Source organism: Mycetomoellerius zeteki, unplaced genomic scaffold (assembly GCF_001594055.1).
Source record: "Mycetomoellerius zeteki isolate Tzet28-1 unplaced genomic scaffold, Tzet1.0 scaffold232, whole genome shotgun sequence".
Lineage (NCBI taxonomy): Eukaryota > Metazoa > Arthropoda > Insecta > Hymenoptera > Formicidae > Mycetomoellerius > Mycetomoellerius zeteki.
In genome coordinates, this window is record NW_017257208.1 from 49,210 (window position 1) to 121,298 (window position 72,089).

The 72,089-nt window shown below is 33.5% G+C and overlaps 4 protein-coding genes and 1 pseudogene across 6 annotated transcripts in view; 3 read left to right on the forward strand and 2 right to left on the reverse strand.

The window, feature by feature from the left end:
- Positions 1-1,762: 1,762 nt before the first annotated feature.
- Positions 1,763-43,359, reverse strand: LOC108723415 (uncharacterized; annotated as a pseudogene).
- Positions 26,436-28,467, forward strand: LOC108723416 (mitochondrial pyruvate carrier 1). 3 transcript variants are annotated; one of them, XM_018449174.1, is made up of 4 exons: positions 26,436-26,833; positions 26,899-27,085; positions 27,526-27,626; positions 28,144-28,467. In XM_018449174.1, exons 2-4 carry the CDS (start codon positions 27,027-27,029, stop codon positions 28,311-28,313), a joined length of 330 nt encoding a protein of 109 aa, XP_018304676.1. In that variant the 5' UTR covers positions 26,436-26,833; positions 26,899-27,026; the 3' UTR covers positions 28,314-28,467. The 3 variants fall into 3 exon arrangements, with proteins under 3 accessions (XP_018304676.1, XP_018304677.1, XP_018304675.1); XM_018449175.1 differs by having other exon boundaries at positions 26,436-26,753; XM_018449173.1 differs by having other exon boundaries at positions 26,436-27,085.
- A 1,462-nt stretch (positions 43,360-44,821) lies between the features above and the next one.
- LOC108723367 (transmembrane protein 147) lies at positions 44,822-47,063 on the forward strand. The gene is made up of 4 exons (XM_018449074.1): positions 44,822-45,002; positions 45,071-45,209; positions 46,437-46,658; positions 46,741-47,063. The coding sequence occupies exons 1-4, from the start codon at positions 44,926-44,928 to the stop codon at positions 46,990-46,992; spliced, it is 690 nt and encodes a 229-aa protein (XP_018304576.1). The 5' UTR covers positions 44,822-44,925; the 3' UTR covers positions 46,993-47,063.
- A 3,269-nt stretch (positions 47,064-50,332) lies between these two features.
- LOC108723410 (6-phosphofructo-2-kinase/fructose-2,6-bisphosphatase) lies at positions 50,333-60,520 on the forward strand. The gene is made up of 6 exons (XM_018449167.1): positions 50,333-51,447; positions 56,536-56,700; positions 57,088-57,248; positions 57,485-57,868; positions 58,328-58,597; positions 58,781-60,520. Exons 1-6 carry the CDS (start codon positions 51,243-51,245, stop codon positions 59,207-59,209), a joined length of 1,614 nt encoding a protein of 537 aa, XP_018304669.1. The 5' UTR covers positions 50,333-51,242; the 3' UTR covers positions 59,210-60,520.
- A 2,091-nt stretch (positions 60,521-62,611) lies between these two features.
- The window catches only part of LOC108723365 (neuropeptide CCHamide-1 receptor), a 10,619-nt gene continuing 1,141 nt past the window's right edge, over positions 62,612-72,089 (reverse strand). Inside the window, 9 exon segments of the mRNA XM_018449070.1 lie at positions 62,612-63,176; positions 63,984-64,149; positions 64,488-64,550; positions 64,716-64,759; positions 68,914-69,149; positions 69,863-70,077; positions 70,219-70,400; positions 70,993-71,192; positions 72,082-72,089. The exon segment at positions 72,082-72,089 is cut by the window's right edge and continues 141 nt beyond it. Of these exon segments, the coding sequence (XP_018304572.1) occupies positions 62,743-63,176; positions 63,984-64,149; positions 64,488-64,550; positions 64,716-64,759; positions 68,914-69,149; positions 69,863-70,077; positions 70,219-70,400; positions 70,993-71,192; positions 72,082-72,089 (1,548 nt within the window). The 3' untranslated portion in view covers positions 62,612-62,742.

Below are 72,089 nucleotides of genomic sequence, written 5' to 3' on the forward strand. Positions count from 1 at the left end.
TATTGTATATAGGGCTAAGAATATTATATTTTAATATAATACGAACACAGAGCGATAATAATTTAACTGTAAAATCATATTCATTGAAAAACAAATCTGATATTGCTATAATTATTAAACTAATAATAAAATTTTGCAAATATAATTAAATTATATAAATACTTAAATATTAATACTTTATATATATAAAAAATTAAATTCTTTAAATATAAGTAATACACAGTTGTATATAATTTGTAACAAATTGTGGAAGCTTTTTCAGTAAAATTAACATTTATAATATATTAAACTAACATTTTATTCATTTATCTTAGAATTTATATATTATAGAATTTAAAATATTTTATGTTAATTATTCACTCATAAATTGTGAATAAAAATTCAATACAAGAATTTTAACAAGAATCGATTTTAACACAAATACGAAATGTTTCTTACTGTATATAATATATAGATACATATGATATCTCGTTTACATTTAATTATCATTTTTTATTGAGCTCATTGTACTGCACAGACATTAACAAGATTAAAAGACAGAATTTTTGTATTTGGACACAGTTGTTATCATTTTATATAGTAAGCTGCAAGTCGTACAAAATCGTAACAATCGGAATTTCGTATAAATGATACTGTCGCTATCGGTAATCCGGCGCGCATTCTGGACGTGCTATAGAACATCCTACAGCATAACGTCTCCGTTCGAGACGACGCCCATTCGATATTTCGCGAGATATAATATAGATACACGTGCGCGATATTCCACCCGTATACGTACGATGTATCGATACAGAGCGGTAGCGGGTAGGTAGAAAGGTACGGGGGAAAATATGATGCGCTCCTATCAGATATGTGAACGACGCAGATATAATACAGGTACGTACCTATATACGGGATGCCCGAGTCCGGGGATTCTCTGCCGCGGACGTCTGCTTCACGATAAGATACGGCGCGCAGCTCCATCCGAGATCTCTCCGGTTTTGCAGAAAATTCGCGGACCCCCTTTATCGGGTTTCCTGATAGCGTTCCTTTTTTCCTTACGGACGGCCAGAGGCGGGACGAATTGGGGGGAGGAAAAAAGGAAGTTGAAGTCCACACTGGAGTGGATATCGACATTTGGTTCCGTATAAACGGCTCGAATCAGATTAGAAGCCCGATCGCTGGATGCCAGCAGCGACTTCGATATAATCAAAACGAATTTTCGACGATTCTCTTGATAGTTACGATGTAATAACTGTCGCTAGCATAAGTTGTCTCAAGCAGAACTTATAAAGCTGATGTTGAGAAAAATTGCGGAAATGTTGATAGATTATTGATGTGATAACGGAAATATTGTTGATGACATAGACATAAAAAATCGGTTACTATTATAAATCTTACAAGAGCTCTCTTTACATTCTTTATTATTACCGAATTGAAAAAGTTAATTGCGTTATAATCGAATTGCAAGAATTGGTCAATTCTTCTTTAACGTACGATAAAGTGAATCGTCAGCTTTACCTATGAAGTGGACTATAGCAAGGATCAGTGGAATTTAAACGTTACGTCGAAAGGATTTCGGATTAGATATCGCTTGCATCCTGCGACGCATCTATCTGTCCTTCGACAACGGAGGTTGAACAAAACAGCAATCAATAAAGACGAAGTTAGTATCCGTACGGCGGATTCCTTCAATCAAATTAGGAACATCAAAGTACCCAGCAAAGGCAAAGAAAAAGGACGAAAGGACGAAAAGGTGGACAAGAGAAGATCTTGTGCAGGGTGGAGGCCGACATTCCTCGAAGGGTGGCTGCCAGGAATTAGCCTCTATCTCCAGAATCCGAACCCCCGAGACAAAGAGCCATCCCTCGTCTTCTCTTCTTTCCAATCCCTGACTCTCTTCGTCATCTTTCTCAGCTCGTGTACCCGAGCATCTTTGCGCTTCTTGATATCAGCTCGCTTAAAAAATCGTCTTGGGCGTGGTCATCATGAATCGAGTTCCAATAATTTGCCACTGAAATACTAAAAAGATAATCCACGAGATAAAACATCTACAATCTGTAAATTTCGTCATTCGCGAAATAGAGCATTATGTTTATTTGATTAAATTCTAAGCATGGAAGAAAAATATAAAGATAATTTTATTTAGACGTTGTCTGCAGAAACTACACTGAGAGAAAAATGTATTAAATTTTAATAAATATTTATTTGAACAGTGCCAATTGAATATTTATTAAATGTGAACATATATTCACATTTGGTACAAGAACTATTAATTTGATTTAATTATTAAATTGTTTTACTTAGAAAATATTTATTTTCCGTAAATAAATGTTACATTAATATTCAAACAATTATTGGTTTATTAAAATTTAGTATACTTTTACTCTCTTCAACACAGAGAATTTTTTTTAGAATTTACCCTGAAAATATGGTAATCCTGGGACAACATTGTATTTCGAAGAATTTTATGTAAATTTCTCTTATTTATTAAAACTATAATAAAATATGAAATAAGTTCGATTAATTTTACTGAACTACGTGGTAAAAATCTTTAAAATATTAATTTATACTACAATTACCATATTTTCAGGATAAATTAAAAAAAAATTCTCTCTGTGAACATTTGTTATTTTTATACGCTTTCATATTTATACGTTTTACATATTTATATATGTTGTGATAATTATAAGATACGAAGTTTGCATCAGAAAGCGTTTTAAGAAAATTGGAAAACATTTTTAATGATGACGCAGCAAAACTCGCGTTCATGTCATAATTTTCGCGCGATATGTTCCTCGCTAAAAACACACGCATGATATTATCTCGTAATTGCGCGGCGCGCAACAATCAGAATGAAAAACTCCCGGTCTGTTTGATGTCTCAGCACGCATGGTGCGTGGCCGGTTGATGAGCCGCGAGTCGTGTGCACATCCGTAAAAATCTAGCGAATTGCCGTTTTCCGTGCGGTATGTGGCGCGTGTCGTTATTATACATTTATTTATTATAATACCGCGATCTCCCGTACACTGTAGAGTGCGAATGAAAATTGTGCTGCGCAGAAATAACTGACGAACACTATCTATAATGAAGTTTACAATGGTTTAGCTATGAGGTCATATGTATAATGAAAATAGATTACTGCAGTAATAAGTAGAGCAACAATTGCAGTGATAATAATGGAATGGCAATGGTAATGGAAATAGGAGTATTGTAATTAATATTTTTCTGAAACATTATATAATGCAAAGACCATCGCACATAAAAGAATTAAACAGTAAAATGTAAACAAATCGGCCAATCACAGAACGTAAAATAATAACGTAAGCAATAGAGGAGCAAATCCAAAATGTCGATTTGCAAGTTTTTTTGTATGCCATAGTTAGTCTTTACACTTTATGGAAAAGTATATAACAGCAAAGAGGAATACTGATTTAATTTATTCAGTTATGAATAAGTAATGCAATTATAAAATTGTATTATTCTCAAGCAATATTAAAAGACGTTTTATCGTAATTGAATACTACAGCGGTATTTAAACGCGACGTAATGACGATAATAAAACGAGCAAGTAATTTTCCGATATCTCTTAGATAACGCGAAATGAAACATCTCGGAAATCCCTCGTTCGAATAAACGCGAACACTTTGAGAGGGAGTCTTAACTCGCAAGCGGGCAAATCTCCCTCGATCGTCGTTCTCTCGCGTTCAACGAACGCAGCGATCTTTTCTAGCACATCGCCATCGTAGAAGTTCACGATCGCACGATCGAAAGTTCCAAAAATCATGTAAACGATCCGTTCCTTGCTACGATCTCGGGGTGGAGTGTCGTTGCGCTGGGGGTGAAAAGATTTGACGCGTAGACAATGGCCGTTGCATCTTCGAGCGATACGACGAGAAGAGGGGGTAGCGAGGGGGTCCTGGTAGTTGCAAAGACGGGGTGATGGCAGGAAAGGAAGGGAAAGGGAGCTTGCGCAAGCGCCCCCAGGAAAGTGGCGGCATAAGCGGTCGCACGGGAGAAACCACCCCGGCGGTAGTACGGCTGGTGAGCTCGAGACGGACATCTAAGAGAAAGAAAGAAAGAGTGAGGCAGAGGGAGGCAGCGAAAGACGGGGGCGCGTAGGGGGATGTAAATGCCCCCGTGATGTATCGGATCGATGCCGCAGCATCCAGACACCCCCCGCCTTACTACGCGACCTAAAAACGTTCTCCGAGGCAGGAATGAGTTACGGCTATCCTTTTCCTTTCATCGTAATTTCCTGCCTGGCCGGCTGATCTTATTGAACTATTGCGAGAAATTCGAAATCTTTGTTATATCGAGTTATTACAGGATGTAGCTCTCAAATTAAATACATCAAATTTAATCTGCATGAATATTTGAAGAATTTTTGACATAAAGAAACATCAAGTTTGATTTGTATAAAATTTGCAAAAATGTAAATGGTGTTATAGCATCTATCAGAAGGTGTATAAATTTCATTTTAAACTATCTGCAATTATTTTCTGTTTCTCGTTAAAAATTATATTCCGAGCGACCGACACGCGCAGTGCCGTGCGCGAGATCTGTAATAACCGCGTTTAAGCCCGCGATGATACTGCCGAGTATCGTTAGAGAAAGTTCTCGTCGCAGTTTCGAGATTTCCTCGTTTGCCGAACTTTTTTGTACCGAACCTGGACAACCGCCGGTCCCATCTCGCTGCGCTGGCAGTACATAGCTACGCCACATACACGCGGTACGGCCTGGACTGTACATCCCGAGGCAAGTTTACGGATAGATACATTTTCTGCGAGCCAGAAGCGCGGCGGCAAGCGAAGTTACTCGGAATTGCGGGCGAGGCGACGATGTTCGTGCTTTTACTTGCCGACAACTTTTCTGCAACCGGAGGGATGGTTCTCTTGCGCAAAAGCCCTCGAAACCATCGACGGGAACCGACGTATGCTATTAATGAACATGTGTGAACCACCATCTTGTGCGCTGTGCAGTTTTCACAGCACTTCCTGGGTGACTTTTAGGTTTACGATTTGCTTCTTAGCTTATAACATGTCGTCGTTGTTATAGAGGAATCATTTATGTTCTTAGAAGACTTTCTATATTACATCTTAGAGACTGCTGTACTGGAATTCAATTTACTTCCCAAGTAGCAAGGTGACGTTTTAATGACGTCTTATTAAAGACGTTATTAAGACGTCGTCATTAAGATATTATTAAAATATATTTTGACGACACCTTGCTATTATTTAGGTTCTTGCGAATATTTCATAACACATAATTCACCTTGAGTTGAATATCCAATTTTTCTTTAACTTTATTGTCCTTAAAAAAATATTTGTTGTAATTACTTATTAAAATATTACTTAAATTTAACAATTTGTAGCTAAAGATACGTGTTATATGAAAAACCGTATTGCAGCAATCAAATATAGCATTGGAGAAACCTCGAGAAACACGATTTTATTCCTGGAACACACGGTAGCATTATTTAGTCCATACGAGTTTTCACATTGCGGGATTTTATTGGGGTCGATTATTTATTCCGTCGTAAGTTATCAACGCGGAATAAAAAAATACAATCGTGTCACATCCGCGCGCCATGATTTATACTGGGAAAACTCCCAGTCGTCGACTGCGTCGTGCACTTATCGATTCTAGAGCGTATACAGATCTACATTTATTGATAACGTTGACGTTAACCGCAATAAAAGAGCGGTAATTGCTGAGTTAACTTATGGCTGCATTTGCTCATTAGCACCCGGCGATGCGGCTACTTTAATTAGCAAGCCGAAGATACCCCGCAGCGCGCACGTTCCGTATAAAAGTCGGCCGTAATGGATGACCGCGATAGCGTTTAGTAGATGCATTTTCATACGGCCGCCGGCAATGACGTACTTACATCCGGATGTACCAACAACGGGGTAAGTGCGTACGGTAAACGTGCGTACACTTGAGTGCGAAATACACGGTCGGGAAAGAGGAAAAGCGATTTTATCGAATCTTGAGGTACATATTATATAGACTGTTCTCTGATAATTAGGGGAAAATACAAGCTTACGGTGTAATAGCGTAAAGTGGAAAATAATTACCGCAGTAAATAATAAAAATTTAAATACGCCATTCGTTACATTTATTATACTTCTACAACATTATTATACATATATCATATAGATATGTAAACATAAAGAGAAGGATGGAGGGGGGAGAGAAAGAGACATTTTTTAATGGATCTGAGAAATGGATCTGGTATTTTAAAATTTAATCCAGCACTAAAATTAAACTTTGGATTAAATTGTAAAAAATTTATAAGTTACAATTTTTTAAAAGTTTATTTGATATTTTGACATGGTAATGAGTCTCATTATTTCTCCTATTTTTAAACAATAATCTTGTATATGTCGTTTAATAATATTTAGGAAATGAAATTAATGAAAATATGCAAAGTTAGAACTTTACGTGATGATACAACTAAATTGTATGTAATAATTATATAAAATAATAATCATAAATGTAGAATTTTTTATAATGTATAATTATATATCTATATGTAATAAAAATTTTTATAATTATATACGTATATGTATATAATTATTGCACACTGTAATGTTATCAATTAATTTTCTCATAGCTAATTTGATTTGCGATTATTTACATTAGTTACAAGTAGGAGTAAAGCATTCTCTAGAGGAAAATTAGAAGTGCGAGTGCAGGTATAAAGAGGGAGCTTCTATGTATCAGCGACGAACAAGAAAAAAGTGAAGTAAATTCACACTGATGCATATGTAATAATATGCATTCGCTGCCAATGTAATTTTATGCAGGTGTAACCGACACTCACTCGTGCTGGAAAAAAATGTAACTTGATGGCGATACAGATACATCATAATATGCAAATGGCGAAAAACAATATTGCACGGTAGTAGAAATGTCTGCTCATGATTATTTATGATTAAACAAGGTACAAGTAACTGCCGGCGTAAGGGATAATTTCGTCGAAATCTTGTACAATGTATCTTATCGATGTGTGATCGATGTGCGATCTCTCATTCAGCGCGAAACGCGTTATGTAGGAACGGTGCACAATTGCGGAAAATTAAAGGGAAATGCGGTAGATAGGCGATCTTGATTATACCCGCGCTAAATATAGAAGCATACCGCGCCAAAGATATTTAATTAACGTATATGCAATATTCTTCGTGGCGGTACAAAAAATTTGCGTGCTTTCGCGGAGCAACGCCCATGAGATTCCCGCGTTTCCGTGCTGATGCTTGACGGCGTATCTGATAAAGTCTCCTCACTTCGAGATCTGATCTCAAAAAAAATTGTTAAGTTCTCATTAAACATGAATATTTTAATCTTCAACGCGGAAGTTTATTTGCTGCAGGTGACACATGTCTTCTCTCAGTAATTTAAAAAAGGGAGATGTTAATTAGAATATAGGTTTCTTTTAATTAGCATAATTTTATTTAATCGTAAATTAAATGAATAATAGATTAAATGAATAAGCTTTAAAAAAAAAAAGAAAAGGAAATTTTCATCTAGATTTGATGCTTTAATGACTAAATTATTATCTTTTCCTTCATTTTCTATGTTTACATACATTTTAAGAGAGAAAATGAAGGAATGGGAATAAATCCGCTTATATTTGCAACTGATAAAAAACACTTATAATACGTCTGAGAATCTTAAGTGGCCAAAACCATCCCCATTTCACTCACGCGATCTTTCAATTAGCATCAGCACCCCCGGTGTTTGCTGAGATTGGCAGAATATTTACCGCAAACACGCAAAGCAAACTGTGAAAGCAAAAAACTCTGAAATATATAGTAGTTAAATTTTGATTTGATTACAAAAAATATATAATAACATATATTAATGATGTTAACTTTAAAAAAGGTTTACTTGATGGTTCACTGCATCATTTTTTTCCATAGATATTTATGTCATTACATTTTTTGTTAAAAATGTATTAAAGTTTATTCTTCAAATTTTTATTTATTTAACGATCTCTCGTCCATGAAGCGTTTGTATAAACGTTTTCGTATGAGGGAAGCGCACGTTATCGTTTCAATGCAAACCATCTAACGAACCATTGATTCATTCTAGCTGCTCCCACAGCATTCATCCTAAACGGATTTGGCTTCATTAACCGCCCGTGGACCCACCCCTATTGCAACCCCCACAATTTTCTCCGACGTAGCAAGCACGACGTCCTCTCGCATCGTAACTATGGCAACAATAGTAAAGGCAACTGAACTGACACGAGGAAATGTCGCGCTCTGAAAAACATGACCAACCTTAATCAAACTTAATCAATAAATCAATAAATTTTATTCTGCAATATCATTCATAGATCATTTTTGAAAAATGAGTCATACGCAACAATAAAAATTTGTAATTATTAACAATAATTATTAACACTTCTATGTTTTAAAATAGAATTATCGCATTTATGATTGATGTATAAGCAGTGCATAACGAATTATGCCTCACAAGGAATATCAACCAATCGAGTTTCTCGGAAGTCTCCCTTCATAATTTAAATTACAAAAGGGAAGGGTGCGATTCACCCTTCAAGAGAGTCGCACATGCGCGAGATGTATATAAAATTAGAGGGTCTCTGTTGGCCAATGAGATCGCTTGAGAATGTAAAGGGTTGTGTACCTACGCTGAAATGCGCAGAGCCAAAAGAGAACAATTTAAAATGATCAATAGGAATTTTTTGTGATGAATTATATTAATTTACTCTTCGTTTATACATTCTTTTACCATTCTTGATTAATTCTACATTAAAAAATTAGTAAATAAATTTGAGCAAACATGTAAAATTCATGGATAGAGAAACGCTATAAATGTACTTTAATATTAATCAATATAATAATTATCTTGACATCTTTTTTTAAAAGAAAGGGATTCTGATACGAATTAAGAGTGTCAATTATTGATTTACAAAACTTGTTCAAGTTTAACCGCATGCGCATCACCTGAATAGGTGCTCCCAATTAAAAAGCTAGAAATTGGTTTTTAATTTCTATCGAAGGAGGGCGAGGATCATGACCCTTCCGCAAAGGGTTGCATACGCACATGCGCGGCACGCATGCAAAACGGGTAGGACGGGGTGAGGCAGCCAATGACGTAGCTTTAAAGTTAATTCCAGTCCGTCCCTCGTGAACCGTCGCAACCACTCTGGAATAAGGCTGATCCAGAAGGCTCGCCCTTATCGGGAGGGAGCAGGCAGTGAGACTTAAAAAATGATCCATCGCTACCACCAATCACGCGGCGGGTGGTAGCGAGTCCCTCTCTGATTGAGACGAGCTTGCAGCGTGTCTGGAAAACGATCTACCCGGTGCGGAACCGCGGGGAGAGAAAAGTGTTAGCCATAAAGCACGACCATATATCAGCCCAAGAAATATTATCGTGCGCACAGTCGATACTGCGTGTTCCATGCGTTTCTGCGAAAAAAATCTCCGTCTGCTCGCCCAATCCATCGCCGAAATAATTTTGAATTTTATACATTTTCTAAAGTACATATAAATTTTGAACAGTATTTATATTTTGATTAATAAATGACGAGAGATGACAACATCTGGTGAATAAAATCCAAATTTATTTTGTATGATTAGATTATATTAAGATTTAGGTTTATGATTTTCAGTATGTTTACACCTAGATAGATTGGTCGTGTTTATACACGAAAGAATAAACAATGCGGTTTCTTCGTACAAGATCTGCCAAAGCAGCCGATAAGCCGATATCCTATGGTTACTCTAGAACTGAAGGGTCTAAACATTCGAAGATCGAAACATTCTTTTGTCTAGGAAGCTTAAAAGCTCTTTTGTAAAGTAGGGTACAGGTCCCTTATAAGATCCTCTTAACGTCTCCGGAATATCAATGGCACTTGGTTAACAGTAGTCTGATAAAACGCGGATATACTTTAGAACATAAATTTTAAAACTTGTCTTTTTCACGCCTTTTATCATCATTATACACACATCACATTTGTCATTCGTATATTTTAATGAAGGAGAGATAACATATAATTGCAAAAATTATACTTTGCGATTAAAAATATGAAGTGTACAAAACCTTTTTAAATAATCTACAATTCGGTGAATAGAGGAAGAAGCTCTACTAGTGATACGATCTAAAATAAGTACAAATGTGAAGAAATATTTCTACATAAACGGACTACTGCGCATATCGATAAGATAAAAAATTCCTATTATCAGTGTATATCCGTAGAAATGAAATCGTCGTTAATGTCCACGACGACGGACACGACGCGAAGGCCCGCGCGATGCCAAGCGGAAGGCAAAGCGAGCAGCAAAATAAAAGTTACTGCAGAGCCGGCTGGCGTTATAGACATGCTCACGCCTCCGTCTCCTCACCACCCTTGCGTTCACTCGCTGCGGGGTAGTTGGCGTCCATTCCTTCTTTCTTTTAATCTTACTTTTCCCGCAAACGGGCAGCCAGGCGTTAATTCAACGGCATTGATTGCCACACGGCAATCCCCCACCGGTTCTGTGCGAACGACCGAGAAAGAGAGAGAGAGAGAGAGAAAAAAGAGAGAATGAGAGGGTGAGATCACCCCTCCGTTCCTTGCTGTTCCAGCATCGTGCCTGGTAAGGAACGATGCTTTTGCTCCCTCCGCGTCTTCTTCGATCCCCCGCAGCACTCGTTTCCTCGGCTACATTCTCTTACTCGGCTACCCGACTACTCTTTCGAATCACGATACGATAGGAATGCTTATTTCCACGCTTCGATCACGATTTTTAATTTCGCGATAGGGATTCGACGGTACAAGTGTCACATTTGCGTTTCTAATGTATCAAGATATTTTTTCTTCGAGCTAGTTTATTTTCTATTTTTACTGTTTTTCAATTTATCTATATTAAATGTTCCATCTTTCTTGGATAAACATATCTTTTATAAACTGTTGACACTAATGTAAAAATAAAAATATGTTTGTCGAGTAAATCGAGTTATAATAGGAAGGACAGACACTAAAATGCTGAAAATGAGCGAGGTACAGACGCAGGTGGTTTTAATATCACGCGTAATAAGGAGGTGAGCAGCAACTTTATGACGATGGGCGAGCCTGGCGCTCTCGTTCGATGCAAACGATCGAGATAAATGGTCCAAAGGGTGTGGACTTGAGATGGACGAGAGTGTCCCTGGGGTTGCCGGCAGGAACATCGGGGGAGACACAAAGAGGGAGAAGAGACGACGGGAGAAGAAGGTAGGGGTCGAGTGCCCGGGGTCAATCTATAATAAAGCTGGCGTTATCTCGACCGGCTAGCGTGAACGAAGGCTAGAGGCTCGTAAAAAAGGGAGAACGCTGCTTAAGAACGGATTACGGGAATGAAATCGGAGAACCGATGTTCGCAGCTAGAGTATCCTGCAGCGTCAACTTCGAGGGACGCTTGTGTCGCGATTAAAAGTAAAGGCAAAGCGTATTACTAAACGTAGAAGGAAAAATGGAAAGATGAGACACCCCATTACATACCTATTTCTTAAAAATTGTACATTTAATCTTATAGAATCATGTATTGCAACAAAATCTTTTTAATCGTTATTTTACTACTTAATTGTATTTTCAGCTCACCGAAATCTGTACGCTCTAAATTTCTTGCAGTTAAATCTCACTCCAAGAAAATGAAAATACACCCTTGACTTCTTGAAAAAGAGTGACAATTTTCGAATTCACTTTTTGAATTTTCACTTCAAAAGGTGAAAATTGTCATTCTTTTCCAAGAAGTGAAATATTTTCACTTTTTTCAAGGATAGTTGTATTTTCACTCTCTTGGAGTAAGATTTCACTGCAAGAAATTTAAAGTATACTTCAACTTCTTATGTAAATCGAAGTGTAACTAAATGAAGTACATAATATGGTATCTATGATTTATTGTATCTATTACGTTATGAATATTTAATTTATCCATCAATCCGCGGAGATTCATATAGACATTTTACTTGTATTAGATTTAGTCTTGGATTGACTAACATTATTACCTATTTTATTTTATTTTTGAACGAACGTGGCTTCTATGTACACATAGCAACGAATGATTCTTGTATGCTGACTTCTCCCTCGGACTTGCTATAGTTAGGTCATCGTTATTCCAAACGATTGAGTGCAGTTGTTAGCAATAGGTAATCCAATACAATCGTCGGATACTGAAGATACCGAGGGGAAAGATCGAGGAAATCTCAGAATCACAAAATGTATCGGCTGAACAGGTCATAGTCGCTGAATGCGCAAAGTTTTTTTCGCAAGACGCTTCTAAATAAAGTAGATCCCAATCTCGGAGTAAAGTACTCGAAGGTAATTTCAGCAATTATGAATCAATAATTGCACGCAGTGCGCATATCTAATCGTTGCAACGAAACGGAAATTACACATTCATTTCTTGTAGGATACACTACAACCCTTCGTAGGGATAGAGACTCGCTCGAGTGTATCAGATCCATTATTATTTTACGCGAAAGAATCACCTGTCTGCCTACCTGTTACTCGAGCTAACGCGCGTGAAACTCATTACAATGCATAAGGGGCGCAGCGACTAACCCTTTATGCTAATGCCACCGAGGTAGATGTTACACTAGGGTGATTTTTATCGCGCATTTTAAGGCTCATTTACTTAATGAGCTGCACAATATGCACGTTTAGGGTACCATTTGCGCTCGAAAATGACCACTATAATATTATGATACGTGATGACAATTCTCCCATTAGTTACTCTATCGCATATAGTTACTTATACACTAATTTCTCTTGTTTACACGTAATATTATATTATATATTACCATGCAGTGTATAATTATCTCATTAATAGCGTGTAACTAGCATATATTTTATGTATTCTAATATATTATGTATTTTAATTTATATGTATATTTAATGCTTTCGTAAATTTATAAAAGCAGAATGTAAGATTTTTTAAAATTGATATTCTAAAGATGTACTTATTATTATATGCATTCAAATTTAAAATCATGCTCTTGTATCGCATAATAGATTTAATAGCAAACGTTCCTTTGAGTTATGTGGGGAGATGAACCGACGTAAAATTTTCTTCCGTGATATTCGGCTGTAATTTCAGTTATTACAGTTATACTGCGGTACATACCGTCCTGCGCTTCTTGCGGAATCCATAATAACCGACCCCCGCAGCAAACAATACAAAAATTATGTTCACGAGAGTTCTGCAGGAGTTTTGCAATCTTTCCCTGTAGTTTCATCTCGAAGCGTGTCGAGAGCCCGCCGTTTATTCGAGACACATGACGAGCGGTTGCGCTAGTATATTGGTGAGGTGTATACATACGTGTATCCGTATATCTAACTAGCTATGTGTGCACAGGACTGCAAAAATATATCTCGAACTTACGCCGGTAACTTTCTCGATTTAGAAATGATTTGCGAGCATTGAGAAGAAGTAGCAATTTCTTCGTTCCGAAAGCAGAATGCCGGCGTTCGTTGCTCGCTTATTAACTTTTAATCTGTTGACGTTTTTGCATTTTATCGACAATTTCTCGGACAAACGCGAAACATTTCAGTTATTGCGCTTCTTCAGCGCAAACTTCACTGACGTTAATCTAGCATAAACAGTGCTCCTAATAACCATATGTAATTTATTTAAATCGTGACATTTCTACAATTTAGAGGATTAATCCGTTTCTGTATATTTCTAATTGGACATTCCCAGACAAAAATATATAAGACCTAAAAACGCAGTTTGATATAAAAAAATCTCAATTTTTAATGCACTCAATTCTTGTTTGATTTATTTTATTACTAAGACGATTTCTGATTGTTATTGATGACTTATTTAAATTATTTCTGTATGAATTACTTCATCCATTACTCTTGTTAACTGTCCAGAGTGGAAATTATGTCCACTATATTGAGTGCCAAGCAGCTTCCACATTTCTGACATCTCTCATGTAAGAAATTTCATGCCTCGGCGATGATGTGCATCTCCGTATACTTATTGTGAACATCTGAAGATGATTCGAAGAGTGAGTCGAAACGTCATTATATTATACTTTTATTATTGAACATTTTTTAAATATTGAAATTGTTACTGCGAATAACCGCGCGTGACTCGTATTTGTCGTCTCTAAATCCTTTTGTCAATCACGGCAGTGACTTTTGTCACAAATCTTATTGTATATTGTTTAAAAGAATCTCAGGAAATCAGGGTAGCTTAAAACTGCGTTCGATCAAGGAAGTATTATAGAATGTGCGAGAAATTTTCTATTGCTTAGTAATATGACACTTTTAGGCCTATCTCGTGAGCGCAGATATATACAGCTCCATCATAAAAAGCGCCCACACCTTGGTCGTAACCGGAGTTCCTGCGAACTCGTGCCCTCGAACGAGGAGGTTTCTTTTAATTAAACTGCCCCTACCTTGCCGCCTAGTTATCCCGTCTTTTCCGGCAAAAACGGGATTCTCGAGAGACATAACAACCGGCAGCACGCGTTATCAGTGCTCACCAGCGATCCAAGCACTTCCCCCAGCCAGTTTCCATCCCTTCTGACGCAGATCCGACTTTGGCTTTGTTAAAACTCACTCTCGGGTTGTTAACGATGACACATCCTATCAAGATGTAATATCGAGATATCGTAATAAGTTCGAAAATAAAAAAGGATTAAGAGCTTATTTATAAAGGATTAATGTAAAGAATTGAATTAAGGATCCTAAAATGCTATCAATACGTAAATTTTACGTGCAAGGAAATAGGCCACTCTTAATTAATGTAATAAAATTTTCATACATTTTACACTTTTAATTTAACAAAATATTAAAAATATTAATCTAAACTTCTATAAACACAAATAACCTAATTATTAACTATGAAGAAATAGAATAAATACACTATCAAATTCAATCTTAAAATGATATAGGATACTACGTAGTTCGATACATTTCTTCACATTTAATAAAATATATAAATACATTAAAATATATAATAACATAAACACACTGTTAAATCTATAGTATCAAATTTAACTTAACGTGAGTCGTCACTGCTCTTACTCAATCATATCGTTATTTTATAGGTACTAAAACAATGGTTATATTTGACACTATATGTGTCAAACTGATACGATATAGTGTCAAATTTAACTATCGTTTTGATAAAAAATAACGATATGTTTAGTAGGAGCAGTGGCGACTCACGTTAGGTTAAATTTGACACTATAGATTTAACAGTGTAAAACTGCTTAAAAATTGAAATCACTTATCGTAATCTCTATTATAATACTGATCGTCAGAGAATCGAAAATGATATGTGACGGACTTAATTTTTAAAAATTTAAGTATCCCACTTGTCTTATTTTTTAGCATAACAGATTGGATTTTTTGATCACTGAAGGCATAGCTTAGCGCTCAATTGTATGTAACTGATCTCACTTGTACGTAAAATTCATATATTGATAACATTCCAGATTTAAGAATTATAATTTTTTGTAAATATCGGAAGTTCAATGCGATTTTTTACCGCATTATTTTAGCATTTTAAATTTCTCTTAGACGTTCTTTTTGTAACTGAAATAAAAAATCCCGAAATCTTTATTTGTTTCTAACATCATATATATATATAATAATAATTTGATGATAATCGTATTGTATACTTAACTAACGCCCATCTATCTACATATTTTTATCTGTTACGCGATGACAGAAGCTGTAACTCATGTTTCTCAGCAGAAATAAAAGAGATCAAACATGACAGTATAGATGAGAACAAAGTTACGAAGCTGGATGTCATGCTGCACGCTCATAATCTCGTGCCGAAACGTAAAAACGTTTCGCCGCACCTTCGTGTCTTTGCTCTCGCTTTCTTCTTTCCCCTCTCCTAAGCGAAATTACTTATAATATCTGTCAGCGAACAGACACGGCCGATGGCGCCGTTACCATCGTGCTGCAGCAATCCCTTGGAGAAATGCCCTCTTTATTATCTATCAGAAGCAATCTACCGAACACTTTTCCTCTTTGCTCCTTTTTTCCTTTCGTTTTCCGTTTGTCGCTTCTTCTCTCACGTTTTCGCCTCGGGCTTAAAACCCAAGACTAATTCCAGCGAGCGTGCTTACGTTTGTTACAATTCGTCGAAACTATGATTTTGGCTGATGAACAATTTCTCCAAAGGTAGCTTTCTGTACACGGAACAATTGATTCGGCATCAATTACCTCTTCAAAGTAAATACTACAGCTAATGTTTCTGAATTGCAATGTTTCTAGTTGTAAATGACAAGATAGCTCTTACATATTATATACATATATATTATTTTTTTATATATAATATTATTATGTCACATAATAATATTATCATTTCTTTTTTTAGTCAAATATTCATTTTACTTATCTTATAATTAACGAAACGTAAGATTCGATTTAGTTGCGTTAATGTTGCAAATACAATTTCGCGTCGCATCGCCATGCAATCGTGCAATTTCGCAACTAGTATGTAAAGATTGTATTAAACGCGATTAGTTCCAGCTGCAGCAAATCTTTCCGCGCCATAATACGACCGATCGACAAAGAAATCGGACCACATCAGATTGCTCGGCGTACGGCTCGCAGTTGACGGCTTTTCAGGTTCACTAGGAATGCCTTGAACGTCCCGGCGTATAAACCGGCCGGCTAATTTAGACCGACTGTCCCGTGAAATTACCGGGGCTCGCGGATAATGAGAGGGTGAATGGTGAGGGATAGGCCAACCCTTGTGAACAGTGGCCGGCTAATCACGGCCGCTCGTTAGCGAATTGAATGCGCCGCCAGTCGTATCGGCGGGTAGAAAGTCAAAGAGAGTTCTTTTCTGCTTTAAAAAGGATCTCAGCCATTGCTCGTCTCTCAAAACTCGTCACGTTCGCAACCGCCATCACGATAGTGAATCTTCCAGGAAGCAGTCTCATTTCACGGATTCTCGATTGACATCTCTATCGTAATAGTAATGATATATCTTATTGTATTGCCGTAAAAAAATTACGCATAATTCTTTTGAATGTTACTTATAAACGTAATTAAAAAGGAAATAACTATCATGCGACTTAATGAACATTTTGTTTAAAAATTTTTATAATTGAAATTATCAAATATAAAGATGTATGATAAATACTATATTATCCGTGAAAAATAGTGTAAAATATATTTAAATAATTATATTTCTTCTCTCGTCTATAGTAAATTGTTTCTAGTTAATCGAAAATTTGAGCGAATCCTACGGTAAATACCATGGGATTTACGGAGGAATTGTACAATGCATCGATTGTCGCTAACTTAATGGACACCCTATATTTGCTCATTAACGAACCCTCTGTCGCGAATCCGGAACGCTTCCAACACGAAGGCAACGCTGACAGACGAGAAGGATGCTGAGAAGAATAAGGAGAAGAAGGTGAATCCAGACTGTGGATGGAGATGGGAAGTAGAAAAGAAAGAAAAAGAAAGACGGGTCCCTCGTTACAACTTCTGCGAGGAGAGAAGCAATACGTCCAGCTTTCCAGCGACACAAATTACGTTTTCGGAACTAGCAAGCAGTCGTAAAATATCGCTCGCGGCGTTTTAAATAGCTCCGATAAGAAAACGAGCTGCGGCTAATTAATTCGCGTGGCTATTAACGATTATAAATTGCTTTCTACAACTGGCGTAATCAATGGATAATTAAGTTCATCACATTTAAAACCTTCATCGTGTCTATTGATTATTTCTCGCCATGCGGATAGTAAATGTCCATTGTATTATCGTTTCGTTTCAGCAACAAAATTAAATTCTACGTTCTGTTTGTCGTAGTAAATTTCTTCGACGATTTTGTAGACAAGATTTCGACACCGCAAACATCATTCTTCTTGCCACTGTGATCACGACGAATAAGACGGCGATGCTATTACAAAGAGGAAAAGAAAAATCGAGTTCGATTTCTTATCAACAAAATTTTCAATTTTGTTGTTCCTCTCATTTTTTCTTTTGTTTCTTCTTTTTTGTCAAATATTTTATGAATATTTATTATGTTCTATGCAGAGCACTTCAAACGAAATATAAGGAATATTCTAATCCTACAAGTTTTTTCTTCCACAGTCAAATCGTCATAGTTCGCCTTTAACAGTATATAATGCATTCGTTATTTAATTAACGAAGAATAAATAATGGCGCTTTTCAAATTTTACGAAATAATAATTGAGACGAAAAAAAGAGCAAAAGAAGATATTTTAAATTCTTTGAGGAATCTGATAAAAAGTATTTTTAGATATCCATATAAAATATATATTTAATTTTGATATAAAATTGCATGTAAATTGATTCAATCCATACATGTCTCACTTTTTATCTACAAAAGAAGCAAACATGGTGTTAGAAAAAAAAGAGAGAGAAAGCCCATACAAAGCTCGATCTCGTTACGACAGTTTGGAATTGATACAAAAGAGTTTCTAGCCAACTCCTCCGCGCGTTTTTCTCGTTTTCCACGTAGGGTGAAACAGTAACGTTTAAAGCGCCGGACGGCCGCCTCCTCCTCTGGGAGGGGTGGATGAGGACCCCGCCAAATATTTGGTTAGTTTTTGATGGGCTTCGAGAAAGGACAAGGAAGGTACCAGCAGCGTGGCGAGAAGAGGATCCACGCAGAAGAAACGAAAAGGTAAGGAATGGAAAGGAGGGGAAAAAGATCCGAAAAGAGGGATGAGGGAAGAGGATAGAGGGAGGAGATGGAAGCGCGTGCTAAGGTCCACGAACGGAGCGGCGGATGAGCTGTAAGAGCCGGAGAATGCCGGGCATTTTTATTGGTTCCAGCTTTGGCTCTCCTTGAAACTCGGGAAGCCGATCAGCCGGACAGAAGGATCGTCGAATCTGATCTCATATGTGCCTATATTCCCTTCTCCCTCGACACAGTCTGCGTAAAGGTAAAAGAAGATTTTGGGATGTGCACGCTTATCGACGATTGTTGCGTAAAATTTGGAGACGCTTAAAGTAATTGAATCTTTATGCGTTTGGTAATATAAATAATCCGAGTATAAATCGAAAGTTTATTAGATATAATTTCACTTGATGAAATTAAGGCGCATATTTTTCATACATTTATATATACGATACTTTTATTTATTGTATTAAATTTTCAAAACTATATTTAATATCGTAAGTCAAGTTGCGCGGTTTCAGAACCGTAGGATGGATTGCACTGGAACTTTTACAATCAAGTTCCGACTGGCCACTGGGGGTATGGGAAAACTTCATTCGCGATACACATTTTCACGATGTTCATTCGCGATGGCGGAGCATCGTGGACGCGATTCTGTAAAAATACACGGTTTTACCTCGGAGGTATATCACCCCGCTGCCTATATTCCCACCGCTTGCTATCCCCCGCTGTACAATAACATCCCGCTCTTTCCGCTTTTGTATTTTGTAAGTCAATTCGAAACATGAATCGTATAATAATTCAACGGAGCTAAGGAAAACACGACGGATATTATTCGTCCCACCTAGTCCGCCCCTCGAACGGACTCCATATTTATGGGAAAGCGGGGGTAGTTTGCGGAACGGTGGATCTTCGCATTTCCGTGCGTACGTTTTATCGCTTTTAAAACACGGTCGTGGTTATTTTCATTGTAAACGTACGAGATCGAAGGGAAAAGCCCAAGGAATAAAGATCAATTTACGCAGTAAATGTTCAAAATGCACTAAGTCTGCAAAGAAAATTTGAAATAATCCTACGCTTCAGTTGTAACTGAATGAAATAAAATGAATAAGCGAAAAAGAAAACAAGTGATTTTAATTAATAAGCTGATGTTTCAACTTAATTGGCAGTTTCCAAAATTTCTCTTAAATAAACAACACGATGTTTAAAAAAATATAAAAGGGGGAAAAGCTGCTAGTAAATATTCTCTTGATCTTTTGCCTAAAATTTTACCGGGTAGGCATGGAATAATGTATGTAGTTCGCCATAGAAGCGAACTAGTTGCAATTCCAATGAGAAAACTGAGTGCTACGTGAGCTTCGTATCTCGACGGATTTCTGTCTTCTCGCCTCTCATACATATTGTGATTACTTCTCAGGGAAGAGGAGAAAGCGCGAGGAGAGGAAGCACATATACGCTCACATTTACTGAAGAACGGTATAACGAAGATGCATGTTTCTCTACAAACATGGCTATAAAGGTGTAAGGAAAAAGAATTTGTAATTTAGGAAATATATATCTTTGCGTAGAAAAATTGCGTCGCAGGAGATTTCTAAATATCGGGCAAACATATATATGTTGCGCCGCGTTACTTTAATAAAATTGCTTACGTATAATCTTTATAATCTTCAGCAAAACGAAAGTTTTGAGAATGAATAGTCGTTTCAACTGGAGCGAGATTAAAGTAGACTCTAAAAAGCGGGTTTGCGTGGTGATCGATCGGTGACGATAACGAATCGTTTCGTACGTACAGCAACAACGATCTTATCGATGAAGTTTCCATTTCCGTTTGCTCTGCCGTTCTCGCGGTACAGTCCGTCCGCTCGAGCTTTCCCTATTCGCGTTTTCTCCATCCTGTCCCTATTTTCTTTCCTTCTCTATCCTGTTTTGCGTGGCTCGCTCCCACATTTTCCTTCTTCCCTGCTCGATATCCGGACCGATGCTAAATAGCAGAAACATAATTCCGTGAGTGCGAAGAAATTGCTTTATCGCGCGGAATAATGGTCCGTATTCACATGTAGCCCTCATAAGTCTTTTCCCCGATACTTGCATTTCGGAGATTGCACATGGCCAGACCGCCGAACCGCCCACGCATCCTCTTTGCATCATCCGTCGCATGAATGCGCTGTTCCAAGTAGGACTGTACTATGGCAATGCATCGGAAAGGAGGGTACGTTGAATGGTCACGAATCGAATGTGACAGTTCCGTCGCACGCGCTACATCGGCGTTCTGACAAATACGGAAAATCAATACCTCGACCATAACATATTGCTTTATCTGCACTGCTTATATTCAAAATATTATAGTGACTTAAGATTTTTTTCGAAAAATTAACGTGTCTGATTATGTAAATTTCTCACAATTACATAAGAAATATGTATAATAGTTTATAACAAAACATTAAAAGCAGAAATTAGTACGTATCTCATTTACGAAGCGAATTGTTATTTAATTAAAGGAAAGAATTCTAAAATGAAATTACTGATGATATTGTATCAAAAGATCGATTTATCACGTTTTAAAAATGTTACAAACGATCTCAAAAAAGATGGCATCGCAAACATACGAAAGAGTTGCTATTATAGAATGAAAATTTAATTGTTTAATTATTAATATTATTTGTATAACACATACAGAGTGGAAACAAATTTATAAACACGTAAATAATTTAAAACTAAATTCGTGTATTGTTATTTAATTTTTATTTAAAATATTTGAACAGTCTTCTCAAATTAATATCAGCAGAAGAGAAGGTGGTATTGTATTATGGCCAGTACATATTGTGACCTCCCTTAATATCTCCGCTATTATATAGCGAATCCTAATGATTACTTATGGAATTATTAGTTCAGTAGCTCGCCGTTACACCATGACGCTAATATTACCAATACTCAATAACTAGCACTTATTATAATGCATTTTTACTTTCAAGTATTTCGAAACGTTTCTGAGGTACACACACTTTAGCATTTAATTACACTTACTTTCCCTCATTTTTCTTAAACTTGAGCGTATTATCACATGAATATGTATTTTTGAGTGTGTTATTTGCTATTTAACATTTTATTTGACTGTATATATTTTGAGTTATGCAAATGTAAACAATACCATGGCATTTTGCTAATGTAGGCCATCTATGAATATTGATTACTCACAACCTCTTTTGAGATTTTCATATCAAAATAATTATTTGATAATCGATTGTATAGCTTTACGGTTAATCTATAGTTTATATTACGTGTACTATTTTTAGTACTGAGATTCTTAGTACTGAGCAGCTATATACAGAAGTTATGTGAATGTATGTACATTCATTTGCATACATTTTAAAATGTTTTACTTTCTTGTTAATTTTGTAACCAAATACTGGTTTCTAAACAAAACTAATATTTTAAGGCTATTTTTATGAAAGGCCACATTACCACTCACTTTTTTCTTGGAGTCATTATGCAAAGTCGCCACATTTTTAATAGTATCCTAAATAATAAATATTTCGTAACTTTGAGTCCAGAATCGATTCAACAACATTTTAACGAATGTAATTGTCAAGTTTTAAACTTAAATATTGATTATTAACAAAGTTATTGTGTAAAATGTAACTGGGGTGCCATAATACCACCTTCTCTAACAACACATTGGCTTATGTGCCATATATATAAGTCATATGACATATTTTATCCGACTATTGCGCCGAAAGATACGTACCTGCAGACAATTTCTTTTGCGCTTGGGCCCGCGGCGAGAAAAATTGTTCAGAGAAATTTTCCTGACTTTAAGTGACGTTGATGTACGAGCGTAACCAAGAGAACGCCTGCAAGAATGTCAGATTCCTTTATTCCCCGTGAAAAGCACAGAAACCAACACTCCAATCGGATAGCGCGATTACGTAATTAAAAAGTATGAATCATTAAGTCGCGCGTAATTTCGATATAAACTCAAAATCAAAAAGTTTAGACATACGAAGTACGAGTACATATATACATTTCTGAATAAAAATGAACATGAAAAAGTATGTATGCGCGCGCGCGTGTGTGTGTGTGTGTGTGTGTGAGTGAGAAAGAGAGAGATAGAGAGAGAAGAGGGACAGGGTCGCGCCAGTATATAATTAAATGTTCGTAATTTTATAAGTTCTTAGTTTGCTCGTATATAATGTAAGAACAATGAAATATAAATTGTAACATTCTGTAACAGACTTCCTGGTTGAGTCAGTCGAATCTGGCAATTATTCTTTCTTTAATTGTGCACTAATTATCTCGAAGTGTAGTACCTGTTTCATACGATGGGGACCGCAGCCTATAATTCGATTTATACATCGAACCGCGGCTGATAATTAAAAGCATTGTCAGAGCGGAATACGCGGACAAAAGGACCAGATACGCCGAGGAAAAAGACGTTCTTGTTTAGGTTCAATCGGTAATGATTAGTCGCTAGTGAAATCTTAATGCAACGTAATTACATTGAGGAATGCATTAATTGTGATGTGCAATTAGCATGATGGAATTGTAAGAATCGGGATAATTGAGCAATAATTATCTATGACGAATTATATAATGTAAAAATAATATTATATAATAACATGTAATATTATATACTGTATTATATTATACATATATTATACTGTATATATTAGATATTATTATATTATATATATAATAATATATGTATAATAATAATATTGTAATATATAATATGTTTGTATATACAGATTGTATTTATATAGGTACATATATGATCATTAACGTGACTACCTCTTATATTTTTGCAAGACAAGATCGAATCAAATATGTTCAGACAAAAGTTGACAGCCTGATGAAATATAATAAATAAATTAATGAATAAATTAAAAAAATTTACTTTTTATGACCATATGAAGACTATTTTTAAATGGAATTGTTTGAACATATTTTTGATTTGACCTTTGTAAATAAGGAGTGTTTACATCAGATGGAACATCTTGTATATTCTGAAAGAATAATAAATGAAATTAGTAGAGTTCAATTTATTATTCTTCTATCTAATTTGTATTTAAAAAAAAAACATCAACATCAAAAATCAAGCTGTAGGTAGAAAATGCTCTAAATTTACAATCATGTTGCTTTCATGTACGATGATTTGACGACGGTGGTTCCGTCGTCGAATACGAGTCGGGCTTACGTGAACGCGCGACTTTTTATTCGCAGAGGGATGAAAGTCGTGTCCTGCTCGGGATGGCGAGTGCTTGTCGACAGTTCTCTCTGAAAAGAGCGTAGCGGGGGTGTTGGCAAATACGTAGGACGCATTCAGATCAGCGTCGGCCAAGGACCGAGGGGATCCACCGAACGGGAACGACGGAAAGTAGAAAAGGTTTTTCGGAGCGCGTCAGCAAGAGACATCAGAGGCAAGAGGCTGTGCCATTTCCTCCGGTCGAATACAAATCAAATACGTGCGAATGTATCGTACGTTGTTGCTTTGTACTTTGTAAAGATCAATGCGAGAGGACGAAACTTCGTTTCGACAAAGTGAAGTCTTTTCATCATTTTTACATGTATAATTAATGAATTCATTCAGCTTCAAATGATTGTGTTTCCCCAATGTGATACAGCCATGTGCGATCCATATGAGTTATCTGATATATAATTTAATAATTTAATATACCTAATTCTTTTAAGCAATTAATAACATTGCTATTTTGTTTTATATTTGTCTTTTTCAACTTTGTAAGTCTCATATCAATATTTTTACGAGTCATGTTTTTTACCTAAATGAATGAAATTTTCCTATATTTATATAATTGACAAAAAAAAACACAAGAAAAATTGTATCATATTCTTTGTTAATTTAATTTAATGCAATTTTTATAAACCAATTAATGAAATTTTTTTACTACTTATTACACACTGAAAGAAGTAACGTTTTCTTCCATTACCGTTTGCGTTTTGAATAATATTATAGCTAAGTCTATAGGTTTGTACCTTTATATGTTCTTGAAATACGAGGAGTCAAACGTTATAAATGTAACGACCTCGGAAAATTCTCGGAGAACGGCTGGGAAACCAGAATAAATATTGATACACGTCAAAGGGAACGTCGCGTGTAAATGACATTCCGGGAGAATCGCAAAATGCAGCACGGCGTAATACGCGAGACGGAAAATAGCGGCAATACTCTTGAGTGCCTCGGATGGTGGCCTGGGGGACCTAGGGACCGCGGGATAAGGATTTGCTTTCGAAAAGGGAGAGAGACACTCGTGCGAATGCTACATACGGGAATGCATATGCAGGAAACAGTCGATTTTAGGTACGTGTACATTGGGCGCTCGCCAGGGTATTTGAAACATAAACAAGATTGAAAATTGGATACGCGATAAAATAAAAAGAAAAGAATGTTTCTAATTTTTTTAACTATAGGATTTTCAAATATAGGAAAATTTCATTCGTTTAAATAAAAAACGTAACTTGTGTATGTGTGTGTGTGTTAACGTAAGAATTTAATATCAGACTTATAAAGTAAAAAAAAAAAACACAAATATGAAACAATAAATAAAGGACTATTAATTTTCGTAATGCAAATGTAAAAATATTTTATCACTATGTGTGTAGTTACAAAATAAAATTATGTTACGTGTTAAATGAGTTATATAAGTTAACTAATTAATATATGTTTTTAAATTTTATAACGATAATTGAAATAAAATAACATAATTATATTGAAAAAAGAAACTCTTAAGTTTAAACGCATATCGTTGTAATATAAGGCGCTTATACAATACTTAAACAAGGACATTGATTTCTAAATTTATATAAAATTGTGCAGTCTATTAGTATCGCAAAGAAAAGAACTACTCCGAAACAAAAGCGATCATGATCGCTTATCGAACTTGAAATATCGTCAGGCCGAGGGTGCCAGGATCGTCTCGACACACTGCTGGTCTTCGAGGGTCCCATAGTCCATCCCCTTCTTAGATCAATAATACTATTCCTGTGACAGCGCATGCGTCCCACAGCATCTCCCGTTACAACCCCCATACGCGAGCTGGTTTCCACCCCCGTCGAGCCGCGTTCAGGACGCCGTGTACCCCTCCATGCAACATTCATAGCGCCATCAATATTATACGCGCGAAATAATAACCTGTGCATTTATGATGGAGGGGATGACTCCATCCAAAAGTCGATATAAAAAATTGCACCAGGATCATGATAAATATGCGTGTAAACTGTTATTCAAATCGATCGATTAGTCAAGGGTCGTGAGAAAAGATAGATTGATGCAATTTGTCTAGTAATCGATCGATGAGAAAAATTAGCTGAGCAGTATGTGAAAAATATACTGCTCATTAATGAAAAATATACTGCATTATTGTATACATATATTAAGAAATTATTATATGTATATTTCTGCTGAGCACATAATTTCTTTAAAGACATTTTATTATAAATTTATTATTAATTATACATTAAATTATTCAAAATATATGGATTAAATATTGACGGTTTGCAATGCGTTTTATCACAATGTATACGCGGATTAATAAATGGATTATCAAGTGGATTATCAAATATTCAAACATATGCATAGACCGGTATAAGATTTGTGTGCATACATTTAAATATTTCAATGTGATAAATGCAATATCTATTATGTACATGATAAATCTCCTCCTTATTTTGTAAAATAATGTATGTGGCGACAAGCAGATAACCTTGATAAACGGATCACTGGCTATGAAATTACGAAACTATATCTAGTAAGACTCATAAACAGTGTAAACAACAACGCGAGAAATCTCAACTTGAAAATCCGGTTTTCTGACGATTCAGACGGTAGTTAACGTTCGATAGTCACGGATCCAACTGCAAAGATCACACGTAGCGTGGCAACTGTCATAAAAAACGCTCGCAGTAGTTAAAAAAGTCACTTCAAACTAAAATATGAAGCGTGTTACTTCGTCCTGGAAAATGATTTATAATCTTTTCTTATTATTGTCGTGATAACGTCATCTCGCTTATCAGCAGCGGTCGTCATAGTAATGTAAAAGTAATTTTACATTTTAAAATTTAATTGCTGAAAGAAATCTAAGCGGTGTGACAGTGCAATCGCATTAACTCACATTGAAAGAGAAAATTGTGGTGCAAATCTACGTCCATTAAAAATTCTCGGGATGATAAGCGAAATTGCGTGCCTGTGATAAATCGTGTAGCGAGTCACGGTAACGGAAATAAACTATGAATCCTGATATCAGTTTTATCGTTGCTTGATCTCGACGCCTTTCAGTTGGAACTGTCAGTGTCTGAGTCGCTTAGGTTATATGCAAATATATAACCGATTTGCTGCACGCTGTATGATCTCGTGGCGAATGTAATTAAAAATCTCATTGATATCGTATTCCGACTTCTTTCATCATGTCTAAACGACTGTCGAAATCTCTGTTAACTAAAGAAACCAGAGATTATTTCTTAAGGTAATGTTCACTCAACATGATGAATTTTGACTTAAAAATATTGTATATGTACACGTAAAATAAACTAAAATCAATATTTTTTTCAATTAAAATGCTTGAGAAAAATGTTCTAGTTGTACTAACAAGAGGTATAAACGAAATGCATTTCTAGTCATACCAATCAGAGTTCTGATTATCGTAATTGATTTTCTCCTTATCTCGATTAAAATGTTTGATAAATTTATCTATAAATTTATAATTTTGTGATCTCGAATCTAGAATTCCAATTAATGTGCAACCAGATTCTTTTTCCAGTGCGCTATTCTCTTTTCGTAATTCTCCAATTTCTAATATTACGTAAACCATTGATGATACATTTGTTCCTTTTTTGAGATTATTGTACTCCATATTTTAGCACTTGCTTAAAAACGCAATTTATGGAAAATAAACTACTTTTTAAGCACGCACTTCTGGGGCCCGGTATTCAACTGGATGATACCTATAGCGGCCATATCTGACACGCGAAAGCATCCAAAAATCATTAGCGGCAAAATGACTTTAGGTGAGTTCGATATAGCTTTACCGGTAGACCCTTCGAAGAATTCATTCACCGTCTCTTAATAATCGCGACAGAGCGAGTTGATGCGCGACTAACAGAGAGAGGGAGGGGGACGAGGCTCGAGAGAGACCTATAAAATAATTGCTGCTCGAGCGCAGCAAATAACCGTTTATTTCTTAATGAGTGGCACGTTACGAATGTCTGGGGGTGCATACCGACCTAAAACCAGTTTACAAGTAAAATGTTACAGTAAAATGTTACAAGTTTAATTACGTTTAATCTTTCAAAACTGCGCGGTCACTCTGAACAGTTTCCTCTGAGTCTCGAAAATATATCTCAGAAAATTACGTATTTATGTAACGAAGAAGCCGCTGTAAAATTATTTCTCGATAATAATGAAATAATAATAAGATAATAATAAGATGATATATAGAGATAGTAAATTTACTATATTAATTTACTATATTGATTACGCGTCTGTTTTCTTCTAATTGATTCAATTTTCTTTCTGATTTGTTAGCCTTGATTCTGTATTCCATGGTATTCATGCGGTTTGCTTGGAAAGTACAACCGCGAAATTTGTTGCTGTTCGCATGCCACATCACAAACACCGGGGCCCAAATGACGCAAGGTTACAGATTCCTCGATTATCACTACAGCCAACAGAAAGAGTCCGAACAGAAAAAGTAACGTGGGAAGCCAGTACCCACGCGAGTATTTCGTTAGGATTGCAAATATATAAAATGCGAAATACTAATAAAATTCAATTTTTTATTACTACTCTATTGATTTTTGCCGTAGAATAATCATAATAAAATAGTAGGATATCGCTTTCTATTCTGACAGAACATGATGAATTACACATAAATTTAATATACGCATAGAATATTAAAGTAATTTATTAAAACCGTAAAAGAAAATTTCTTCCAGTTTCTTCATTCCCATTATCGTATATATATAAAACATGTATGTGTAAATATAAAATATATACATATGTTCTTTCCATTATCGGAGCATGTTATCAACCAGTAACGCTCTGATACTCACGGCAAACTTTATTGCTCAACAGATTTATTGCAACCATCTGAGATACAAACAATAACAGTAGCGCGGCGTTAGATTTAACCGTGGCAATTATTATAAAAGCATGCGCGTGAGCGTATAATATATTATAATAATTGCTAATATATTGGAAAGCCGGAGCTCGAGGATCTGGCGTAATGTACCCTGGCGCAACACTGTTAACACTGTTGCATACATATATACCCGAATGATTCCGCTTATTAAGTTATTCCGTTACTATTCTTCTGGTAATTGTGGTTAATGCGCAGAATTTACAATTCAGCGATCGCGTGCTGCGAGACCAACGTGAACGCTCCAAGATATGTAACATATTGCTCTTCGTACATTATCTTTCCCCAATCGTAACTGAACTGATAAGATTTCGTAGTTTTTCAGATACGAGGCGCTCGATATTTACGATGCTGTTCGTAACGTCATTTACACTATATATATTTATTTTTTCTCATAGATATTTTTACACATTTTAAATCAACTTAATCTTAACAAAGATTTGATTAAATATTATTTTTTCCATCAAATATCATTTTGTTCATTTTTTTTTTAGATTTTACATGTAAATTTGTTTCTTTTAAACGGAGTTTCCATAAACCGAATTCTGTCTTCTTTTCTCTTATTCTCTTTTTAGTCTTGACTCGTTTTTCCGTTTTACTTGTCATTCCCTTCTTCGTCCATCGTTACTTTCCCGTATCTAAAGGTCACAAGTTTATTCGACTCGGCCCCAATTCAGCAGTACGAACGAATGTATAAGGAGAGCAATAATTTTTCTGGGGTAACCTCTCGCGCGCGATACTACAGGGGCGCGGGCATGGCGGGCACTCGATCGTGCTAGGGTCATTTTATGGGATCTGGCACGGATCAGACGCACGAATCTATCCTCGGTATTTTCCGAATGCTAAGCCGCACCGTTCTACTCTCCCGACGGCGTTTTTCCCTTCGCCTCTTCGTTCTCTTTCCGTCCTCCAGTCCTGTCCAGGGATATAAAATCCACCCCCGACTAGCTGAATAAATATATATGGCCTTATTAGCCCCCTGTGCTTGGCGTCGATCATGCGGCACGCCCTGCCGGCGCTCCTTTGCCTCTCGCTGATGAAAATATTTCAAATGACGTCACTCAATGTTCCTGTAATGCTCTTGAAAAAAGTTACTTGAAAGTGAGCTTTCAAGAAATAAACTATTAATTTTTATTTTCAGATAAAGCCGCATGTTAAATATTTATTGTAAGCACGTCGCACGTCGTACAGAACGTAGTTGTAAAGTACCTAAATTTGTCTGTATCATCCGTTTCCAGTAGTCACGAATGAGAATGATCGCTTTCTACACTCCGTCGTCGATAAGACAAATCCGGCGCTTTCCATTCACGTCCTTCGGTCCTGCGGGTTTTGTCGTGCCAGCGCGGAGACAATCGGAGAATCGTACGTGGTGGAGACGTGGTGGAGACGAGGAGCGACAGGGAGAGTCCTTCGGGACTGATTTCACAAACAAATGCCGCCGATTGAATCCTGGCATGTTGCAAGATGGATCGCTCTCTTTGAATCACAGATTACCGGCCGCCTCTACCTTCCATCTCGCCTCGCGTCGTATCGTTCTTTCGTACCGCCGCGATGTACATCGTCCTTTCCTCCGCTTCGCCCTTCCTACTAGTCCACTTCGTCCTTCACGGAGACGCTTCCACCTCCGTGAATGGTTTCCTTCTAGCGGGTATCTCGGCAATTTGCCACATGCCTACGCAGCTGCGACCCTCTCTCTTTCTCTTCCTCACCCTGTCGTGGTGGCATCTCAAATCTTATGCCAATGATGACCAAGTCGATCGAAACCATAAAATGTTGCGAAATTGATGGATTAATAAAACATCTCTCTCTATATTAATTGAGTGTCGAATAAAAATCATGTTTAAAGAAATTGTATCATTTGACTTTTGACTTATTCGATTAATTTTATTATAATGACAATCGTTCTATTTTATTACATAGGCGAATATTCCTTTTATTTATTATGTTTTTGTGATTATATATATATATATATATATATGCTCCTGGTTAGGTGAGTGTTACATTGATTGTGTACGTCAAAGTGTGCAAAGTAATCAACAATCAATTTTGATAATGTGTAGATGAAAATTAATAAATAATGATTGAAAATATTGAATAGCATTGGTAACAGTGAGTACAGACATATTAGGAAGAAGAATGAAGCGTCACTAATACAATCAAAATCGTGTGAAGGACGGCGTGGCGCCTCGAAAATGCCGAGCCTAATCAAAGAACGTTTCCATCGACGAGTTCAAAATAATTTGATGAAGAGGAAAAAAGCACCGCCGCAAGCGAAATGAACTGTAAAGCGGAATGCTCGGATTGTAAAGTCTCCCCCGCAAAGTTGCATGAACTGCGGAAAAAAAAGAGAGAGAAATGAGGGGAACAACCCTCGCTCTCGAGACTTTTCGACGCTGAGACGATCTTTAAATTAAGTGCGTCAGCTTATGACGCCCGTGTAAAGTCTTGCAGGGTGGATTTTTGATTCGCGTGCACAAGTTGAACGGGAAGGCTCCTGAAATGCGTGGCGAATTGCGCGCCGCCACGTCGGTGCGGACCCCGAGGGTGAAATGAATCAAGCACACCCTCGCCATGCAGGACATACATTAGGCTGACACTGGACTTACCATTCGGAATGCTGACGATTTCTTATGTCAGAGATGAAAAGGAATAAGAGTGTTTCCCTAGAAAATCGAGGAAATATTTCGTGAAAATGAACAGAGTCTTGGTATCAGTGTCATAATCATTTTAAGTATATTTTTTATTATGTATACAATGGCTGCCAAAAGTTTCCGGTCAGTGACTAATTTTATTGTATTACTCGGCTAAATAATTTTTACATATAAAGATCTAGAGTACAAATAAATACATATTATTTCATAATACTAGTTTACAGCAAAAAATTACTTTGGACCAGACTACGTATCTCTTATTACATATTAAACTTCAATTATCTTGGAAATTTGACGTGCTAGAATTTTTTCGCTTGCAGCATCGTTTTCAGCATCCAAAAAACTATAAGGGACACGTAGTCTAGTCCAAAGTAATTTTTTACTGTAAACTAGTATTATTAAATAATCCGGTCCAAAAGTAATAAGTAGTCCGGTCCAAAGTAATTGAAAAAAAATTTTTTTGTAAACTAGTGTAATTAATTAATATCTTAACTATGTATATAAAATTTTTTAAATAGCGTGTTCTTGAGTTGATTATAACAAGAATTTTGTTAACTTATAATATAAACTAAAAAACAGATCGACACACAAAGGTTATCATAAAATTATATGTTGGTCGGAAACTTTTGGCAGTCATTGTATATGTATAATATATAATAATATACGTAGCAAAATATATGCGATATTTAGGAAAAGAAATACCCTTTCCATAAAATAACTTCAGTTTTCTTTGAATTTAATAATTGAATTAAATAATAAATGTTTTTATAACAAAATTTGCTATTTTGACTGAAGCTGAATTAGAAGCATCTATGTTTTTTCTAAAAATACTCTAAGCAAAATATTATTATAGTTATCAAATGTTAATAAAATAGAAATGTTAACCGTTGTCAAAACAACGAAACGTAGGTATTTCAAGATCTATCGAACATGGCTGCAAAAAGATTATCGAAAAACATCCCGCGGAGTTTAATGCATCAACTACGAGATACATCTGATAGATTCATAAAAATATACTCTAGCCACCCCTGTAAAATAACATGAGAGACAGGACGCGTGATCGTATAAGCACACCGTTAGAACGTAAACGCGCTATGTTAAAAAAATCATGAGTATACTATCTTGCGCATCATTCCCCCGAAATTACATAAATATATAAATTCGATAATCCTGTTCTCCGAGGGGCGCCATAATTCGTCAAGGGATACAAGTAATTTCAGGAGGGATGCAAAAAGAGACTAAGCATCGTCTTTGAAATTACGTAACGTAATCTCGGTAATTCGGTGGAAAATGCAAGTGATTTCAAGAAGTAGAAACGAATGCTTGCCCATTTCCCTCGGATGAGTTTACGACGAATAAGAAACGAAGATTCACGAGAAATGACGAACGAAGAGTGCGAAAGGTAATGGGGTTGGACTGGTCGGCGGTACTACGACGGGATGTTTTCGTTCGAAGGGGTGGGTCAACGTAGATGGCAACATAATCCCCGATCGAGAAGCCTGGCACATGGGAACATGGGGGACATCTTATCTTCATATTACACACCCGTCGTGGTTCTCAACCTAAATTGTCAGCAATGTATTTTCACAGGTCATAGACATCCTCAAGCTAGATATTATAGATACAAATTATTAATAATAGTAATGCATAGTAATGCATATTTTACATATAATAATTTAATAATATGCAGAAAGATATAAAATATAAAAATGATCAGGTATTTTTCATTATTCTATGTCCATTAATGGCAGAATGAGTTTATTGCTGAATTTATTGAAACCAATTTTATAGAAGAAAATTCGACTTTTTTTTCCACAGAAATTTCGCAAATATATTAATTTTACGTTCTCATTTCAAATATTGTGCCATGCATATCTCGCAATTTCTCTGCTAGTGTCAAATACATTCTATCACGCAAAATCGATATCTCATAAGATTAATAAATGTCACATCGACTCTACGATTGAATCGATCGATGCCGTATAACGCGTACTTGGATTACGTTACTTTAAAAGTTCGCAGAAGGCAGTAAACAACTTCTGCTTCGTACTGCGCGAGAATCACACGTGCTACCGTACGGATACGGAAGTAGATGGACGCGCGTGCACGTACACCCGCATACATGTACGAACTCGCATATAGAACGATTTCAGCGACTGAGGATGGTTTATGACCCGTAACCTTTCTACCCCCTCGCAACCCCTACCTTCGCAGATCTCCACCCGCTCTATCCCGCGCAACGTGACTCCATCCCCCTGTAAACTCGATCCAATATATTAGGGTTATCTTCAGCACGACCTACCGAATCGCCGTCTTTGCCATTTCTACCGGTCGAACTTTCAGACTCAATAGTTTAGGTCCTGATAATCGATAAAAAACTAGCAGATTGCAGAGAAAGTAATTAGCGCTAAAAGAAACGTGCATATCGTAGAAAATCGTATCGTTTGCTTTTCATTTTCTTTACAGATGTTTGAACAGGATCCAAGAAAAAAGAATTTCTTACGGGTAGGTATTAAAATATGCAAACTGTTCAATATTGCAGTAATCTTAAAGAAACAGAATAGCATGTAAATAATTATTTTAAGGTAAATTTATAAATGAAAAAATAAAAATTTCAAAATTTGTTTCTAACATTTGAAGTTATGACGAGAACCGCGCTAACATACGACTTTTTCCCTTCGATTTCCATTTTCTCCGATATGCAGTGTTCCAACACATTCTACCCTCCTTACGATTGGCCGATACAAGGGACTCCGATACGTTCCGCTAGACGCTGGGGTTGGCAACTTTGAAGGATATTTTTTATTCATGTGACGTGTTTGAGGGCGCGGAAAAACACATTCTCCCGATCCAAGCTAAGATCGAACCAAGGGAATCGTACTTCCACCTAGTCTCTCGACTAGAATCTTCAATTTTAAAATTCCCCAAGCCAGGTCTATCGTCTCGTCTTTTTCGATCAAGATAGGAGAGTCAATGTAAAGCAATTCGCTTGAAGCTGAACAGTTTTGATTCTTTACAAACTTTAATATGTACATTAAAAAAAATTATTTAAAAAAAAGTTTTCTTTTATCTAATTATTACATTTTTAATAATAACAAATTTACATGACTCTACATTATTTCCTTTTTATCCATTTAATAATTATAACAAATAACAGCTAAATATTATATCAATTTATTTTGAGCGAAAATAACAATTTCAAAGAAACAATCGAGAAGTGTTTTTATTTGCCGAGATTTTAGATCGTCAGATAAACTTGGGAAATCTTGAAATAAAGATGAGATAATTTCTCGATTTTAAGATACAAAATCAGTACACAAAAACTCTTTCCTATATGGGCGTACGGTAAAACGACACTAAAAAAAAGCTCTTTTGTTAATTGGTCGCTCAAAACCAAAGGATGGGGAGATTTCCGGGGAACTTGCGAGACGCAGCTCGTCCCGTGGGATATCAAGGAAATTCTACGGATCGGAAGTCCTTTCAAATATTTAGCAGCAATATCCAATTTCTCCTCCTGTATCCCCACAATTCTTCATAGTTGATTTACTGAGGCCATCGTTCGACTAAAGGCCATTATCGATCCATCGCGAATTATACATCTTTAATTAGAAAAATTGTACACCTTTAATTAGAAAATTACAAAACTCTTCATGTATATATAAAATATTGTACAATGATAATAAAGTTAATCATTTTATTTAAACAATAGCAGCGATAACGTACTTCTAATTAAATAAAGAAAATTAGATAGCCATGTTTAGAACTTATGTGAGCTAATAGATAACTTTTAAGAATTCTGGAGTTACATAATAGTTTTTCTTTTGTACCCTTATTTCAATCAAGACCTGTCAACACAACTAAGAAAGTTAAGACGTGATGCACGAATAACTCTTTGGTAAGTTGTTGGTTTCGCCAACGGATAATTTCAGTGTGCGGGAAAATTGCGGATATCAGCGACACATAGTGGCTCGTCAATTTGGAAATGACAAGGCGGTCGGCCGCGTGGACACTGCCAAATGGAACTTCTAAATGGATAAGATATAAGAGTTAACACTCGAGCGAAAGGAGGAATTAGGTGTCTGATGTATGACCCACCGTCATCTACCCGTTCGCTTCCGATGAAGCATGCGCCCTGTAAATGATGGCGACATTATCTTCAGATCGTTCTTTTGAAAACATGATAAATCCAACGGAATCGCGAGAATGAAGAGTATTCTCATTAAAATATAAAACTTATTGTTAATATGCCAAGAAAACGAAAAAGGCTTTTCGTGTATTATGCGGATTATTGTATTCTCATTCTGGTTTAATCCAGACTGTGTTTTGTTGCAAACGTAAAAGCTCTCGAAAATTAATATCACCGACAAATCGTATCGCGAAATCGATAAACCGCGCTTCGAGGGGCATTCCCTTCGCGCAGCAAAGTTTGCAGATTCGATCTCCGCGACATCGACACGAGCAAACGCACAAGTCAGGGAAGTAGAAGTGGATGGCAGGGTGATGCATGTCCCGTGTACCAAGGGGCGAGGAGATGGCACGGAAAACGTGATCCTGTGACTGATCCGTGAAAGCGTGAAAGGGTTTCCACTCCTTTTTCCACCCCTTTATCCACTCTACGAGAACACGGGGGTGTCGCGAGGCGACGATCAATCACTCCATGCCACAGCACCGATGCACACACCTCCCTTCCTATCTAACTGACATCACCCTCAACCGCCACCCACTTCACCATCCCGGTTAGGATATTCACATAAAGGATTTCCACCGAAACCAATGATACTTCTTGAACTAAATGCGTGTCCCATGCGATATCTCTACATTACTTGCGCATTGTATATCATTATTTAAGTATACAGAGAAGATAAGAAAAATTCTAACATATTATTATATCGATGATACTTTTGCAACTATTAATATGCCAAGATATTACACCAAAATTATATTCTCCCAAAAGACAATTTCTTGCCTATTACTCATTACGAATGATATTGGCTACGTTTACACTGTGCATTTAGGCCGCGGCCTATACAATAGATGTCCTTGTTTATCCTCTAGGTTAAACAAAAACGCCTCATTGTATAGGTCGCGGACTAAGCGCACGGTGTAAACGTAGCCATATTCATTTTTAACAAAACAGAAACACGCCTCAAAGAAAATGTTTGATGTTCACTATAGCTTTTCTTCAAAAAATATCGGTGAATGTAAAAAAGAAAAAAAGAGGAAAGAAAGGAGAAAAGGAGGAAGGAAGGAAGAACGGTTGGACTCATGCGAGAAAGAGAAAAAGGGCGGTGAGTGAGTGGCGATTAAGGATCGTAGGGAAGCGAGCACGCACTGGAAATCGTAGGTCAAGATATCCAATGCCGCTTTTACGGGCCATGTCCGTGTCGGAAGATACTAAAACTAATGTATTCATGAGATAATTATTTCTTGCATTCATTACGGGGCTGTAAAGTTTTTATTGGACGGACTGGCAAAGCGCGAGGTACCTTTACAAAGTTAGAGATGACTTGCTCTCTCGGTCGCCTCTTTCTTCTATTTCATGCAGGCCCGTTTACGGCACATTTAAGGACAGTTCTTAGGCCTGGATTGTGCCGATAACCTCCGAAACTCAAACAAGCTAGGGATATCTGGAATGCTAAAAGCATTCTTCACTAATGTTTAACGACTCAAGTAATATTTCGATAACTGCAATGCGAAACGAAAGAAATGCAGGCTACTTCGTTCTTACACTTTACGCACATCGCTGACTGATTTTGAAGAATCATAATGATTTCATACGCAAGTATCATAATAAACGTATGGAGAATTTATTTATTATATTAAACACTAAAAATATGTTTATCATTAATCAAGAAATTTTGATAACATTTGAAAAAAGTTGATATTAAAAAATTAGCATTATCACTTATATGAATTTTATAGATAAGAGATAACATTAATTCTGTTCCACAAACTACTACACGAAGAAAATTGTATGTTTAGTATATTTATTTCTAGATAATATTAATATTGTTCATCAGATTTTTAATTTTATACATTATTATGCAATAAATTCATTATAGAAATCTTCTTGTCAGCGCGAGCTTCGCTCATTATTTTGGTTGTCTATAGAGTCTCTATTTTTACGAGGCACAAAGGCAAACAGCCTGTATAATAAAACGTTTCTCGCACGCGGATGATACAGCGATTCTCTCTCTTAAAACGTGGGGATATTAATGCCGCGCGAAAGAGTGATTAATTGGAAGCGCGGCGCCGCATAGGAATATCGACGACAGTACACTTCGTCGGAATGGAGAACCTTATTCCTCTTTGTACATCCGCCAATTATATCTCTTTAATTAGAATCACTTCCGCGCAACACCCTCTCAAACATTAAATAAAGAGATGCTCGTTAAAATCTTTTTTCATCCGCGACCCAACGTTTTTTCTTTCCCGCTTTAAATATGCAAATCGCAGTTTAATGGCTAATCAAAGAGTTTGGTTGGAAATTACGCTGCGCTTCGGGGTCTACTTTATTAAGGCATCTTTACAGTTACTCTCCTTCTTTTATATATATATTCCTTCCGCCTTCTTTATTATCAAGATAAATAGCGATTTTTTTTCTACATATAATTTCGATAGGCCGCGCCATTCAAATATTTATATAGTTGTAACGTCGTTGTAATATCATATTTCGATGATATCGTATTGTGATGAAATTATAAATGTAGTCAGTATCAGCAAGAGCATCATCAGCAATTTACTGAAAAAGTCGAGTATATTAAAAATAAAAATTTTATTTTAAAACTACATTACAAATACTAAAATGCATTTACTTACAACATTATGTAGCGTTTAATCGTCAGTATTGATTATAGCTTGTCGTCGAGATCTTGTCCTTTCCACGAAATTTTCGGTCAGAATTTTGAGTAAGAATTTTTAAAACTTTCAAGATAACTATCACTTCAAAGTAAATATTTATATTTATCGAAATTTTATCTTTATGATTGACCAGATATTTTCAATCAGATTTGCGTCTAGAGATTGGAAGGCTAATCGATCGATGTTATTTTTACATTCGTAAAAATCTCATGAAAAACATGTCTCGTTGAAAGATTGATCAAAGCTATAATCAACATTAAAGATAATCGAGTACCACCTAAATCAAATAAATGTATTTTAGCAAATGTAATTTATGTAATTATTTTTATTAACTATAATTTTAATCTGGAGACACGGTAGTGTCTCGGTGCTAACTTGTAAGACAAGCGCGGTTTTTAATATACTGATTTTTTTCGGAGAATTGTTGACGCTCTTATGCCACACTGACTATATATTATAATCTTAAATATACATATATGTATAATATCTGTATAACATATGTAAAATCTTATATGTATATATTTGTATTTTTAAATTTAGATTTTATCTCTAAGTGTTTGTTTGCAATGAGTGTAATTTTTTCAAGCATTTAAGACAAAAAATTACGCAACATAAAAAATAAAAAAATATTTGATTATAACTTTGCAGACACACCCATTAGATATTCTTTGAACTTCCTTCTTTTGGACTTCCGCATTACTTGGAAGTTTCCAAAGAAACTCATTTAAAATTTCGATTGGATTCAACTTATGTCCTATTAGATTTCAGTCAAGAATTTTTCTCTTGTACTGATACTCTTTTATATTATAGAACTAAGAAAAAAAAGTAACATGGGTAGAGACTGTCCCAGAAGGACATAAGGCGCCGGTGGAATATTAACAAGTTTAGAGCCCTGAAGATAGGATATTATTCCTTTCTGTACTGCTTTCGCTGAATGGGAAAAATATATCAATTTCTCCGTCGCATAAAAATGTGCTTATACGTTGCACACGGGGAATAGAAAATATTCTATGGATTTTTCTATATCCCAGCGCTGACACAACTAAGAAATATGCCAACGTCCGTGGAACAAGAGAAGGACAAAGAGAGATGGAGGTGGAATTTTCTTTCCGTTTTCCGTATTTTTCTGATTACTATGAAATTTTAGATATTAATTTTTCTACTATTATTTTTCATTGTACTACATTAATTTTAATGTTCCTCGAATCTTTTTTCTACTATACAAAAGTCAATACGTAAACGAACGATATTTAAAGAGAGATCAAGTTTTTTGTACGAAAAGTCTAATGATCCTTAAAGAATCGAGATTTGAGAATCGAGGCATAAAAGGACAGACATTTTCGATATTCAAAGGAGGCAGAATATGGAAGAATGGAGTTGACGATGTGAAAATGATGAAGATCGGAACCGGAAATGAAGTTCATCGTTATATATTACCCTAACGATGCGTCAATGGAAAAAGCGTAAATGCACGACCAATTTACAATACAGTTTATATGACAATTTTTCTAATAATAATTTATGTATTGTTTAATTTTACGTAATAAGAATAAAGAAAATATTTTGTCTTAAAAATTCATAAAGAATCAATTTTACAAAACACTTGCACATATATGCTTAGATGCTAAATTAAATTTGACTCTTTGGTAATAGAAAAATATAATTTTTTTAAAGATAAATAAAATAGAAGAATTTTTTTAATTTATTTAAATTTCTGATAAATCTCTATTTTCCAAAAATTTTTCGCAAATCGAATGTATATTCTAACATGCACTTCTCTTGCAAGTCGTATTACTTACCGGAGGGATGAGGGGAAGACGAAGAAATCGGATTTGCCCGACGCGAGAAACGTTAAACGCAAGAACGATCGATGACATGGGCGCAAATGTCGAGACACGAGATTTTCGCACGTGTTCACAGGCCTGTCTGTGCGATTCTCGTAATCCTGCGCCGCCCACGCTCGAGCTTTCACTTCTCCCTGTAAAAAGGAGAACGGAATTGAAATCGGCTTTCCGAAATTGCGCACCGTCCCGTAAGCATCCCCAGGGAAAAAGAAATGCAAACACGCCTATGCTGAATGCGTGGACCTATCAAAGAAGAAGGAAAAAGAGAGACAACAAAAGTGCAAAATTGAGAGAGACGCACGTGCTGTCATTCTCAGGATCGAAACCTTCGTATCTAAATCCAAGATAAATCCAAGAGAAGCACTAGGAAGCTTTAAGTTCAAATAAACGAACGTTTGTGCACGATTGATGAAATATGGGGAAAACATAAAATATTTCTTTGATCGAGAAGAATAAACTATAAAACATTAAGATACGGTTTAAAATTAAGTACATCTCAATTTGATTCTATATTGCTACTTTTTACAAAAATAGGAATTAATTATATATGAATAATAATAAATATATTATAATGTTATAATAATTTATATTATAATATGTTATATTGTTATTATGTTTATTATTTTAAAATGTTTTATTATTTTTGAGAAATGATGTTCAATATGTGCGATAAATATATAAAAAAATTTAAAATTAATAAATTTTTGTTTTTGAATCCATAACAATTTAAAAAATTAAACATATAAATATGTAAAAATTTATAAAATACTAATTATTTTAAATTTGTTGAAATATTATATTACGAATATTTTCAAATATGTTACAATGAACTAGCTTTATCTTAATTATTATTGATAATTGAGTTGACTATTCGCAGAAATTATATAATTATTTCAAAAAACATTTCATAAAGTTACTAGTCACGTCATCTATGTAATTATAAGGTACTATAATTATGCCTGCTGAAATGAACATTGAAATACGTGAGTAAGAAATCAATTGTAACGCCATCGTGCGGACATCATTTGAAACATGTATCTAAGTAAGTATAAATCGATTTTTTAAAAAATGATACAATCAGAAATAAAGAGATGAAGGCTATCCTTATTCTTATTTTAAAAAATATTATTTAGCAAATAAAACTTAAAAACAATTTACAAAGATAATTTTTATGATGGTTTATTAAGTAACATATGAATGGCATGCAAACATCAAATATAAATGCAATGATATGCAAATATCAAAAACAAAAGTTTAAGAAATAAATTGACTTACCTTCTAGTCATGATATGTACGTATACCTCACAGAATAATATAAAAATAGATAATATATTATATTTATTCCGAAGATTTATAGTTTATATAATCTATATTATAAAACCAATTAAAAACAAAATAAAGAAAATCATATATTTATATTTACAAACCTACTAAAAAACATCGAAAAATATCTACTTGAAAATTATTGAAAAATCAATCACACTTCTTTTATTATACACGTTCTTTCACCCTTGAACTCCACCATAAAACTGACTACCCTTTTTCCTGAAGCTTGTATGGAAAGCAATAGGGAATGTAAGCTCCACCCATTTCTCACTCCCAAGAAAGATAAAAAGATAAATTTAAAATGTTGTAAATATTATATCCCTTTAATTTACATTTATTACAAAAATATTTATGTAATAAAGAAAGTAATAATATTCCATTACGTTGCGTGTAAGGTATGTAGATATTACAAATTTATTGTTTACTATTTCTTCAATAATTCTTATAAAGAATTATTTCTAGAATTGTTTTATCTTTAATTCTTTTGACAATCTCTTCATAACATTTTTCTTTATAAATAGTATACAATACTCTAGTATACGTTTTTTTGGGATTGATCACATGAAAGGGGTGATTATTTTTTTCATTCAAGGGATAAAAAGGGGGAAGGGTTGAAAGGATAGGGAGGGATAGAAATTTTTCTCACTAGTATTTCAATATTTCATTATATGCGATTTCGACAGTATTTCAGTAGATAGTAAGCAATAATTTTAATAATGCAATTTTAGAAAGTTTAGTTAGACAGTATGAAGATAACGTTTAATATCTACCAAATTATATATCCAAGATTATTTAAAAATATATCAGAATGTTTATAAAAGAAGTGTTTACTGAAAAATACAAAGCATATATGTATTCTCACAAGTTCACATATTTATTTCTATAGATAAAGATAAATCATATTTAAATGTAAATATTAAAATAATAGAAAATTGTAGTCTATTTTTAGAAAACTAAAAGTAATTTCCAAAGATGAACATATAATAAAGCATATAATACATATATATAAGTATACAAACAATAAAATAGAACCAAATATTGTTCTTTTATAAAAACAGTTTCTAAGTTTTTCACAAGTACAAATAGTTCTTGATATATAATACGTACATTTGAAATTATTACACACTTTCAAAGCTACCACTGGTTCACATAATCCTGGCATCCTGACAATAGTTTAATATCAGGCACACTGCGAAGTAGATTTGACAACAGCCTGTGGCGAACTGAGCTACCCTTTCCATGCAGAGTAGTCCGCAGGGTAGATCCAATACTATCCTGCCCAATCACAAGCGGCTCCCAACCAACCCCCAGGAGTTTATCTTTCGTAAGAAACGTTGGAGAGGGACAGCGAGCAGCAGTCTCTGGGATACCGAGCATGCTCGGACGGAGCAGTCGAAATCCATATATAGTATCCTACCAATTCAAACAGAAAACAGGAAAAAAAATTGACCAATTTAATATTTATGCAGTAAAGGTGATAGAGGTCTTATTAGTATCTAACTTACTTGTGTTATTGATGTACTTTAGCTTAAATTATATAAAGACACCTGTATACTATGCTTATAATACTTAATTAAATGAAAAACATGAATATTTTAATGCACACAAGTTACAAATTGTTGAAGAAACACAGTCAATACTTCTGCTGCTGCAGCACCCTTTTTTTAGCAGCTACCCCTTTTTATGGGAAAAGGGGTTGCTGTACCCCTTTCAAAGGGGTTAAAATATAAAAGAGGGGGATTATGTAGTAATGGCATCAAGAAGATCTTTTATCAAAGGACCAAATGGTAAATCGAATAATAGCAGTCAGAAGATACGCTACTTTTTCACTCTTTTTTTTTATAATCGCGAACTATTGACACTTTTGTATTCAAATCTTTAAATTATTAAAACTCATTCTTCAATTACAAGAAATATAATTTATTTTGACACAAATATTTGTTATAATAATATAACACGTGATAAATCATATTAAACAATGTTTAAATACGATGGATAATCGTAAAATCGATAAAAAATTATTCTACATTACACTTTCTCTATAACCTAATAGGTTCGATTATTCCCTTTTTTTTATTACGAAATACGTAATGAAAATAAAAAAAAATGTTTTACATTTAATTTTAAAAAATATGATTTATATTTCTTTTTGTTAAAATTTTTGTTCATCGATTAAACAACAAGATTTTTTATTAAAACAACTCTCACAACGTGGTTAAGTTAGGGTTAGGTTAGGATTAAAGTTTCAACTGTTTCAGAGACATCCTTTATCCACAGAGCACTAGTCAGAAATATGATCGAGTTTCATGAGTTCACCACAGTTTACGACACAAGATTTATTCCTTGTTATTCGAACTTTTTTATGTTTCCTATCTTTTCTCCTTTTCTGTTTGATGCCTAATTATATATCCTATTTCACTAAATAAGTGCAGAAAGTATAAAGCGTTTATTGACACTGTCGATAAAATCGTATCTATCCACAGGATAGAAGCGTGCTAACTATCCATATGGAGGGAGCTGGGATAGTCGGCACACTTCTATCCTGTGCATCCCTTTATAATTATTTATTATATCATGATGTACATGATGTATATGATGCTAACTTGACGCATGATAAAATTTGTTAATTACAAGAAAAATACTATTTCCCAAATGTTTAAATGCTTTTCCCAAATTTCTCCAAACGATTCCCAAATTATACAGACATAAATCAGAAATATTCAATTTGTCTGCTATCTTGTCAGTGGTACGGAATTATCGACAATACGCGAGTTTCTCCAATCTCTATTGGCTAGTCTGGTTTGTCCTACGACCATGAATGTGAAAATAACCGAGAAGATAAACGCGATGTCTCACCAGTGGACGTGATGTCACAGGCTGGGAAGGCATTAATTGCGCAAACTGTACGTAGTTGTCGGAACTCAAAAATGGATGTTGATGCCGCTAGTGTACGGGGGTTAGAAACATTAGGAAAAAGGCCGGGATGGCCGCCAGTGTTGTTAGGTATGCCGCCTTTTTAGCGCATGCGTTCGAGTATAGCTCACTGCAGTATTAGATTCGGATTTTTACGGGTCCTGCAGGTGCCCAATGTTGACATTTTTATGAAGTTACATAAAATCAACAATGTGTTATAAAATTAAATAATAGATACATTTACTATTACATATGAAATAATTTATATACATTACTGAAATAAAGAATATATTAAAAAATAATAGGATTTGGGAATAATTATACAAAAAAATGCATTACGATAAAAAACATTTTATTTGGCCCCGCGCTTTTCATTCTTTACATTACTGGATTTCTCTAGAACTCGCTAGTACTGTAGTGCGCATGCGCTAAAAAGGCGGCATACCTAACCTAACAACACTGATGGCCGCTCTCAGGTTTCTTTCTGATAGTAGTGCGTCATGGTGTTTGTAATTTTATTATAACGTGTTCATTTCTTAGATAGTATGACAAATTGAATAAATATCACTGAAAAATGACGCTATATCACTTCGGAAATTGTTTGGCATTGGTATATGTACCATACTATTTAACTTACAAATATTCAGGCTTGTAAGTATTATATTCTCGATTCTAACCTAATTTTTAAATGGACGTATAGTGGAGGAAAATATTTTCAGATCGGAGTACGGTGCTTTCTGGAAATGCAATCAAGCCGGTGGTATTTACATATTCACGCAGCTCGTAAAAATGCTAGTACTTGCAACATTTTTTCCAACCGCTGACAATGTAGGAGAAGAGGGTTTTGATATCTTTGGAGTATGTGTTATTAAATATTTTCACTTTACAATTAAGGTCCTGTTTCACAACTCACGGTTAACTCTTAACCGAAGTTCAACTTGTTTCTCATCTCTTTCCAATTCTAAAATTAGTAAGAAACAATGTGAATAAGTTGAACCTCGGTTAAGAGCTAACCATGAGTTGTGAAACTGGGCCTAAGCAATAATTATTTTGGAGTATGTATTATTAGATATTTTCCCTTTACAATTAAGTAATTATTAAAATTTAGTGTATTTAAGCTGACAAAGCAACTATCCTGCTCGTCGAGCGATTAAACGTAATTGTTTCTTATCCAGTAAACAAATTGACAGCAAATTTGTCATCAAGTTAGCATCAAATTCATATGCCATATCATCATAACTAGGTAGCAAATTAACAGTCTGACGACTCGATTGGAGCAGATATCATCTATATAATTTTTTTAAGTTTCTGAGGAAATGTGTCAAGTGTATTTTGTATACTCATGTCATGATTTCACAATTTTACTTCTCTGTGGCTATCCTGTGGGAGATTGGAAGCATCTATATCCAAGTAGTGAAGTCTGTTAAAAACAGATCTTGCAAAATCTTGCTACAAATTTTGTTATCAAGAAGGATACAAACAAAATATTATTTATCAGATGATGTCGACAAAATGCTAGCATATACAGGGTATTAATTAAGTATGTTGCCATACTCAACAGAGCAATTCTTTGGTTTATTTCAAGTAAAAAAGTCCATATAAACATGTGTGTGTGGACGCACTTTTTATAAGAAAATACTTATATAAAAAGACAAGTTAGCGAGTCTACTGGAGAGAGATTCTCCAGCTCTTTCGAAGTGTGATTTCTGGGCACAAACTTTGCTAGTAAAACATGAGCTTATTGCTGACACACAGATTATATCAACAGATTTTATTGTATTTTTATCACCAAATTGCTGATATTGAATATAACAGAATTTGTATCAAATTCAGTGCCTTTTTGTCAACAATATTTGTACCAAACATTTAACAAAATTTGTTTTCAACAGACTTGATTATCTGGATACTTATAAATCCAATAAATCACTCGACAACCAGACTAGCAGCTTTGTCCAGCTTTGAATATGGCCATTCTATCACATTTACTTTATATTATCTGAAAGTAGACAACAACAACCCTAAATTATTGTTACTCTCATTAAAGCTTTGCATTCTTTTTAATATAAATAAAAAATAAATTTGTAGGAATTTTTAAAGTCGTCCATTGATCTGGCAGACTTGGTAGGAATTTTGTTGGTATTAAATAGTATACCTGGCAAAGGGCATGCCAAGGTATTATCTGCTGGTATAGGATGGGCAGCAGCTGAAGTACTACTTACAAGATTCTTGTTGCTCTGGGTTGGAGCACGTGGCGCTGAGTTTGATTGGAAATACATTCAAAAGAGTCTTGAATCAAATATCAATTTGGTAAAAATTTATAATCTATACTTTATGATGAGAAATTGATACAAATGCAAGAAAACTTAGATTTGTGATTTATTCCTAACAGGTGCAACACATAACGACCGCAACATTGGTTTGGCTATGGTCTAGACATGATTTACGGCGTGGTTTAGTTCCTATAGTAGTTGGTATGCTTGTACTTACAGTATATAGGCCACTCATGTTAGACTTTCTTTCATCTCTTTTATTAGCTGGTCCATGGTCAACACTTATTATTAAGGCGATCACTACCTTTTTCATCGGCGCAACAACATTGCATATTTACGCAGGTCTTGCGCATTCAATTGGAATTTTCTGAACAATATATGAATTTATGTACATATTTATTGTAACGTATGGTTGTATTAATCATGTCTCCCATTTTTTTAATAATACCATAATTGTACATTACATAATAAATGCTGCTGTTGTTGCATTTGCATTATATTACATTTTATCTTTATAATTTTTATATTATAAATTTCACACATAATATGAAGGTACTTCACATCAAATATTTTATTCAGCAACAATCTTGCGAGCAATAATCAGTTGTAGTGTATTATATGTACGAGAAGAGAAATGATTTTTTTAAAAGTTGATATTATATTCTTCTTAAATAAGAAATTTTTTTAAGAGGATAGGAATACTAAAGAGATATATAGATTTTTCTAGATGCAATAATTTATGAAAAATACTTTTGCATCAGTACATGTACATTTACATAAATTTTTGGTTAGGTTACTGAACACTGATTTTCTTAATTTAGAGTATACAGTATGAATATTTTTACTCAATTTTTTAAATAAAAAATATAAATAAATTTAAAATATAAAAACGATTATTTTTTAATTATAATTTTTATTAATAAAGCAATTATAATTTTTTTCCTTCGATAGACCTATTATGTTGATTAATATCTTCGTTTCATGAATATTTTTTTGAGAACAATGGCCGAATGCGATCTCTCATTTTGACCTTTATTCTAGAGACTCCGCTCTATTGCAGTTAATGGACGTTAGTGACTGCAGGTCTGTATATACATAAATATTTGTGGTGACAATCATTTTAGAATAGAGCTCACTAATAATGAGCCTTGATTCAAAACTAAGCCAAAGGTAATAGGAACAATCTATTTTCTTCTCCTTTGAATGTAAATCTTTTTGGAACGAACTAAACGCTATTGATTAATTTTATGATAAATCTGTAATTATATTCCTCTATTTTTTCAATCTGGATGGATGTTATACATCTAATTTTATATTTAAAATATAACACAATGAAAATTAATCAAAAGAGAAACCGTAGATGGAACATACTTGTAATATTGTATATATAATTTATTATCATTAAAATATTTTATACTGTACTGGGTATAAAGAAATTTTTTTAGAAAATAAATAATTTATTAATTTTGCTAATTCTTGAAAATGTATAAATTGTAAAAACAAAGTATTTCCCCAGCTTACTGTTAATATTTGTTAATATTTGATTCGTTTCAAAGAGAGTTACACATTGGAATTTCCATTCTATCTACTCATTGGGAAATGTATTTATACATATGCTAGAAATACAGAACCTCTTCCTTGTTTTAATAACGTATAATAATCTAAATAGCGGACCCAATAAGTCAATGATTCATAATGAAGTCAAGTTTCCTTAAGTGTATATATACATATGAATATATCAAGTATATATTTCCTCAAATATGTAATTTAAGAATCTGCTCAGGGATAACATATCTGTCTACGGACCTGACCTCTCTCTTATTTCACAGCACGTTGACAATGCTGGAATTCAAATTGACCATTGACTAATATATATTACGCACATTATATCAATAAACTCTCATGAGGTGAAGGTTAACGAGAATGTGAGGGTTTGTACGCACAAATGAAAGTGAGACTTTTTATATAACATCATTTTGTTTAGAATGTTTCTATGCATATTTCAACCAATGTATAGAACGTATATACATATTAATTATTTTCATTACATTATTTCTTTTCTATATAAATAAAATATTCTTTCTATTTTTTTTTAAATATGACGAATTTTTTGGAATAATTTTTCCATAATTAAAAATTGTATTTATACGTAAAAAAAATTAAATATTATCGATTTCACAACATGTTAACGAATAATCGCCTGGACATTACGAAACAAGCTGATACTTCGCAATTTTATAAATTTGTTTTGTCAAGTTAATCATGTATGACCTCTATCACGTAACTAAGAAGAATTTATCACATGTAGATATAAGTTTGATGTATTTTCCCCTTATCATCTCATAAAGTATGTGACGTTTATTTACTTAGGTGTAATGAGAAAAATTTAATGTCACGGGCGTCATCTGCATTTATGAATATGTTATTGTAAACAAGACATATAAGTTTTCTTTATTTGTTACTTAATTGTAATTTTTCACAAAATTTAGATTTACAAAATTTTATGAAAAATATATATTGTCTCTCCCTTAATTTTAGAAAATTTTATAATTAAAACTTATGTGCCGAAAAACATAATAATAAAACATAATAATAAAAATACGAAATCCAAGTACGAATTTATAATGTTGAACAGTTTTTATTTAATTATTAAGCAAGCAAACACAATTTATCTTATTTTCTTAAATATAATATTCTTAAATTATTTATTACATTTTCTAATTAAATTTTTTCATATGCCTTAACAACTCGGCATATTTATTTATAGCTATTTTGCAAACAATACCTATTTCAAAAGATTATTCTATTATTTTATACAATTTTTTAATTAATTATTTCATGAGAATATTTACAAAAAGCGATGTATTTTTACGCGTGTATACATGCACAGGTATTTCAGTGTTCTAATATTAATCCATAATACGTACGTAAAGGATTTTCTTGGTAAAAGTTATTTTTCTTCAGTTAACGGTTATTTTGACGCATCAAAAACAGGTTCCAAAGTTCACGTTTTGTCTATACGAACAAGTTGCTCCATATATTGGCGTACGTGATGTAACCCAGCAGGTCAGGACATTAGTGATCCGGCATCTCTTCATTTAACTCAATGACGCCCGAATACACGCGCCTGGATGGTCGTTTGCCAAACGATTACGTGAAAATAGGAAAAACAACCGTGGACTTTGGACGCACGATCCGCCAAGAAAAATGCGAGCCGGTTTCATCGAGCGTAATGTATGCAATTTGTATATAATCAAATATGTATTAGAGCATCGTCAATAGCATAAGTTGTCAAGTTTGCGATAGCAGAGAATTGGATAAAAAAAATTTGGTTAAAAAAAAATATTTAAATATCATTTCTGTTAATCAAAAGTCTGTATTATACAATATAGTAGACTATCAGTGAGATAGTTCTAGGAGTAATACTCACAGCAATAAAAGGTCAACGAAAGTAGAACTTCACAGATAGATGATAAGACATATTTTTTATGACTTTGCGAGAAGTTCACGTTAATGAATTTTCATTGTCTGTGATTTTTATGATAAATATCCGGTTCGAGGAAAGACGCATGTTCGCCCATCGCGCGCAAGTTTGTCCGACATTGTGGTAGAGGGGCCAGCTGTTTTTCCATTGGCTCGTACAACGAAGTTGTTCACTTGTGGGTTCTGATCGATGCTGCTTAAAGCCGCGGTGGAGCCAGACTTACTAGTAGTCGGAGAGTCGAGAAGTACGCATCTATCGACCGGTCGCATCTACAGAGAACAGCGTCTATTCTCGTCCGGACCGACATACTTGCATCACCTCCATGATAGAACGTGTTCCCTGAAAGAAGAAGCTGAAAGAATCGACAAATCGACGAGTCTCGGAAAGCATCAGTTAAAATTTCTAACACTGGTTGGTTGAACGCCTACGTCGACAGCATCGATCGGAGTTTCGCCGAAAAGGAGTAGGAACGGGAGGAAGAGAAATCACGATAGAAAAGGAGCATAAGAGCGATCACAACAGTGACCTCGACTTAAAACCTAGAATCTTGGAGCAGAAAAGCGGTCGGTGAGATCGGAGCTAAGTGCCGCTATTACTATGTAAATTTTCAGCGGGTGTATTTGTTTGCGCGCGCGCGCTGTCGCCAACGAGCAAAGACATTAGCAGCAACGGCAACATTATCGTTAATAGCAGCGAGTGAAACGGGCACGGGCGAAAGGGAATCGCGCAGCACGCTGCAAGCTAGATATCTGGTCTTCTCTCTGACAGATCCCAAGGAAGCCCGCAAACTGGCTCCGGAAGTGAGGATAAAGCAAATTGGAATGAGGGAGGATTTGCTATCTATAATACGGCACACGAGCAGCGATCACTTCTCGGAAGAGAGAGCAGCGGGATCAGCCAGGTTGAAGCGATAATTCGCAAGTAGAGTATACGCGCGATAGAGTAGAAGCTGCTCTCGCTCGTTGACGTATTTTTTTTTATTTTGGAGCGACTAGCTCCACGTCGGGCTTCCTTTTGCTCCGAGAATATCCTTGGTGTTATACCTCAACAATTCTGTCGTCATCAAAAGGGAGAGAAAGGGAAAGAGAAGGCCGAATACCCAGAAGATCGGTTGTTCTCCCTACGGGTTTCTCGGTTATGCCCTGGGTCGCCGCATGTTTTGATCTGTTGGCGACTCCGTTACTGGGTTACTGCCTTGCGGTCAGAAAACTGGCTCTGCAAGCCGGCCTCCTGCAGGAGAAAAAGAACGATCTCGCCGTGAAGCAGACGTCTAACACGGGGACATCCTTGAACGTTGACACCACAACCATCATGGCCCCTAACGCGGAAGAGCAGCGTCAAGGTAATGTTTTGCGTGGAGTGAGTTGCTTGATGACGAGGGCTGTAAGGGGTTGTAAGATGTCTGCTTACGTAATATATATATATATATATATATATATATGATCTTCTTTTACGTCACTATTTTTGAATATTCAATTTCACATGTTGAGGGTGAAAGTATCTATATAATTAACATAACTGAGTTGTCAAAGTGCTTTGTATAGCGAACACTTAATAAGAATACTTAATATAATTCGGACATACAACAGGTTCTTGATTGCATGGCAGTATCTAGTTATGTAATCTTCGAAAGAAATGAAAATAATCTTAAATAAATCCACAAAAAGTCACAGTCTTAATAATGTCGTGTTATCATTGCATTATTTATCTTAAATTTATATTGTATGTCCGAATCTATCGAAGTATTTATTACAAAGAATAAGCGTGTTCTCAGAATAATTATCAATTAGACAACAATTTTGTCTGTTTATTTTGTAATTGTCCTGTAAAAAAGTACTGGCATATATACCATGGCATGTATGCCTATTAAAATAATTGTGTTGATCACACTGCACAATTCACAGATCATTTATCGAGGATCATGTAATCAACACAATTATTTTAATAGCTTGACCGGTTTACATATTAAGTAGCTAGCTTTTACTGCAATTTATGCATGTGTGTTTATACTATTTCTTGCTTATTGTTACAATCAACATTAACTGATTCATTTAATAGTGTTTCAAACAAACGTTCACCGCATGAGGTAGCAAAAGAGAAACTTGAAACTTATACATTATTACATTTCGTTTTCATTTTCATTTCTAAAATATAAACACGCGTATAATATCATGTAGATAATATATTCTTTATAGACCTGTGAATTTTCTTACATTGTATTAGAAGCCGGTTTAATGAAATTCAGAGGAAATGAAAAGTGAAAGGAAAACAACAACTCAAATATTGAGGTCGCCGTCTTCGCTAACGCAATGCCCGTCCTGTTCATCTTACATTAACGCTTCTTCATTCGTTATTTTCAGCGTGAAATTAATAGCAGTAAATATTTCGTGTCGTTAAAATGTGTGTAAGTTTATATTATATTGTCATTATATCTCCTGTGCACGAAAGAAGATGGCTGACTAAAATTATAAAGGATATAAATAAATGTATAAATACGATCCACATTTAATCGTCATCATTTTCACTACCTTACGCACAATGGTTTGGGCAAATCATCGACACGTGAATAGACAATTAGTATTTCGCAATTCAGATTTTTTTTTTCAAACTTGTTAATGCAAACTCAGTACGCACAAGCATTGTGCTATCAATGTGTGTTTCATTTTTAATACAACATCCGCACTTTTATTTGCGACACCGTTCTCGTATTACAAACGTCATTGTTACACGCGGTGTTGGATTCTTACAATTCCGTCATGAAATATAATTCTGTGAAACAATCGACATAAAGTATCGTGGAAGATGAAATTGAATATAATAATTGAAATATATTATATTACAAAAGAATTTTTTAATGATATATTAAATTGTATGCAAATGTAAACATTGATTGATTGATAATTCGTACTTGTTCTCACATGCTGCTTCATGACGTTCAATTTTTACATGTCATCATATTATTTACTTCTAGTTGAATTATTATGCACTTCAAATAAAAAAAAAGCATGAGAATATATGTGTTATAAAAAATATCCCAAATAATATGCATATTGCATAAAATATCTAAAAGACCTCATTTAGACATCTTTTAGACATAAGACATCTAAAAGATGTCTTTTAGATATCTTATGCAACATAAATGTTATCTGGGATATTATCTATAGAAGATTTTCTTAATAAGAACGATGAGTACTTTGTGTCGTGTAAAATATTGTATATACATTAATTAAAATGCGTACATAAATCGAAATACATAATGTTTTTGTAAGGTAATTGAAATACTAAAATTTATATAACAAATAATATATCTTTACATTAAATTGCGTGGAAAAGACATACATACCATCGAGAGACTTTTTCCTTCTAAAAGCTAAATATTATGTGTCTGTAAATATCATCTGCTGAGACGATAAATCCTATCTACATTGAAACGTGTCTTCAATTTATCATTTTGGCATTGAGAATTATCATCACGTCAAGAACCAAATCGTATTTGTCTCTTATCTCCTAAATTGTAGGTACATGTACAAGAAATTTCAGAACTGTTATGATTCTTATATTTGAAAAGTTTTTAGTGAATATAAGAGAAATTATGAAAATAAGATGGAAAAAAATTAAACATCGTAATTTTTTATCATAAATAATATTAATTTTCACGAAACGTACTAGAGATCGAATTTCTAAAATAATATATATTTGGAACCGATTTGATAAGATTTTTATTGATAAAGTTATTTTTCTAATTCTTCATATTTAATTTAATAGTATTTTTTAAATATTGAATATATTATAAGCTAAAATGTCAAAAATTTTAACGAAAAGAAGATTGTTTATTATATCGGTTAAAAAATTTATTAAACTTTTTTTTTTTTTCAACACTGATACAATAATTGAATTCTTAATTTATTTAATATTATTTTTTTTAATATAAAATAAATACACTTTATAGTCATATTATACGATATAAAAACATTAATTATAGCATGTTTTTTGACAGACACACATATTCATAGAAGAATAATAAATTATCTCATACGCTATGCATATAATAATTTAAAGTATAATTTTTGCACTGCTGATAACACTGATTAGATAATACAAATCACAATATACGGGATAGTTACTATGTATCACTTTGAATTTAGATATGGGACAAAAAGATAAGTTTATCATGTAATGCTTTAAGCTGAATAAATATAAGTGCTTTATATTTTTGCCTTTGGGATTTTTTCTTAACTTTCTGAGGACCGGCATGTTTTTGATCGACTTTTTTATTTTAAGGGTTAGAACTTTTTTGTCAATAGGCCTGTTCTTTTTGGCTGAACTTTTGCACCAGTTTATCTTTCTTCCTCTTCTTTCCTTCTGAAGAGAAAAGGAAGAAAGGTGAACTGGTGCAAAAGTTTAGCCAAAAAGAACAGGTCTAATATCAAGGGATTGAGTGGCGAAAAAGATGACGCCACTGTCGAGTCCCTAAAGGAGCCCCCGGTCCTCCAGAGGTTAAACTATCACTATTCCGTTTGTTTATGTGAATTCTAACAATAATTAATAATAATCATTATTCAATAAAGTTAACAAGTGTATTAATTACATGTTTGTATAGTTTAATCAATATAATTATACATTCAAAATATAAATTCAAAAAATACATGATAGCGATAATATGTATTACATGTTTATAAAATTTAAAGGAAAAAAAATTATTTTTCTTTTGCTAAGAATAATTGGAATTTTACTGCATCTAAAAGGTAAATTATTGTCGACTTCGGTAACGCGTGGAGAAGCCGAAACAAAGCCCGTGCACACGCATTTACAAATCTAAATATAAAACCCATTCCTAGTGAGGCACGAGGCATTATATATATTTCATTGCCCGCTCGTTCGACGTCATAGTATATATTAAATTTATATAAAGTTTCTTTAAAATAATCAAATTTCTATCCTTTATCAAATATTGTTTATGTCGGTCGCTTTTGCTAATCTTGAATTTTTATATCTTTACAGAAAAATATGGGCTAGATAATTTACACGCGTTTTATACATAAAATTGTTACTCACCTGCTAATTTTAAAATTATTATAAAATTGATTAAATAGTAAAAATATGATATGAGATAAACTTTACGAGATTTTAAGAATTTATATTTTTAATATTTAATTATAAAATATTAATTAAAAATTATAAAGTGTCTGTTTTATGTGCACATTCTACTTAATAAAATAATATATTTCTATAAAAATTGCTTCTTATTTTTACAATGTATAATAAATCTTTATATGTTCTGTTCATACATTAAACGTTTGAATTGAGCATTTTTTTCGTGCATTTATTAATTTTTTTACTCGCTTTAATTACCATACATTACTGATACAAAAACTTATGATTTTCATGTTTTTGCGTACTATAAAACATATTTTATCAATATTTTAATTTCGGATTATTAAATCATTTTTTTTACAAACACGTGTAGCATTTATCAGTGCAGAGAAATGGACTATCATAATGCGAAATTGTTCATTTGTACATAACAATATGTATATTTCATAACACACGGCGTGCTCATAAAATACTTCGTACAAATTAGACGTTTCTGCAAATATATGTGTAACGCATTATTCAGGTTAATACATAATACATATTATTCTACGTCGTAGTTTGAATATATTCCCGTAACTTTTGTGTAAGTAGCTTATCCACTTCTATAGCTGACACATAAATATTTTATGACCACTATTATTTTCAAAAAAAGTGCTTTAGTACTACGTTGCTATCTCAGTCCAAAGTCATCTTATCATACTGTATATACCATTCTCATGTTACTACTGCTTGCGTCTGTATAAAGTACCACGCATCAGATATATTGCCAAAATATTCACACTGTAACAAAATGTTCGTTCAAAGAAGCTCTGACTAATAACATTATATTTAGTTATTATTCTGTGATTCTCAAAAATTTTATTGACGACATTTCAAGACAAACATTGCAGATAGGAAAACACGTTTTATAAATACGTGTCATTTCCGGATGAATTTTTCAAGTAATTAAAGTAGTTGAAAAAACAGAATGTGATGTTTTTATATTTTATGCGATTTACATAATGTTGTAATATTACCAAGATAAGTACTGATACATATTTTAATATACTTAATTAAAAATTTTATGTTTATCATTATAAATTACAGATACAATAAATCGGAATAAATTTTGGTATTTTGTATAAATGAGAGAAATATGTTTGAAAATTTACATCATAGTTGCCATAAAACAATTTTTAGTTATCTTAAAATTGCCATGTTATCTGCCCTGAAGCCTTTTTTCGTTGAGGCTTATTAAAGTACTTCGGTTTTTGTATTAAATCCGAGATGATATATGCATATATAAACTGTCTATGTGCAAATAGAGTTTTGAATGCTTTATTGTCTTCATTCTTAGACTCTGGCAAAGAGAAGGTCGCAGCAAGAATCTCAGGTCTATCAAAGTCATCGCGCAAATTCGCGGGAGTTGTCATAGCCACTTGCGGTCTACCGGCTCGTGGAAAAAGCCAGATTGGACAGAGCCTTGCTCGCAGACTCATTTGGAATGGAGTAACTACAAAAGGTAAGTATACCCAAGGACTTCGATTCTTTCCCTCGGTTACTTCTTTAAAACTTCCAAAAATTCAGATTATTTCGTCTTTACGTTAAATTTAGTTAAGCAGACGTAAGGTTTAGTCGTGCAGCCGTTAATCACGCACAGACTACGAACATTAAAAGGTAAAATTTAGTTATTAATTAATTAAAGTAAAAAGGTCATTTCTCAGTTTGTCAAAATTTTCGAAGGAAAGAATGGAAGTCCTTAGGTGTACATCTTTAATGGCTTAAGATAAATATTTAATAAACCCGTTCAATCCATAAAGATTTATTGTAATCATATGTTTTATTCTCAATTAAACATATAAAAGATTAAATCAGGAAGAATTACAATATTCCATAAATTTTGTTTCAGTGTTTCGTGTGAGTGATTACCGAAGGAAGCGATTCGAACCTCATATATCTCAAGAACTCTTCCGGTTAGATAATGCGGCAAATAATGCGTTAATAGCTCTCGCTCAGAGAGATACTATGCAGGATTGCGCAGCATGGCTCGCATCTGGAAATACTGTGGCAGTAAGTGCTAAAATGTTAAAAGTTTCTACATGTAACAATATCTTGAGTAATGCTTTCTCTCTGTTATAAGAGAGAATACCTACTGATCTATCTATATCCTCGAGAGCGTTCCTCTGATTACTTTTCTGTATCTATAAGTAGTATCATAGGAAATTGCGTGACAATTGATTAGATGAAGCGTCACTGGGTGGCTTCACTTACAATAACGCACAGTTATTTTCCCTCCTCGTTTTAAGATCCTGGACGCTATGCTAATCACGCGAACACAACGCACGGAGGTCTACGATTACTTTTCCGGCCAGCTCGGTTATCGCGTTCTCTTCATCGAGTGCGTCTGCGATGATCCAGAAGTTCTGGAATACAACCAACAGGAGATCGTAAGACATTGCGCCGACTATACAGGAGTGGACACCGCTTTGGCCGCGGAAGATTTGCGCTCAAAAATCGTATTTTACACTGGAATGTACGAACCTATGAACGATAGAACTTATCCCAGGATCAAAATTAATATTGCTACCATGGATATCGAGACCTGCAAAGTATCCGGTCATATTGAAACCAGCGTGCTTGGCTACCTTGGAGATATCAGCCTCAAACCTCACACTCTTTATTTCTCGAGGGTAAACATCAATTCAAGTTTTTTTATACTTTATGATAAATATTTTTATACACTATAATAAATTTCCCCCAAAAATGGAATAATTATGTAATACTTTTGAAGCTTCCATGGATATTTTCTTCAAAGGAGCTACGCGATTTGTAGATTATCTTCATGTCTTAATACATTGTTAAATGTCAACGTTTCGTGAACATTGTAATTTCACGACAAGCAACCTGATACTCTCCAATTCATTGCTTTTCGCCCTGATGAAGTTACTTGTCACGAAATTTAATAATGAATCGACATTTAATATGAATCAAAACAAAGAAGTAACTCGCAAATACATAGCTTCTTGGAGTAATTACGTATTCTATGCTTACTCATAATTATGTATCTTATCGCTATTGTTTATTTCGTTTTCTATTTTACTTCGCGTTTTATAGTCTTTTAGTTTACATTTCTGTATTGTATATTGCAGCATGGCGAAAGCGAGTACAACGTGGTTGGAAAAATCGGCGGCGACGCGGTATTGAGCACCAGAGGTGAGCGTTATGCTCAAGCCTTATCGAACAAATTCAATGCCATGCGTATTTCCGATCTTCGAATACTCACCAGCCGTCTTCGTAGAACGATCGCAACGGTGCGTGGCATCGAAGCCCCTCGGGAACACATAGCCGCTTTAAATGAACTTCACGCGGGAGTGTGCGAGGGCCTTTCTTACGAAGAGATGCAGGAGCGTTATCCGCAGGTAATTGCTATTTTTAAGTAAAACTCGAGTAGAATATCGATTGTCAGCTAAAAATATTCGAGCTCCGAGTTATATATGATTCAATTTGGAACGAAGTTCGATCAATATTTTATCGGAAATATCTTCTAATCATGCGAGATGACCGTAACAACGTTATCATGTCTATTTATAATTTTACAACAGGAGTTCGCTTGGCGCGATCAAGATAAGCTACGTTATCGCTATCCGTGGGGCGAAAGTTACATCGACGCGATGCTACGTGTCGAGCCGGTGATTGCAGAGTTGCAGTGTTCTAACAATGTTCTCGTGGTGTCACATCAGGCGATATTACGCTGCATCATCGGATTCTTCCTTGATAAGAAGCCTGAAGAGCTGCCCTACATGGAGGTGCCGCTGCACACGATAATTCGCATCACCAGCCAGGGTTACAATTACAAGCTCGAATTTTTCAAGCTGCCGATCGAGTGTGTAAACACGACTCGCGTCAAGCCGCAGAACTGCAGCGGCGACCGTACTGCTGCGGATGCTCTGATAACCGTTCCCGCGCACTTCGACATACCGGATCCTTGGAGAAATCCCGGAAACGGGCCCACTCTCGTGCAGCAGCACTAAGAGAACTAAGAAAGTTCGTTTTAAAAGTGACGTAAATCAAATTTTATGAAATATAAGTTTGATTCCTAAAAAAAGTAATACAAAGCAATGGTCAATCGATATACGATTTTGCATATGATCAGAAAATCTTACAATCAGAAAATTTTACAATAAAAGGAAATCAAATAAACAAGTAAAATGTTATTAATTTGTATAAATTTTAATTATAATATATTTTTCTATTAAGGACTTGTAAGATTTTTGAAAGTTGGTTTATGTCACCATTGAAGCAAAGCGTTCTTCGCTTACACCAAGAATTAATTCTATATTCACGACATTATAAAAAATTATTTACTTGTTTGTAATTCTGAGATTTATTATTATTACAAAGGGAAATTAGATCGGTGTCATTATTAATACTCTTATAGTGGCAGCTACATGAAAAGTATCTTACAAAGGCATGACGCGTCGACTTAATTTACTTGCAATCGACGGAATAGAATGCAATAGATACAAAAATGAAAAAAATCAGATTTCAAGAATTTTTTTTATATAATAGAGAAACACACAAACTTTGGAACATAAAAATATCTTAGCAATATTTTGTGTACGTCCCGACCGACTTTGACGATAGGTCTATAGATATCTCGGTAGGATACCAATAATGTATACCTTTTTAATAGTTAGCAATTGGAAGCCCATGACTCGAGCCCTCTACCACCGCATCGCGGGACTCATAATTTTGTCGATAGTTTATAGCGTTGTTCAATTCATAGTAGCTCATTTCATAGATTGAAGTATATTACCTGTCGTGCTAAGCATACGCACAGATTTGTATATAGAACGAATGGGGATTTGATGTTGAAAATTGTTTGTGATAGAGAAATAATAACGTAGAAACTGTCACTACAGTTGACGCCGCGATTATATATCATCGTATCTTTTCGTATCTCAGCATTTTAAAAATTTTTTTTCCTTTAAAATATGTTGCGAAACTTTTATTCTGTGCTGTGATCATTTTGATCAAATTTATGATCTCTTTTATTGTCACATTTTATCACTTGAGTGCCCCACCGAATTTACGATTATGTCGAAAAAAATAAAAAATAACGAAATATGTTCAGGTATATAAGAGTTGAAAAATTATTGATTTTAAGAGATTACGCCTTAATTATCTGGCCTTTTATATGATACTATCAAAATAACTTATCTGGGTACTCTAAGACATTATATTTTTATAAAAGATAGATATTAGATGTAATTACAGGAGTTATTTCCTTTATAACGACTAATTTATATTTTGACCAGCAATGCAATATGTTTATAATTATTGATGATCTATAAGTATCAAATTATTAACCAATATACCATTTTACATATAAATAAATTATAGAGAAACTCTTTGCAACGAAATGGATGATCGAAAACAAATCTTAACATTGAAATGGCTTATCATTATCAGAGAAGACAGAAATTTTACTAGTTTATTAGTGACTGATGTCTTTATAAATTATGATTATCTACAATAAAAAAAAGAGAACTTATTACTTCGAATAATTTTCTGCGAAATAAGTATTGTGATTATTGCGATTATATGCAATGATTTAAACGCACAATTGGCACATACTTTTATCTTTACTATTGGATCTTTGAAACAAATTTTTCTGTTACTTACTTATATTTATAAATTTTATTTAAATTCAGCGCATTATTTTAGAGACTTATCAAAATATGTATTTTTAGCGTATATAAATGTAAAATGTAAATGCAAGACGCAGACATTTAACGATACATGCATTTTGGATGATTTAAATCAACGGTTGTGCTAAATTCATGAAGTAGCATTCAAAGTCCTGCATGAGTTTGCTATGATTTCCCGTGTAACTAAAACGTTATTCCGGCTAAACAAGCAAAACTTTGTGGAGTAATATGTACATAAATTAATCTTTATCCTTACACATCGTTGATTCATTGATACTTTACTGTATTTTGCTAAAATAGTTTATTGCATAAACACGCATAATATTTATTTAGACATGAACGCGAAGTTTTTCCAGATTTAACGCAATAACTAAGCTACAAATCTGATACTCGCGCTTCCGAGGATTAATTTACTTGTTTTAATAATTTACTTGCTTTAGGGAAAATAATTTACGTGTGCTATGCATGCTTTCCTTTTGAATAAGAAGTCGATCTAGTCGATCTTCCGATATTTCGACTGCTAAATATTTCGTGACTCTACACGTTTGAACGTTGAGAAGTGAATTATAATTTGTAATATGTATATTATGTGGTTAAGATATATTACTCATAGTTTGAAAGCTTTAGAATTTTTTATTTGTACACTCTGAATAAATTTTTTTTACAAAGTGTGCCTTTTATATATTTCTTGTTTTAATCTCATTTTTTTTTTCAAATAAAAGATAAGAGAGAGAGAGAGACAGAGAGGATATTTAAAAAATATATTTCCTTTGATACTATATTAATATATAAAATTATACCTAATACAATAAGTCAAAAATTCCAAACCTGTTAGGACCATGGCAAACAAAAAACTTAAGGCAGCAAGACGACAGTAAGAAAATCAATATGTTGGATTGGCTACTGTTTATGTTATGATATGTCTTGCAGACTCTACTATAATTGGTCAATTCGCTTACTGCTTATGTTTTACTGCTTAAGTTTTTTTGTGTGACATAGCATACACACAAAAATAAAATCCTTAAAATAGATCTTTAGAAATTAATAGATACTGTATTTTAAAAAATTAAGTACAAAAAAATTTAGCTATAAATTATAATCAATGATAATGTTAAAATTGTTTGTTTAAAATTAATTTATTTATCTGGAATTTTTCAAGTATAAGATGGAAATTTTCAAGAACCTAAAAAAATGCGATTCCGAGAATTCTTTAAACTTTAAAATTCAATTTCTCGAAAATCAGAAATTATTAAAACATAATTAAATACAATGTGAATAAAATAATAACTTTAATAATTTCCATTGCAAAAATAAAACCTTTGTTATTGCTTTCCTTTATTTATATTATAAGCAGGGGGAGATCACACTCATAACTTTTTTAATATTAAAGATCAATTGTACTTTGATATATAGGTATAAATATATATAGATATACATATAGCTATGTAAAATAATTGAATAATCTGTAGAAATCTTTATAGAATAATTAGGCAAGCTATGACTAGCAAATTTCACATATGACTAGATAGTTTTTCATAAATACAAGAATTGTGACATCAGTTATTTCGCTAAACGAAAAGTATTGATTATTCTTTTAGAGTGTTATATACTTGAAACTAATTTTTGGCAATATTCCTATAAAATTTTTTTTAATAAAATGATAGTTTATAAATTTTTATCACGAATGACGAAAATAATATTATTTTAATGAGTAAAGAGATATCGTACGAACATATATACCCTGGACTTTCATTTATATTAATTCCAATAATATACCATATGTTGAAGAATATATTAAATTCGGGAATTTTCCGCACTCAATCTAATTCTATTCAAAGGTGTTGTACGCAGTACTAAATACCCGATTTCATTAATTTTGACGTATAATCTCTTTGTTTAGCAGCCAAATGCAAATCCAAACTTTTCAACATTCTCGCTTGAATTTCATGCGTGTTTGACTCCCGTTTACGAAAATCATTAGCTAGAATTCCATCTTTCAAATGCAATGATTCGTTTTGTGAAAAATTGTCGAGTTCGATCGTATTTAATGAGCAGGATTTGTTTCGCGATTCCCGCATGATGGTTCTCATGAATTCAAGGGCCATTCTTCGACAAGTATCGAAACCTAGTAATTGTATTCTTTTACTATGAATAGCATCTATGCGGTGATTTTTCCAGCGCGTTCCTCCGTCTATTATTTTAGCGAGAGAACTGGGTGTTCCAGGTAGATCGTGAAACACTTTAGTAAGAATTTCTTTTGTTAAATCTTCCTCACTGCCAGATGCGTCTGTAAAACAATGAAAATATTTTAATAGCATAAATTTGACGGTTACGATCGTAAAGATTATGAAAATGGAAAAGTAGGAAGACTTAAATATTAACTCATTCATACATGGAAACATAAGATACTTTATCAAAATATTTATTTTGTATGCATTACAGTTTGTATTTTGGCTTTGGAAGATAAAAAGCAAATAAAAATAAAAGCATCTAACAATTCAAAACTAAATTTTCAATTTGTGTGCTCAAATTTTATTAAAAAATTTTATCATATATTTATGATATCAAGATTGCCACCTATAAGTAGACAACATTTTTTAAATCAATAAAAAATTCTCATTTTTTGGATATATTCCATATATCCAAGCAACATGGAAATTGATATCATATCACATTGATTCGAGGCTCATGAATGAATTTGAAGAAATTGCTAAGATATCTTACGAAAATGGTTTCCACTTAACTGTATACAGATTGATGTCGTTCCATAATATAATTTTTATATTATATGAGATTGAATTCTATGCAGAATCTTTCAAGATATTGGTAATAATTGATATAAGCCTTGTGGAAACCAACTCCAATCTTCTTTTGTTTCCAATAGAGAAATAAATTTCTTTTATAAGAATGTATTTCATTATGATAACCAATGATAACCATTGTTCAGATAAATCATTTTGACATGATAAAAAGTTCAAGGTTTATCGCAGTATATTAGACGAAGAAAATAAACTTCGATTAAAACTTTACGAAGGTCTAGAGTGCACGACATCTTTTTCTATCGCAGAATGTTACAAAAATTGATATCGAGTGCTTAAGTTACGCAATGCTTGAAAGAAGATAAAGAACAGAAAAAGTTTTGCGTTACTCAGATCACTACCATCATCGATTTCTGCGACGTATGTGCCTTCCCTGATCTCTCGTTGTAATTCTAGGACTTTGGCTAAAGCCAACTGGAGATATTCTCTTGTATTTGGATCCTGCAGAAAGATGATACACGTATGTATACTCTAATACATATTACACGGAACATGTACTTACGTAAAGACATTTTTGCAATATTATTCCATTTCTAAAATATCAGATATCTTTATTTATTGATTGAGAATTATTTATTAAATAATTAATTATCTATCTCCAACACTTTATTAATTAATAATTTAAAATGCAAACGAGAATAAATTTTTATATTGTTAATAACATGAAATATGCAAAAAAACATTTTTTATTTATACATTCCATGTAAAAATTATATATTATATTGATAATCACTCCAATAAATCATATTTTAATGACATAATTAATAAGTTTAACTTACCGCGTATTGTTCAGAGCTTTTTATTCTTTTAGAGTCATTGCCAATGTCTTCTAAACAAGGTGCCTGAATACAATAATTGTATTAAAACAATTTCTTTTGTAATTTTTATAATTTTAAACGTATATCGCTGTTCCGTCTTATTAGGAACGTTTATTTATAATAACGCGATCACTCTGTATTAATTATTTTATAAAAGTATAGATATCATCTTTGTCATGAATATCTTACCGACGAGTATCTCTTCATTATGATCTGGCTCAGCGTTTATCCATCTATAATTCAACGAATTGGAAAACTTGATTTTTTACGGCTTAGAAATTCTATTTATGATTAATTGTAACAAATAAATTTCTGCTCAAAAAACCTGAAAATTTTATAAAACAATAAAATGCTCAACGTTATTTTTATTTAAATTTTCGCGTTTTATTTCGCGATTTATTTATTAAAAGATGTAAGTTTGGTTATACATTGGAAAATATACTAATTTTTAATAAATATTTGTTTGATTAGTATTCCGATAAAATATCTATTAAATATAAACATACATTTATGTATAATGTTTGTTTATATGCTCGTTTTAATTTGTGACCCAGATTATCTCTATATTTATTATAATTATTTATATTTGGTTCAACAATCATAAATTTTATTTAAGGATTATTTTTTAATAAAGTAAATATTTAATTAATATTTTTGAAAAAATATGTTATGCTTTAGTAAATTTTTTTTCAATATATTCTTTTTATTTAATTTAAAAATAAGATGAGGAAATAAAAATTGCTCAAATGTGTAATTATACAAATCAATTATAATAGATAGGGATTACGAGTAAAAAAAGCACTTTAATGCTAATTCAATACAACATAAAACTCATGTATATTAAAAGAAACATTTCGATCTAAACATGAAATCATTATCAATGTTGTAGTAATTAAAATGATACATGACATAAAAATCACATGATAATTCGGAATGTAAAATTCAAAATACAAGTCAGACCGTAACAATATAAGGATTCGAAGTAACAGAAAGCTTTTATAGATGACCATTATTACAGTTCTCTCGCAAATCAATGTTAATGGTCGTTTAAACGCAATGCTGCAATATAACGATAGTGAATAATAATCTTCCTGCTAATAAATCGCGTATAACAAGAATAGATATTGTACTGTCATAACATATCAAAACTCAGACTCGCACAATCCTTGCATAGCGAATAATTAACTTCACATTTTACGAAACTTGTAATTAAAGCCGCTTTGTAATATAATATTTAATCAAAGTTGTAAATCATATAGATAATCGTCAATATTTAAAATTTTTTTAGCTTATTACCCTTTTAGTTTATTAATTAATTTCATTAATTTATGTGATGATTTAATTTTATATGATATTTTCTAAACTACCACGGGGAAATTTAGTAGGTACATGTAATAATAGCTATAGGTTTTGCATTATACGTCGATAATACCTTATAAGTATTATTTTAGATCATTGTGTATCAGCTATATGTACAATATCCATTACGTTCGAACACCAATGATTTTATGAGGTTGAATGAAGTTAATTATGTTATTACTTTCCTATTTCAACATCTATTATGCCAAATTCATGTAAATACACGAGTCTAATATTGTGTTATTTAAAAATTCTTTCACTATACTGTGCAACTTTGTTACAAGAATAAGCAGCCTAACAAATTATCAAATTTTTATAAAACAATGACTGTAATCTTTACAATAAAATTAGCACAAAATATTAATATAAAATGAAGCTACAAACTTAGTATCTATTTGGATGATCGTTTTGTTATGTCATCTGGAAATAATGATACCTCGTGTTACTTACGCGCTTCTGCCTTCAACTACAAACGTGCACCTCTATAAGTTTATTCCTCAAGTTTGGATCCGTTACCCGTTGTACTAGCCACGTTATCTAACGTTATCAAAGTATCAAAAGGTTCTCTCGCGCTCGCAAACCGGCTTTGTGTCACGCAGTTTCTTTACCAAAAACCTACCCTCGTAAAAAAAAAATCACCTTTGTGTTCTGTTTATCACATCAAAAATACAGCATTATCGTTATATATTAACTACAAGTAGACTGTCAATGGACACGACCGTTGACCAACGTCGATGGTTGCGTACTACCCCTCATTTTCAGAACCGTTGTCGAACAAGGGGACCCAGGCGAGGGCGTCTGTCTACCATCAGTCCCCTTTGAAATCCAGCTGTTCAACCGTCGCGTAAAAAGTCTAACCAAACGAACGGCAGATGCAAGGACCCTCTTTTCTCCTCTCTCTACCCCCTACGCGTGCCCCGTTGAAGGGAAGGACGAGTGGCACGTGCGAGCGAGGATACGTTGCACGCGTGTCGAGGAGTATCGATTATTCTTACTCGACGTCCGAGTGATTTTTGCATGTGTACGTTCCCATAACATTTATTTACGTCAAAGAAAAGACAATACTGTTTTTACATATATATATATATATATAGCGAGTTACAATCTTAACATAGTTAACACAATTCAACCGCACGAAAAAGAAACTTGTGAAAAATATCCTAATGTTGGCTCTTCCTGCGGAATATACATACAATGCTGACGTATAGTATACATATATGTCATAAAATCGATTTTTTTCTTGAAGACTTTATGAATCGGTAGTTTTAGTACATCTCGTATTTATAATGATATACAGCGAGTAATCATCTCAGACGTTATCTTGATTCTTGTAAGTTTCCTTTACTTAAATTATTTTTTAAATACTTATGTATTAGCTTATTAACAACAAGTAATACACATCACAAACCTAATTTAAATATAAATAATACTACAATAAGAAGCTTCTTATAGTACAAAATTTAATTTATTAGTCTAATAATATTTATAGCGTTAATTTGCTCATATAATGTCAATACATTATACTACAAACTTTCGAATGATAGAAGAAAACATTTATATGTAATGAGCATTTAATAAACATTTATATGTAATGAGCATGTAATAAACATTTATATGTAATGAGCATACTTAGAAAAGACTTATATAATTTATATATATATCTATAAATACATAAATAATGCTAGTTACTTATACACAATTCAGTTGAGCTAAAGAGATTTTAAAATGAGTTTTGTTTCATGTCATGTGTTTGATGTTTTCACGCTTTTATTCTCGTGAAACACTTGTAGATCTAATTTAACTCGGTGAATCAATTATCACCACAAAAGAGATAATAAAACGAATACTTATCAGATCGATCTCGTTGTACTTCTTACTTTTTAATCTCTTTTTTACGCCAATTACGACCTACTTATTTCTCGTATTAAAGAACAAGTTCAGTTTTCGTTGCTTATACAATTTTATTAAATTTATAAAGAGATTAATAATTATTTTTGAAAAACTGATTCCTAATTTCTTAATTATATTAAATTTTCTAATCTCATTGAAAAACGAAGAATCTTGTGATTCTATCGAATAAGAAAAATACAAAGCAATATATAGCTGCTAATTGATAAATTGTAGATTATATTGAGCAAGAAATACGCATGTACGTGCATCTCTATACTGTTTTATATATAGACAATGTTTTAAAAAAGTATATATAATTTATATTATCCTACTCTCGTTTTTGCAATCAATAAAAAATAGAAGCACTTTTTAAAAATAGAATTTTATTTGTTCTTTTATTTGAATCATTATATTTTATAATGAGATCATTTTATATATATATTAGATTGTATATATTAGATTGAAATAAAAAAATTTAATTTTATAAGTATAAAAAATTATTTTTAAACACATATTACAGATATGTGACAATCTTGCGTTTCGCGGGTTTTCTCCGTGTTCAGATCCATTCTTGGAATGCCAACGTTTCGTGAACCTTGCAGTTCACTTCATCAGGACAAGAATAATATTACAGACATATTACAGACATCTTAACAATTTATAACTCTTCTTAATCCTCTATATTGAATTCAATTACATCATCAATCTTCAAAGAAAAGTTTGATGAAAAGTATACTAGTCACTTGAAAGAACTCTTTCGGCAAAAAGGATTGCAGTGAATTTGCAAATGCTATTTAAAGAAAAGTATCTGAAAAAGTAGAGTAAAAAATTGCAACATGCATATATTCTCATATTAATATTCTTATAAACAAAAAAATTACAAGCGGGCATCCATAATCTTTAAAATAATTATGGAAATATTTATTCGAAAAATAGTTTGTGAAATCTGTCACTGCATTTCTTTTAATCCTCGTAATGGAAAAGCTGTAGCATTACCGTATATGCGACCATCCTGATGAAGTTTTAATTATTTGTTTGATGCTCCATTATTATCAGCAGTGACGGTATCGCGACCTGCATTATAATTTACATTGATATCTGCTTATACTTCATTCTATTTATATTGGAAATTACTTACGAGAACAACTTTCGGCCATCACGGGAGGCTTAGTTTCTATGCTGCCCATTTCAAATACCCCGGTCGAATTAAATTCTTGTGTTCGTCTTCGACAGGTGGAAGCGAAGCTGGTTTCGTTCAACATGCGCCGACTTCTTTGTAAAAAAATATTTCCATGCGTAGTACTGCTTTTCGTTCTATTTCTACCGCAGATAGTGGAACCATCAGGGAGACAGCAACATAAATATTTATTGAATCTATGGTAGAAGGACAGGAGTAATAATTAAAAAACATATCTTCATATTATTTAAAAAAAAAAACAGAATTTTCCGACAGTAAATTTCTCAAATTCATATTTATGCTCTTTATATAAATAGAACACATTTTTGCAATTATATATATATATATATATATAAAAAGATCATATATACCTATATTTTATGAACAGAAAAAAGTTATTTATACTGATAAGTAGAAAATGTGTAAACAATCTTCCTATAGAAAAAAAAAGTTTGTGGAAGGATTTGCATTTTAACGAGTTCTTACCAAGTATTGCAATGACGAAAAATTACATATTCTTTTGTGAACATAAATTGGTTTAGCTTATGAGATTACTTCAGAATTGAAAAGTCGTAAGATTAATATACCAGTATAAGTTCTGCATATATATTCTGAAATATATACTCTGTAAATTTTGTCTCTTAATTATTATAATAAAATTTGAAATATGTCACTTTTTAATCATTATTATAATTAAAATTTATTGGTATCTCTCTGATTAATATAGAAATTTTGGTAATTATGCACTTTAGGGGATCTAGCTCCAATGACCTTGACATATGTTGTCAAGATCATAACCCTGAGTGACCTTCGACAGGTTTTACTTGGCGGTCATCGGAGCTGGGTCCCCTAAAGTGCATAATTATCGAAATTTTTTATTTACAAGTAAAAAAATATTATACACACTTACTTTTGACGAAACGTGCGGCTAATTAAGTAGAGAGCAATGGGATTAACACAGCTATTGATGAAACTGAGGCAGAAACCAAATATCCTAAAGGCGTGCCAGTAAATATTAAAATCGTCTGTAGCAGTTGGATTAAAGTGGAACCAGAGCACATATATGTGATATGGTAGAAAACAAATCACAAAGATGATTATAAAACACACTACCATTTTGCCCACCTAAATTGTATGTAACAAACAAAATCATTAATACAAAAGCGTCCAATAAGAGGCAATTGAATCTTAGATAGAAAACTATTCAATGGTACAAAGCATGATTTTAATACTTTGAAACTCTTTAAGAAATATATTTTTATATACCCTTCTGCGCGCTTTTATCTGTTCATTGTGAAGATCAGAACCGGGAAGTTCGCATGGCATATTTCTAGTTGACAATGTTAGATGCCATGTCATGCTCAAATAGAAAATAGCTATCACGCATAACGGTATCAAGTAATATGCTAAAAATTTGAACATTACCATACCCTTTCGATAAGTTTCTCCTGTAATGTAAAAGCATATATAATGTGATATTTATCTGTGCGTGACTACTTAGCAACACAAAACATAAAATTTATATATATTTTTTTAGTGTACCTATATTTAGTTTTTTGTACCTATATTTAGTTATTGTACAATGTTTTGTATTGTTCAATTAAGATAAAATATTGTGTAATAATATTTAAACTCCGAATATAATAAGTAAAGATTGGGAGAAATATTTAACTCTCAGAAAAGATAAAAATGCGAAAGTTATTAATTTTTATGAGAAAGGTAAATCGATAAGAACCAACACGGATGTCGGTACGCAATAATATCAATATATTTAGTCTCTTGTTCACAGTAAATTACATATATAAATATGCAAATATTTTGTAAATCAATAAATTAATATAATATAATTAATAAATTAATATTTTGTCATTAATAAATATGTTTTGTTCGTATCTAAAAAAAATTAAAATTTTTTTTTAATTGGTAAAACATCATATAGACTGATTAAAATTTCATTATGAATTTTACAATTTACATATTCATTTATGTATTCCTAATTTTGTGACATTACGTGTTCAAAAAAAGTGTATCATGACTTACCAAATTCTTTGGGGAAAGGATTGCAGATTAAAATGCTGTGATTTCCTAATACTGGTACAGATGTTACTTCGGAGAAGAGCGCGGCAGGCATACCTATGATAATCGCTAAGACCCAAATAAGGCATGCCGTTAAAATAGTAAGTGGTTTTGCGCTTAAACCTGCTATGTGGCGGCGAATAGGGTTTACGATGGCGCAATATCTATGAGAACATGAGATGCGGCAATAGATTATATCATAAAAGCAACGAAAGCTCGTTTATTTCAAAGATAAATTATTCAAGATACAAACAGCAATTAATTAATTTGCGTATCTTAGATCGTTATGTGTCTCAATTTTTACCTAAATTAATCTTTCACTTAACCTACCTCCCAATCAGTAGACAATGTTTTTAATACGTTTTTAAAATATTTATTTATTTAACGTAAAAATATTTAATAAATATTTAAAAAATACTTTTTAAATATTGTGTGCTGATTGAGACGTAGATTTAAAATGACAAAAAGTACCGAGAAGATAATTGAAATTATTCCAAAATTATAAAAAATAGATTTAATTTTATTGAAAATTAATAATTGTATAATATTCAACTTCGACTGCATAAATATTCAGTAATGTTTCTACACGTATTGAAACGAGTTACACAGCATACATTAACCTTTAGTACACACGATGATTTCCTGGTCCTTTACTACACATGATGGATTGTTTTCGTGTTTTCTGGTTAATTTTCATCACTTTCACAAGTATACAAGAATTATTAAGTGATTCTTACTTTAATATCTTTAGAAAATATTTATAAAGCAGTGTGCAATATTAAAAAAGAAAAGACTAGAGATCATTATTTAGTCAATTGCTCCTAGTATTTCAAAGAAAAGAAATAGGTACGCAGGATACGAATGACCCAATCGTATGTAACAAGCGTTAATTAGTTTTAAAATCCGATTTAATGCTTGAATATATTATGACTGAATTTTCAGTTTTAATCTTTCGATTAAGTGGTGGATATTTGTAGTACCGTCCAACTAAATAAAATTTTCTTTAATTATTGAATTAATTTGCACGATAAAGCTTTTAATTCACGTATTTACCTTTCGGC

What these genes read in the sequence shown, in the direction of transcription:
- LOC108723410 (XM_018449167.1), top strand. Translation starts at nt 51,243, where the DNA reads ATGCCCTGGGTCGCCGCATGTTTTGATCTGTTGGCGACTCCGTTACTG. An exon ending in ACACTCTTTATTTCTCGAGG is followed by an intron (nt 57,869 to 58,327) that starts GTAAACATCAAT and finishes TGTATATTGCAG; the next exon opens with CATGGCGAAAGCGAGTACAA. An exon ending in TGCAGGAGCGTTATCCGCAG is followed by an intron (nt 58,598 to 58,780) that starts GTAATTGCTATT and finishes ATTTTACAACAG; the next exon opens with GAGTTCGCTTGGCGCGATCA.
- LOC108723416 (XM_018449173.1), top strand. Translation starts at nt 27,027, where the DNA reads ATGTCTAAACGACTGTCGAAATCTCTGTTAACTAAAGAAACCAGAGAT. An exon ending in ACCAGAGATTATTTCTTAAG is followed by an intron (nt 27,086 to 27,525) that starts GTAATGTTCACT and finishes CTACTTTTTAAG; the next exon opens with CACGCACTTCTGGGGCCCGG. An exon ending in TAGCGGCAAAATGACTTTAG is followed by an intron (nt 27,627 to 28,143) that starts GTGAGTTCGATA and finishes CTGATTTGTTAG; the next exon opens with CCTTGATTCTGTATTCCATG.
- LOC108723367 (XM_018449074.1), top strand. Translation starts at nt 44,926, where the DNA reads ATGACGCTATATCACTTCGGAAATTGTTTGGCATTGGTATATGTACCA. An exon ending in ACTTACAAATATTCAGGCTT is followed by an intron (nt 45,003 to 45,070) that starts GTAAGTATTATA and finishes AAATATTTTCAG; the next exon opens with ATCGGAGTACGGTGCTTTCT. An exon ending in AGGGTTTTGATATCTTTGGA is followed by an intron (nt 45,210 to 46,436) that starts GTATGTGTTATT and finishes ATAAATTTGTAG; the next exon opens with GAATTTTTAAAGTCGTCCAT.